The 70,979-nt window shown below is 37.4% G+C and overlaps 1 protein-coding gene across 3 annotated transcripts; it reads right to left on the bottom strand.

Moving 5' to 3' along the window:
- Positions 1-30,308: 30,308 nt before the first annotated feature.
- On the bottom strand, positions 30,309-59,434 carry TANK (TRAF family member associated NFKB activator). Of its 3 annotated transcripts, XM_041403594.1 has the most exons (11): positions 59,332-59,398; positions 58,631-58,769; positions 54,282-54,428; positions 51,195-51,303; positions 50,257-50,369; positions 42,680-42,859; positions 41,314-41,384; positions 39,058-39,176; positions 36,817-37,397; positions 32,357-32,525; positions 30,310-31,184 (listed from the first exon to the last, which is right to left on the bottom strand). In XM_041403594.1, the coding sequence occupies exons 3-10, from the start codon at positions 54,378-54,380 to the stop codon at positions 32,358-32,360; spliced, it is 1,440 nt and encodes a 479-aa protein (XP_041259528.1). In that variant the 5' UTR covers positions 54,381-54,428; positions 58,631-58,769; positions 59,332-59,398; the 3' UTR covers positions 30,310-31,184; position 32,357. The 3 variants fall into 3 exon arrangements, with proteins under 3 accessions (XP_041259527.1, XP_041259526.1, XP_041259528.1); XM_041403593.1 differs by having other exon boundaries at positions 30,309-32,525; XM_041403592.1 differs by lacking the exon at positions 58,631-58,769 and having other exon boundaries at positions 30,309-32,525; positions 59,332-59,434.
- Between the last annotated feature and the right edge of the window lie 11,545 nt (positions 59,435-70,979).

The raw sequence follows: 70,979 nt of genomic DNA, 5'->3' as shown, positions 1-70,979 counted from the left end.
CCCCGGAGCAAAAACTGTGGTGAATTAAAAGAAGAAAACACAAAGCAAAGAAGTACGTTACCAGACAGCCCATGAACAAGTTAGGGATCTCAGTACCCCTTATGAGCTTATTGTGCCTGACACAATAAAAATTCTTAGAAGTTGATTTATACGTAGTTACTGAAATACTACAAGTCTTTTAGAAAGTCTTGGGACAGCTTAAGTACCTATACAAGCAATTTATTAGCACTCTGTTATACAGAGTTTCTGCCATGAATGACCAAGAAGAGTGTCATGGTTTACTTGAAAGCTCCTTTAAAGACCAAGAATTTAATATTAGAAGATGATTAGCATTTTCTACTCACAGACCAACTACATGAAGCACGTGAAAAGGTACTAAGTTGTAAATTATATGGGAATAACCTCAGACAGCTATAGTCACCACTTCCACAACACTGCAGCAGACACAGATATATTAGTTTTTTATACCATGAAGTATGAAATTAATCCTGAGAAAGAGAAAGGGAATTACTATTATATGGTATTTTGCTTTTTAAGAGGGGCAACATTTTTGAAAAGCAAAATAATTTTCTCTTCCATTTTGTTTTCAGGCTAGGCTGAGGGAATCTCAAAAGTCAGAATTTCCAAAAGATTCTTTAAAAACTAAAGCTTTAAAATGTGGTTTAAATTGTGGGTCAGTAATTTCTTCCTCACGTTACTAATGCAAAACCTGTTAGTGTAATTTATTGGTGCACTCACAGCCAAATTACTCAGAAACAAAGAGTAAAACCTATGTGTGTCTGTCTGTATGTATATGTTTATGTGGGTATGCTTGTCTCAAACAGAAGAAATCTTGCACCCTGCTTCGAACAGGCTGTTACAGTCCTTCCTGTTTTACCCTGGCAAAGCTTAGCTCCTATAGTCTTGAGACTGTATTTTGAGATTTGTGCATGTCTTAATGCTCTCAGAAGTCATTATAATAATTATGTGGTCAAATATTTTTCTTTTGGATTAAATTAATGAGGTGAAGTATTAATTCAGTGAATTAAAATGCATTATGTATTTTGCTGGTTTGTGCTATGATTTTGAGAGCAATCCTTTTACTCCTCCACGTTCACTGGAATTCTGACACCTCAAGGAGCAATACCCATTATATTTGGGTTCTCACTCTGCAGTTATGTGTCTATTAGGTACCCTGCATTTCTGAGAAAAAGAAAGAAACACAAATATTTATTTGTGAAAAGTAAGCATTTCTCTGGGTTGATGTGTATAATAAGGAAAAACAACATAGTTAAATCTTTATATTATGCCTATACCCACTGACTTAAATGAGCAATGGCATTTCAAACCATTTGAAGATTTGGCCCTTCTTTGAAATACAAAGTGAAACAGACTTTCATTGTTATTCCTAATTACATTTCAAGTCATAGTATTGACTTTTTAAATATATACATTTATTGAAATTTTATAAATAAATACAGTTACAGAAAAAGAAAAAAATGAGAAAATAGGAGAAATATTTACACTAGAAAGTATAGTGAATTAATTGGATATATAGAGGCAGTATCATGATTGGAACTTATGACAGATGGTATTTTATATTTTTATATAAAAAGATATATTCTTAATCATATATGTCAAAGAAAAGGGACCATATGTTGTTAAACACTTCCAAATTGTCATTTAATCTGAAGGGCACTCTCTCGCATGCTACCAAATTCCTCATTGTTTTGGTCTAACCAGTGCTAATCTATAGAAGGTTTTATTTATTGATTTGCAGTAATGCAGTGCAAGAAAATGTTCGAGGTTTGTTCCCTTTTTTATTACTTGAATGGCTCTCCTAAGTGGTAAAAACTAGCTTTGATTGGACCCTTACATTTTTCCTGGTTTCCCCATGCTAATCTATCCTTGTTTGTAGGGAAGTGATCAACAGAGATCAGGCTTGCTTAAAGATCACATCATTTTTTTCCTGTCTCCTGGTATATAATTTTCTCTTCATATCTGTTTGTGATTGGATTAAAGCAGCAATATTTCTGAGGCTCTGTAATTAAATAATGCAATTTTAGATGGCTATGTGGTAAAATTTAATGGTGTGTAGAACGTGAAGAATGCACTGAGAGACTGGACACAATTTTCTGGCAAAACATTTATGTAGAGCTAGCTGTTTGTGCTAGGACAGGAGGAATTCTCCAGGACTGAGTTATAATATTAAAAAAACCTCAAAATCATCAAGACCAAAAACCCCAAACAAACCCAACAGAAGATGCAGTTTCAGAAAGCCTGGTGTTAGCGTACCCTATGCTCTGTGGGTTGAACAAAACATTGCACTTGTGGATATTTTTGTTTTCTATGTTTAAACATGTAGAGCAGAGCATGGGAAATGACTATACTTCAAGGAATACAAGAGCTGGCATCATGTTTGTGACAGGGTAATAGAGCCAGAATCACACCATTTTATTGGTTGATTTAGAATTATGTTTGGTAGTTATACACTGAAAAAGTAATGAAGGAATAATAGTGTTTTAAACTGCAGACTTTCACCCTGGGAATGGACTGGAACTCTGTCTTGGCAAACCTGTAATGGGGAAATGGTTTCTTCTGTTATCCTTGGCAAGCACTCACTCTGTTAGAAGTGCTGATGATGACCTCTGTGACATCCCCAACAGCTTGTACAATGCTTGATCAACTCCTTGCTGCATGGAGAGTAATAGCAAGTCTTGTCACAAACAATGAATAAAATTTTACAGGATTAGTTAAAGATAGTATATGAGTGAGATTACTTTTTTTAGACTCCTCAACAATTCTGCAATCAGCTGCAGAAGGCTGTTAGAGGCTCGAAAGAGGCTTCATTAATCATGAAACATATGATTATTGAAAACCTGCAAACAAAACTATTTGCATCTCTTTCAGAGCACAGACCTGCCCATTAAAGTATGACAAGTAAAAAAGTTAGTTTGAGTGAGAAGAATGGTAACAATGTATTTGGATATAATCCATCCCAGTTAAGAAGGGAGATGATATTAAGAAAGCAAACATTCCTTACAGCAAGCCATAAACAGCCCCAGCCCCCCTCCTGTTGGTGCCAAAAGATCTTGTTTATATTGGAAATTTCACCAACCACAAGTTTCACATGCAGTCCTAAAGGAAACTGGACTTTTGTCTTTTTAAGTCTATATAAAGTGATGGCTGAGTTGTGAGAACTATCTACAAACCATCTGGAGAAGATAAGGCCAAGAAAAAAATCAGTCTTGATGGAAATGCTTGTGTTGGGGGTGTCTATGGAAAATTTTTATGAGGAAACAGAGAAGTGGGTTTGTGTCCCTGGCAATTGCAAAGGTGCTACTCTGTGAGAGACAGTTTATTTAAATAACTGTGTGGAAGACTGTAAATTGAAAACTGTAAATTAAGAGAAAGGTGGTATGTAAAGTGGACATGCTGTGGGTTTTTTTCTGGATTGCTGTGGGATGGAACAATACTACATGTTTTTTTTTCCCCTCCCTTTTATTCAGTGGGAGATTTTCCCCTTATTTGTGACACAATAAAAATTAATTTTGTACTTCCTTTAGAACTTAAGATATTTCTGATTTGGCTGAAACATTACTTTTATAGAATTGCTGCGTAATTGGTATAATACTTTTCACCAATTTCAAGTGAGAGCCAAACAACAAAGACAATTTCAATTATTTCTGTGGTTATGTCTGTGTTAGGGAGTAGTACAGACTAGAAGGAGTAAATGTGTGGGGCTAAATTGATATGATGCATTTTTGTTAGCATTTTCTACTTTGGACAGCTCTACTTGTGTCCCAAGGATGAATGCCCATTTGCCGCCAAATTGTATGAAGCATGTTTCTGCTCTGCCATTTTTCAATGAGAGAATCTACTTCTAGCACTCCCAAACTTTGGTTTGCTGCTTTGAGGGTTTTGCTTTAAAGGCACACTCTGGATGCAAACTTCAACAATCATGTGGATGCATGATACATATAATTTTTTTTTTTACAAGAATTAACCATCAATGTGTAAAGATAACATGGCAGAAAGCTGGAGAAGAGTGAAATAAAATTGAAGAAGGTGAAGTCCTCCACATTGCTACACATGGCATGCCCAAAGCTCTGGGTATATACAATATGTTCTATGGAGAGCCTGAGGGACCTGTAAACTGCTAGATAAAAACCCATTCAGTGAATATTTTGATCCTCACAAGAATGTCACTTGGGAAAGGCACATTTTTTACAAGAAACCAGCTGCCAGATGAGACCATTGACCATTGTTAAGATCTTTAAAATAAAGCCAAGTAATGTGAATTGGAGCAGTTAACAGATGGATGAATTACTTGTGATATAAGTGATAACCAAGTCAAAGCAAGGTGAGAAAAGGACTTGACATTGCAAAGAACAGCGGATATTTGCAGGGCTAGTAAAGACTGCTTCCCAAATAAAAGTGTTAGCTAGTGGTGAAAGAACTGGAGTGTATCTAATTAAAAATGCATACCAAAGCATAAAGAGAGAATACAAGGGTAAACAAATGGCAGAGACCAGACTTGTTTTCAATAGATGTAAAATCAATCACAACATGGTGAAAAGGTCCTACACAAGAGGTTCGGTGTCCTGTATACAATGAAAGCAGCCATTTTGCCAAAATTAAATTGCTTTCGACTCAACTTATAAAGATCTGCCTGAGGAAAGCTATCTGTGACTGCGTTGCTGGAGGATGTAACAGATGACAATGGTGATTACAATGGCTAATTTAAAGGATGGTAGGGATGATGCTATTCTATAAAATCAGATTTTCTGCTGGGCCAGAACATTTAACTTTGAAATTACCTCATAAACAGGATTGCAGTTTGAAGATTTTGAAAATTCTCTGATGATACAAAAGTAATGAAGAATTCCTAAATAGTTTCATTCCACAGAGTTCTACATAAATCAAACAAATCTATACAGATTACATTACTAATCACAGAGATATAGCAGAGAATAAAGTATGTGCAGTCTTGGTGCCTTTACAAAATGAGATGTATTCATAATTAGTAATTTACTCTGTTACTTGGGATGTGAGGAACCTGTATTCTCTATTTAATAGAAACTGGAGGTAAATACAAAGTAATGTATCTAATTTAGACATTAAATTTGTGACTTCTATATAGTCTCCAGAATTATGAAAGTTATCAGTCAGATCTATTGACTCTTCACTTTAGGATGGTTTTAATTCTTGCAGCCCTTCAAGATACACACCACGGCATTTTTTCCTCTTCGTTACCCTGTCTCTTTTTTCTGTCATCCTTTGTAGAATTCTCTACTGTCCTTATAAACATTAAATCATGATGGAGGCCAGTTATATTTGGAATTTTTCTGAGATAATAGAAATTATTAATAGCTAGCTAAGATAAACTAGATATTTCTCCTCCTTGATTGGCTTAGAAAAAGAGCTATTTTATTGATTAAACCTGTATGTCATACTTCAGCCAGTTCATTTTTGGAGAATGAGGCATCGGTAGAAGGAAAAGGAAAATAAAATGTAACTTAATTGTTTTTTTGACTGTGCACAGTCTGTGGAGTTGTGATCATGCCTTTTTCTCTGTGTTGATCACAAAAAAATACTAGAAGTAATAGAAAAGGTTAGTTTCATTCTTGTAGTACCCAAATTTTTAGAAATGTAATTCTTCTTGACTTTATTACACTGAATAGACAAGCTTCCTACAAACACTGAGAGAAATATAATTTGGAGGCACAGTACTTGCAATTGCCAATAAACTGTTCAGGTAAGGCTAGATCCTTATTTTAGTTATATTGGCTATGTGCCATAAATAAATACAGTAGTAATTTCTCATCTCACTAGCTTACTTGATTCTGTTGATTAAAGGCTATAAACTGACTTTAATTATATGTTGTAACAGTTGGTATTTGGAGACCTAAATATTTGGGTCCATGTGGTGGCAGTTTTAGTCTCCATTGTAGAAGGGATCTGGAGAAGCTTTTAGTACTGCCCAGATTTCTAATTTCAACTTCGTTTTTTTTTCTTTTTTTTTTTTTTTAATTAATATGCCTCCAGGTTTTTTTATTCATTTAGGAGGTCATGGTTCTTGTAGTTTGACTACTAAACACTTTTTTTTCCTGTCTTATTCCAGGTCCAGAGATCATTTCTAGCACCAATTGAAACTAAGCCTTTTCTCTGCAAAGGTAGGACGTGAAAAACACAATGCATTCCAGATTTTTTTTTTGCTAAGATGATCGAAGAGTGAGAAATCTTATCCATGCAGAAAAGGATTACACTTGCACATGCTATTGTTTTATAAAATGATTTGCAAATTTTTTTTTAATTCCTGAGAACTGATGAGGCAACTGTCAGTATCAGGTTCTTATTGATTTGTTGGCATCATTGATTTGTTCTTTGAATACTTTATTAAATTAACTTTTAAAAATGAAATTTAAACTTTATTTTACTTCTTTATTTAATATTTAGTTACTCTGCTAAAAATAGTAAATACGATTCCCTTGTTTATGCTTCCTGTTTAACTCTTAATCTCCACAACACTAAGTTATTATATTTTGTTTCATGGACAAAAATGAGTCTAAATTCAGGTAAGAACAATCTTCAAGGCAAAAGTAAATACAAAAGCTTTTTGTATTTAAATAAAAATATTAATGAATAATAAATAAGGAAAAAGGAGTACTCACTACGTCTTATAAACTGTTGTATTGCTGGTATTTAGGTTGCTGGGCTGTTAAAATGTAATCCAATACACATTTTTTAATTTTGAAGAAAGTGGATTTGAATTATTATAGTAGAGAAATATCTTAAATTGTCTTGAGACCACCAATTTTTCTACCTACCTGATTAAGTCAATGTAACTGGTTTAATACCCCAGATAACTTAATCCAGTAACATGAATGGCCAGTTACTGAAGTCCAAGAAACTACTTCAGGATCTGCTACCTAGTTTTAGTCATAATCAAACTTGATACTAGCCCAAACCTTAAAGTTTGCTTTGGCTCTTGTTTTATTTCCATCTATGTATGTCAGTATATGGCAGTAGTTTTCAATCTCTTTTGAGTTGGGAAGTCATAAAAATTTCAGTGGACAAGGAATTGAATTAGAAACATAGTTTGAGGACAAAGAACACTCCACTGACACTTTTTTACCATAGTCCACAGGTCACAAGTTAACATCAGCACTTTAAAAATTCTTTGGAGTATTTGACTAGTTTGCACATATGTTTAATATACCTGAAATATAATATGATTGTTCATATGGCATATTTACAGTAGGGAATTTGAGGTGGAATAAATGCAATGGTGATGATCTTGATAACCTTTTTGTAATAGCAATTATACTCCCTAGTAACTACCTAATGCCACAGAACCTTATACTACTTTTGTGTATTTTAGGAGCATGGAGTTTTTGAGTAGTGTTTATATACTTAAAACTTACACTGTTGTCCTTTTGTGGTACCTTTCTCAGTATTAGTCCAACAAGCCAATACAAGTGTCTGCTCCTTTCAGCTTAATTTTACACTCATTATTGAGAACCTTTCCTTTCTTCACAAAACTTGGATATGGAAATTAATTAAATTACACATGTCCAGTTTACCTGAAAAATATGTTTAAACAAGACCCTAATCTCCTCTAGCTAACAATTACATATATATTTATTATTTATATTTATAACAATTTTATATTCAGCATCCTTTACTTGCTATTTTCAGGAACTGTGGATAGCCTCTAAAAAATCATCAATCCTTTGTTGCATATTTCTTTATGAGCACAGATGCTTACAGCGTCTATCGAGTGACTGTAAATAACATCATTTTTAATTAGAAATGTGCTGATTTAAAACTGCCTGCTCATCTTAGCTTCATCTTTCAGGTAACTGGAGCTGCTAATTACTTTCAAAAACCCAGGTCAAATGGTCAGTGTCTGGATTCATTAACCACTCAGCAAAATATCTCTCTGCCTCTAAAAAAGAGGAAAACTTTACAAATATTTTTAAAGGTCAAATGTTGTGCTCCACTTTACCCATTGACTTTGTTCTCGGTAATAGATCTGGGATTTTGTAGTAGCAGTAATACACAAATAGTTAATATTGTTTAAATAGGTGGTAGGCAAACCAGCTCTGTTCCTTTGTAATGGAAGACAGCAGAATATACTGTTAATGGTGTACATAAGCAGTAACGTTTTAAGACCTCCATCTGTCTGAAAAACATCCAAATCCAATTTTCCAAATTTTCTTCATGCAATCTTTTATGGTTTTATTTCTCAAGTAAGTAAGATAAAAATACTTACCAGTAATGATCATCACATATAGACTATCACATAATGTGTTCAAATAAGCATAAAAATTTTGTCTAAAGCCCAGATGTTTAAAATAATTTCTTCTGACCACCTGCGTGGGACTCAATTTTTAAGGGAATGTTTTCTACTTTTAATTTTTGAGAAAACAGTTTGAAGCTGTCATAACTTTTATTTTGCCGACAATATGGAAATTGTCCATTCTAGATCCTACACTTTTATGTGACTGATATTGTTATGCACACAAATATTTAAGGAACAATTTTATAAGTGCAAGCCATTCTAACTGCCTTGAAGCATAAGAATAGGGTCTCTCACTGTGTGAAAAGTAATTGAAAATACTTTTGATATTGCAGTAAGTTTTCAAACAACCATTATACTTAAAGCTGGTGAGCTATTTACATTACCAATGTGGTATAGGCCTTCTAATTTTGTGGTACCTCTTTCAGGTCTTCATTTCCTGAACATTTGTTAAACTTTCTTCATTGCTTACCAGTAAAGTTCTAGCTAGTTTAGATACTTCTCTTTTAATTGAAGCTTGGTTTCAGATGTACTGGGCTGATGTGGGTTATATTAATGTCATCAATACACTAATGTAAGGTCTGCTTGTGTGTTGTTATAATGATGTGCTGTTATGATGTAGTTAAGTTTTGTTTCTCATTGGTTCTAGCATTTTTACTACACAAATAGAAAAAAACCTTAATATCAAGTCTTTCTTGTGACAGAAGAAGGAGCTATCTCTTATATTTTGAATGAAGTGGTATTTTTATGAAGGAAGAATGCACTCTACCTAAATTTGGACATTCAGATATTTTGCCTTTTGAGGTCTTTTTCATTTTAGTGTAGTTGATGAAAAAGGGTCCCTTTTTTTCCCCAGAAGCTAAGAGTGCTAAATATACTCTTTCCTAGAGCTTACTGAAGAACAATAGTTTTGGGGGTTTTTTTACATTGACTGATGCTAGTAGGAGGGGAAGGCATGTATTATTACACAGTATTGCACACAAATTTATTTCGTGTTTTCATGAAGTATATATTTACATTTCTTTTGAATAAATCGTTCAGGTGCATCTTCAAACACAAGGAAACTCTGTGAACTATGCTGTCTTTCCCCTCTGAGTTACAAATATATTCTATGTGACTGAAGCCATCCTTGCATAAATTATTCTACATAATTGATACATTCTACATGACAAGAATCATAGAATCATTTAGGTTGGAGAAGACCCCTAATATCGAGTCCAACAGTTAACCTAACACCTTCAACCTTAAACCATGTCCTCAAGTGCTAGATCAACATGATTTTTCATCAGTGATTCCACCAATGCCCTGGGCATCCTATTTCAGTGCTTGGCCACGCTTTCAATGATGACATTTTTCCTAATATTTTTCCAATATCCAGTCTAAACCCTCCTTGGCATAACGTGAGACCAGTGTTTAGTCTTATTGATCTTTGTTTGGTCACTACTGGTGTTTAAAACTCAGGCGTTCCAGAGTGGCACGATCATGTCAGCTGGCAGTCCTCTTATTTTAGACCAGAAGTGCCACCACCTTTGAGAAGAGCACACAGTAAAGGTCTTGATTTTAAATGGTCATCAAAATTTTATGGCATTTGGTGTAGTAGCTGAACACAAAATTCTGCTTTAGTTAATTCTTCATCTAATTCATTATTATGTTATTACTCATTTCAACTAACAGGAAGAAGAACTTTTTGGATACACTTTCCTTTTTGTTTATTAATCTATTGCAAATAATGGCTGTTGGACAGGTGTGCATCTACATAGACAAAACCATCCATCTATAGAGCAGCATGTAAAAAAACCCACATTATATTCAATTTGGATTTAAAAAAAAAAGAGATTGCAAATTCACTAGTATTTATTGCCATTTACATTAAATATCTATGCTAGCTGCATGTGTTTGTTCTGCAAATGTTGGTGCAAAATAAGGCCATGCATATTCCTACAACAAAGCTGTTCATTGTATAATTTAGTTTTTAGCTGACTCTGAACTTACTGCAGGTGAAAATAAGATGATCCAGATCTGTCAGCACTGATATACATGTAGGTGGTTCCATTATTATAATTTGTGAAAAGCTCACAAGCTGTCTTTGTGAGGGTGCTTATATAGAGTAATGTATTAAAAAGAGCCAAGATGTTCTACCTTATGATGGCATTGCAGTTGTGCAGTTTGTGTAAAGTAATCAAGTCTTTCTAAAACACACATGAAAAGTATTTGTAGAGGAAAATTGATTAATATTCTTATATGGTTTTATGTGTAATGTAATACTTCATACTTTAAGAAAGAATTTCCTGCTTTTTATGGGGCAGATATGTTCCAATCAAATGAACTGATAAGTATTTATAAACTAGATGCTCTTTTCATGAGTTGTGAGTACTACAAGAATAACACCACTATTCTTATAGAGAACATAGATGTTAGAACTGCCCCTCTCTTGAATGAAGAGTAATTGCACTAATACTGGTAAAATTTCTGGACTTTCCCCACTGTTTTGAGAAGACCACCCTGCTTTTTTCCATCTTTTCTTAAATTTTGCTTTCTATTTTTGTTTAAATTTCCATTGATGAGCTTGTATATGATGTGTAATAGGTATTATAACCAGTCTGCCACTGATGAAAATAATTTATTGGGGGGAAAAAAATTACTTCAAATATCTAGTTCTGATAAGCTTATTAAAACATTTTTAATGTATAAAAATAAAATAATATAATGTAGCTGGATATAATCCAGTACTTTATAAGATGAATTTCAGTCCTCCCTCCTTCCTCACCTCCATGTTCAGAACAGTAGCAAAATGATATTATGAGGTTTTATTGAGACTGGCTGATATACTTAGAAAAAAATGGAGGAGTTTTTGGACTCGTGGTGATTTCATAAAGTAATTCTGCTTCACTTACTTTCAGTGAAGCAAAAAGAAAGGCAAATTCTGAAATTACACCAGTTTAAGCTTGTGCTCTTGTAAGTCAGTAGGTATGTAATTTTGGGGCTCTCTGTGGGATCCACATATGAATCCATGTTTGAGCTTAAATAATAGAAAATTACCAGCTCTATGATGCAATAATTTTTTATGAGAAAAGAATGAGCTCACTTAAAATATGCTAATCCTATGAATGCTTGACTATATTCTCTACTTCAGTCACATGATTGCAGACAGCTTTGGAAGAATAGAGCATTCCTAATCTGAAGAAATCACTTGATGGGCACTTGAACAAGCAGGGTATTCCTTCTCATATGAAATGAAGGGCAAAAATGTATTTTATCTATCCCTGAAAACAAAATTCCTGCCCTGAAGCATAGTCAACTATGTAAAAAATGAAGTATTGTGCGGCCCACTTTATCCATTGGAAATCTGAGCATTGGAACCATCAAATTTTTGTATAAGTACCAGCTCTGCTTTTCTCTTAAGTTCTGGCCAGTGTGCCATTTTTGAAATATTCAAACAAAGAAACCACAAACCGCTAGTCACACCACAATACCAGCTTGTGTTTACATTTTCAGCTCTCCAGATCATGATCCTATTGAGTGCACATAGAGCGAGTGCGTGTACACGCGCCCATCCACCATCAGGAGAAACGAAACTGTAAACACAAGCTGGTATTTTGGTGGGGGCACACTAATATGGCGGTTGGTAGGGTCGGAAGGTGGAGGGTGAATTATGGATCCAGAATTTCCTTGTATTTTTAAGTCAGGCTGCTTGCAGTATCTGCTTTTCAAAGTGAAATGTTCGGTTGTTTTATAAGACTAAGGCCTAGTTTCATTAATTCTGAAACTTGAAGGATGATGGGTGAAAGCGCTAATGCATGACAGATTTAAACTGGACAACGACTCAAAACTGCATTACGGGGAGTCCTGATTGCTTGAGTGGAGGGTGGGCAAGAATGATCTCACAGTTATTACCATTTATGGAATTCTTTGCTGAACTAACTAGTGAATCATCTTGCTTAATATTAAACTAAACATTAAAGACATTGTTAAAAATAATGTGGTGAGACCAAAGTGACTATCTTTAAATTTTTAGAATAAGATACATGTGTTTGAATATAAACTCTTAAAAAATAGAGCACTTGATGGGTAAACTGAGGAAATGAAACATATTCAATTAGATACCTCTCAGAACTTCTACATTTTATTTGTTGCTTAATTTAAATATGCCTGCAAGTCTCTAAACTTATTTTTTAATCAATGAAGTGGTATTATTTAATTAAGACTAGAGTGCCTGAACAAAGCTTTTATCTGGAGAATACTTGTTTTTGCTGCTTAGAGATCAGCTGTTGCCATTAATCTTTATGGAAGTCTCCATTTGTGGCTATCTGAAGTTGACAGGTCTTCCTTCCTGGCCATTTGCAGCCACTTTCTCTTGTCTGCTCCTCGAAGAAGAGAATTGCTGAAAGAGGTAGATTGCTCTTTTGAGAAAACAGGATGCTGGAATGCACTATCAAGTCGTGGCCTTAAGGAATAGAAGCCAGACAAGAACAAAAGGGAGAATGTTGTCTTCAGAAGGAAAATAATCTCCCTCTAAAATCTAAACAGTTCAATAGCTTCTCCCAGTGTGAAAACAGCATGGCCTAATTTTCAGTCTTGCTCTTGTATTAGCACATTGTACTAACAACAGCCTTTCTGAGCTCACTCCTTTACGTGCTATGTGTTGTTCTTTCCTCCATAGTAGACATTCTAAAGCACTACTAATTAAATCACAATCACAGATACTAAAATAGTTCCCATATAAACTAATTGAAAATTTAAACCTTAAAAATAACAAAATGCAGGCATAATATTTTTATCTCAAAAGCCATAAATCCATATTTTAGCTGCAAATTTGATTGCTTAGCACACAATGCCCATATTTATCTGATCCTTAAAAAAAAAAAAGTATGTTAGAGGGAACAACACAGTACTGAAAAAAACCCATATCATAGGCTTTGTTGTGAACTGTCTACACTTTATGGAAATTACATAACATCTTAGTTCTTAGTACAGCTCTGGTTAAATAGAGTAGAAGACTGTGTTCCTACACTTAAAGAACTTCTGAAATTTGATACGTATGTATTTTGAGCATTTGAAATTACTATCTGAGGAAGATTAAATATAATAATTTCTTATCCTTGTAACTAATGTGATCATTTTGGAACAATAATGTTGGGAAGACTGTAATTCAACCACAAGATCTGGAAAGATACCGACAAAGCTTTGAAAAAAAAAATTAAACATCAGGCTATTTAAGTAAGTCTGACACTGAGATTTATTCATCTACCCCTTTAGATAGTTCACAGAATACCAGAGAGAGATCAGAGAAAGAGCCAAAAAGGGATACATTTTCATTCCTACTGCTGTCACACCTATGCTATTAAATCACTGATATTTTTTAAAGGTAAGCTTTAAGTTATTTGTGTGAAAAATCATGTTTTGATTTGATTTAATAGAAGCTGAGATTCTCAATGAAATCCATCACACAATATTGAGAAATTTTCAGTAAAATCTTGAGGGTTAGCAAACAGCTGAAAGTTTAGTGAACTAAAGCTGAAGTGGAATGACTTGGTAGGTGGTAGGAGGTTTCATCTCACACTCTTACCTAAATAAATGGATGATAATCTATTATTTTAGCAAGGTTTTTGGTGTGGGGTTGTTTTTTTTTTTTTTTGGTTTGGTTTGGTTTGGCTTTTTTTACATTGAGATCCTCTTTCTTTCATGCTGAGAGGCAACAAGATATGCCCATGTAGACATGCTACTTGTTTCTGTGGACCTTTCATCTCACTCGCTGTTCATAGCCAGGAAACTCATCCAGCAGCAAGAAAGAACTAACGTTTCAAAAAAGCTGCATAGCCTCAAAGATAAAAAGTTTCTTCTTTGGTCGGGCAGAGCAATAGAGCTCCATCAGGCAACCCATCAGTACTGCAAGGAGATGTAGTTATGAGAGATCTGCTCAGTGTTTTTCCCAGACCTTATGAGAAAACTAGTTAGCAAGAAGTGATAATCAAATATTGCTGATGTTTCTCCCATAAGTATTTTTCTAGTAGTAGGTTTCTTACTACATTTTCCTCTAAAATTTTCTTTCTACGAAATCTTGTTTATCCCATCCATAATCTTCTGATTTACGAATTAATACATTTTTCTTTTAAAATTCCTAAATTATTATGGTGTCATATGAATGAACATTAGACTAAAACATTAGTACAGCTGAAATAGTAACTATTACTGCATAGCCATTAGTATTAAATAGTTGCAGTCCTGTCTTGTAATGGTTCTGTTTCAATACAGAGGAGAAAAAAATTAAATTAGGAAGATTCCATTTTTGAATGCCACATCTGAGGAAACTGGCTGAGATCAGTCAGTCTTTAATTCTGGTTTAAAATGCACAGAGATAAAAAACCTGATACTCAGCTAATAAGAAGAAAATTCCTAGAACTGATATGCAATTGAATGATTGGTGTAAATAGGAACAGTGTAGCCAAATCCCACTTGTACACACTTCTAACTTCTGTCAACATGCTGCTATGACAGTTTTGCTTTAGTTATTAATATTAGCAATTATTAGCATAATTTTAATTATGCTAATAGTGGATTTTTAATATTTACTATATATATATATAGATTTTTTTAATATTTACTATATATATATATGTGTTGCATATATTTTGATGCAATGTAAAGAAGAAAATTGCTTCAAAGTTTTATCCCTTTACGTAATTTCAAATTTTATATTAAAATTAAACAGCAGTACTGAAAACATTAATGAAGTATTTAAATAATATATAGTAAATAGTTTCATAATGTATAAACTGATTTTAACATCACACCACCCAATAGAGGATTACTTGCTGAATTGTTTAAATTGAAAATTTATTCCAGAGAGAGCTATTCTTTTAAGAGGCTTTTACTGACATTTCAAAGTTATGTGATGCATATTTACACATAGTAAAGAGTAAAAAACTTTTAAAATGCATAGCTTTGCTTTTACAGTTCAATGTTTTTAAAATATTCTTTGAAGGGTCAGATTAAATCTTGCATAGGTAAAACTCAGTTCAGCATCAAGTATAATCAACTGGTAGGCTCACATGTTGTATGCCAAGTGGCTGAAAATACATTACATGAAGTTTCTATTACTATTACTATCACTGTAAATGATGTGCTTGTTGGGTTTCTTTTTCTTGGAGGAGGAGTATGAAATGACTCGCCTTATGTTTGTTTTGAGGAAGTTCCTTCAGAATTAGATCTTATTTACAGTAAATCCAAGCCTGTGGTTCCACTGAAGCTGAAGCCAATCTAAATGTTGATTGCTGCAAACCCTACTTTTGGCCATATGTTACCACCGCTTTCCCTTGAGCTCTCTTTGCTGTGCTCTTCTCCAGCATTTTCACTGGCACCTTCATTCATCTGACTTTAAACTGAACGTCTTGTAGCTCAGGGGCTTTCTTCTAGTATAGCAAAGTATATTTTATAAGATTTTTTTATGTCTCTGACTTCTCTGTGGAGTCAGATCATTACCTCTGCCAGGGAGGATGGAGCCCAGTTTGGGAACAAAACAGAAGCTGGATAATTTCTTTTTATAGTGGATTGGTTTTAGACCAGCCTGGTTATATTGTCAGGCTTCACCCTGAATAGAATTCTGCCATGAAACATCTCATCTCTGTGGGAAGGCAGTGGGGGGATAGTGGCCTCCATACTCGGATGCAAGAGAGAAGCCAGAAACACTTGGCACAAGGCACAGTGGCAGCTCAGATACAGAGCAGTTCAAAGTGTCATGAAACTGCAGCTGTAACTAATGAAATTGTATAGCTGGCTACATCATGCAAAGGATATGTTAGATTTTAATTTAAAACAATGTCATGTTTATAATTAAGCATAAATAGTGTAGTAATGTTTAAATGTGTTGATTTAGGATGGCACATTAGAACAATTTGAAATCAGTTGTAACAATATTCAGTTTTTAAATTCTTGTACAATAATTGCTATTATTATAAATAACGTTTTGTAAATGTTTAAGAATGGAAATCTGAACCTGTTTTCCTTCAAATCCATGGAAGTTCTGTTTCCCAGAGAGGGATTAGACATACTCACAAATTCCCTAAAACTCATGAGTGACAGCATCTTACTATAGATGCCTAACTACATGTTATAGCAGTATACCCCCTCAGATTCTAAACATTTAGATCTGTCTTCCATCAAAGCTCTCCTCTTATTTAAGAATGTCCTGTTATTGCATCAATTGTTCCTAGACTAACAGTGCTTCTAAAGTGATACACAGAGCCTTTTAAAATTTTGATGATTAAAGACTTATTTCCAAAGTATGGCAAGAAATAGAAAAATCACTAGCTTAAACGGTATCGTATTAGATGTGCAGTATTTCATCATTTAAATTAATCTTAAACATTGTATCTAAATAGTATTAATGAGGTTAATATCCATAAGAAGGCAGATTTAGAATCTCATTGCTAAAACTGGTCAAATAATTCATAATGAATTATTCACCTTGTTTTTTTCATGAACTCTTGGTGAACAGATTGTGATTTTCTCAGAAGGATTAATTATTCAAAGTTATTCACCAAAAAACTTAATAGTTCTTGGGCTCAGTTTCTTGGTGAGCAATATATTGTGAACATCTGACCAGCTCCAGTATTTCAGATTATACAAAAGCGGATTTTTCCTGCTGTGACCTTTCCCGATCAGTTAAGGTCCCTCTCAGATGAAATGTTTATGATACTTTTTTTCTCATACCATGTATGGAACTGTCCCTTTAAATCTGACAGGGACAAACAGTACCAGTCCTAGAACTAATACGATATTGTTCTTGCCTTTCAGTTACTAAGTACTGTATGCTGTATTATGCCTTTACCTAATTTTCCATTACTTATTCTTGGAGGGTTGATTCATTGTCAGTTATGTATTGTATGGATGACGTGGGTTTATATATTGAATTGCACAATCAAAATTTTCTTAGAATTATTCTGAAAATGTTCTGTATAAGTGAATAATATTGCAAATAGCTTATACAAACCAAATGAATTAATTTTAATGTTTTAATATTATATTATCTAATTTGCTTAGTATTCAGAGGACTTTTTTCCCTCCCCTGTAGTGGTTTATATCCATAGGCACATTGCTTTCTTCATCTCTCAAATATGGAAGTTATCAATCTCCACTGTGATCTCTTCACTTTCTGCAAAAGCATCTTAAGTGAAATGGCTAGAGTTGCTGGAATAGCTACAGATTAGCCAGGGTTAGTAAGGTTTTGCAAATATTATTTAGAAATGCTGGTTCTGTCCCCCCGAATTACTTTCCTGTATAGTTTCTTTCTTTCTTTCTTTCTTTCCTTGCTTTCCTTTCTTTCAAGAAAGATCCTATTCTGAAGTTTACTCTGTCTCACTGAAGAGCAACTCAGCCTTTGGAGAAGACAATATTCTAGAGAATGCCTTGCGGCTCTTCTTTTACAGAATTCTCCCATCATTTTTTCTTTTGTTTTAACTTTAATAAGCAATTTAGTCTACAGTGTTCAAATCACATTCTTCAAGTGTAACAATATAACATCACCTTTTAACATTAGAAGGCTATATTACTAAAATTCTTAAATAGTGTAAGAAAAGCAAAAGGAAGAAAACAAAGTCTTTTGCATTGGTTTCTCAAATTGAATGGAAATAGACAACATAAGAGCCTGCTGGCTTTGTGACTTGTCTTTTACCATCACGTTTAATAGACTTCTTTTCTTCAGTCTTTGCTCTTCACAGCTTCTTTAGTAATGTCTGGAGAATATATTTGTAAAAGCGCATCCAATTTTCTCCTGCCCCTATGAACAGCTGTAAAAGTTGAAGGATTGCTTTCTGCAGCACAAAAATTTGATGGACAAAGTTGTGAAATTCACTGTGCATTTCTTTCTTTCCTGTTGTCTCAGGACAATGGAAAACAGTCCAATAATGAAATATTAGAATACTTAAAGTGAAAAGCTGTTCAATTAACATTAAAATTGGTTTCTTATAGTCCTGTTTCCTGTATTGCCCTACCCACTCCCCTCTCTTCAGTGTCCCAGGTTATCCTTAGGTTAGTTCTATATCCTAAGACCTCCAAGACATGTTCTGTTCCTTTAATGGAACATCCCCAGAATGTTTCTGGCTTTTCCCTTAACCTCTAGTTTTGAATTCTGGCCTGCTAGCTAGGTAAGGGACATATGATGGTGAGGCAGGTCCAGGAGCTTATGTAGGTTTTTTGATCAACCAACTGCTGCCTGATAAAGGTTGGCTTCTTTATACCTTTCACATAGTAGTAACAAAGCTTGTTCTCATTTACAAAAATGAAAGAAAAATCATTACCTTAGTGTGTATTTTTCAGTCAAATTGGTTGAACTTTGGTAACAAATTTAAAAATTATCAAGCATAGGCCATAAACCCCCTTTTTCCTTTTTTATCTGGAGATGAGAATTTAAAAAAAAAAAAAAAAAAAAAAAACCTGCAACGTTGTCTCCTCAAATGAGATAAATGAACATATAAAAGTGTATGAGCAGAGTACTCAAATTTTTTTAAAATTTCTGTTTGCGCAGTTGCGTGTGTTTGTGTGTATATCCGATGCAAATGTTCCCAGATATCAATTATGTGGAAACATACCCAAAGTTGAGAAAGAGGTTGTGTTCTGCAAGCCCAGATGTCACCAAACTCTCAAAGCAGTGCATGCAGTTGTACAGCACCACATGTTTTCCAGTATGCAGTTTTAATTAAGTGAATGCAGGATGGAGGTACAAACCCTGTTCTCCTTAATAATGAAAATAACCACATTATTTTTGTTCTGAATTTCCTGGATACAGTAGACTAACATGACACTGTAAACATCAGAATTATTTTGATTAGGTTATGCATTAAGGTTTAAAATTATGTGTTCAGTATTATCTATGCCTTGTGTTTTAAATTTAGCTGATTAATGAGATTTATGTTAACATTAAAACAGAAGCAGCAAAGGATTTGTGTGAAGGCAAAATTTTGTATTTATATATACACAAACATATATATTAATGTAAAGTAAAGTTGAAGGCCATTCTTTATTCAAACTAAAACTTGAAAAGCAAATGATTTCATGGGAGAAAGTATCGGGTCCTGTTATATTTTTTATAAACTTTGGCATAGTGGCATGGGTTAATAGTAGGAAGCTTTAAAACAAACTGAAGCACTTTTGAAGGATGACTGTTCTATGTGTTTGTGAGACACTGGAGAAAATAAAGGAGTGAATTGACAAAGATGTTGCAATCTGGAAAAAGACATCACAAATGATAATCCAAACAAACAGGGAAATGGTAATCCATCTGAATGTAAATACTGCTTAATGAATATCCTACACACGGATTTTCCTGTCTGTGTCCGATTGAATTAATATTTTAGTCAAGCTAGTCTTCCTTTTGCTATTGTCGACTTCAGGTGAGGATTTGTATCGTTCTGCTTTTTGGAGCCTTGAGCAAATCGTCCTTCTCAAAGATCTGACTTTTTAAGGATCTGTGAATATAAACGTGTCTATTTTCCAGTTCCTGCTGAAAACCAGAACGGATGGATCTTTTTATAGCCCCGCTTTCCTCTAAGTTGTGTGCTATGTTGATTTGATAATGGAAGAGAAGAATTAGCGTCTAAATCTGAACGTACACTCTTTGCGGAATGCCCGGGCGCAGCTTGGAAAGCCGCGGAGGAGCTGGCTGGGAAGGAGGGATGGAGGGAGGGCTGCCCGGAGGGAGGGAGGGAGGGAGGGAGGGAGGCGCAGCCGGGCCGGGGCTGTGGCGCGCCCCTCGCTCCGGGCTCCGCGCGCGGCTCGAGCGGCGCCGCTTGCGGTCCGTCGGCAGCGCCCGCCGAGCGCCGGGAGCCGGCGGAGCCGAGCGGCGAGTTCCCGCTGCCGCGGGAATTACCGAGCCAGGGAATGGAGAGGGATCAGGACGGGAGCGCTGGCGGCCGCGGGAAAAGACGGCAGAAGTGGCGGTGCTCGGAGGCAGGCTTTCGCCGCACGGCAGGCGCCGCACAAACCGCGCCACGCAAATCCTTTCCTGAGGCTCCTGCCTCTGGAGAGGAGCAAACTTTCTGGCCTGCCTTCGTGGAGAATCCTAATCCTAAAGACGCTGAGATATTTAATCGTGAAAATAAGACTATTAAGAATTCACAGATTATCGAAAACATCAGTTAATCACCCCACGCCTGTCCTAGAAGAGACAGACAGACGCTGGGGAAAGCGCTGGGGACGGGCTGGTGTGAAATACAGCAGCCGTGCAAAGTCTTTCCAGCTCCAGCCTGCTATTACAAGAAAAGGATCATGTGAGGATCCTTTGAAAGGCAATGTTCTGACTTAAGCAAGCAACTGCATTAATTGGAAGTCTTGTATTCATACATGCTGGGCTAAATAAAGCAAGCTGGTTTGCTGCGGCAGCCTGGGGAAAATATATAAAACTAATTCTTCAATTACTTTGTCGCTGATTAGAGTATCCATAACAAATATAAGAGTCCCATGTAGCACAGAACATCTTTTCAAGGAACAGGACAAGCGTCCTAAACAAAAACCAAAACTACCTAACTTTTTGGGAGGGGTTTTTTTGACATTTGGTGGGGGGCGGAAGGCAGCACGAATCGCCACGATTCCCTTCTTTCGAGAGTTGCAGCTACAAGGTATCCCTTTTTTTTTTTTTTTTTTTTTTTTTTTAAATCCCCTGAAGTTAACTTTTATGTTGGAGAAAAACTCGGCAGGACAACAGAGCTTTGATCTTTGTGTGAAGAAAGAAAGTAATAGAGTGAAAGTCTCTCCAGAGGGTAATTATTCTTTGGCCGCTCATGCAAGAAGTTCCCTGTCTCTCTTAAGGTTAATATTAAGGTACCTCGGCTATACTTTCCCATATTAAAAAACAAAACAAAACAAAACAAAACAAAAAAAAAAAAAAAAAAAAAAAAAAAAAAAAAAAAAAAAAAACAACCTAACAAACCCAAACCAACCCTCCCCAGAATGTTATACTATTAATTGCCAATTTGCATATGTGTGCAGCTGCTGTTTTGGCTCCGATCTTCCATCCGATAAGCTTGCTGGAGGTATCACAGAGCACTTGGCAGCTTTCCTATTTGAAAAGAAAGCCTTCCTAACTACAGAACAGCTGATAGTCTATCAGTGATAGACCCTGATGGCGTGAATTACAATTACACTACTTTTCACACTAAATCTGGGTGATAGCTACTTGGAAAGAAGTTTCATCATTTTTTACCACAAACTGGAAAAAGAATTACATGGTCATGCTGTGCTTTTAAAGGCAGTTTGGTTCACTTTTGTCTATTTAACACCTAATTCCGAGGAGTCCATAGGCATCTGGAGATCTGAACGTCGCGTAATGAATTCACTGTTTAGATGGGAGATTTTTTAAATCTACCTCAAATTACATTTATTAACAAGGAGAGCAGGAAGTGTTAGAGTTGTTAGACGCTTCATTTATTAAATAATTTGTGGATATTTTCAGTTGTCATATCCAGAGTCATGGGGGTTTACTTGTTTTTTAATTAGCAATTCCAAAACAATGCTACCACAATTTAACAATTCATCACGTAATCTGGGGCTGTTCAGTTCAGCCACTAATGCTAGATAATTCAGATTGTTATTTTGATCTGTTGATAACTCATTTTGTTGTGATAAGAGAACTGCTGCCTTGAAATTAAATGGCATGTTTTCCTATGGACCCTGTTGCGACCTAGAAACCAACTATATAATCTTTGTCTACCTATTTCTTAACATTATGCCTGGTATAGCAAAGCAATAGTAATTTTAAAATGTCACTTATTTGTTTTCTCACTTCATGATTAGTCTTTATTTTGCATTAATGTGTTTTCATATACCACTGTGGAGGAGGAGGAGGTGGGGAGAAATGCAAATGTCAAAGTAAATTTAATTGTACAAGTAAGTAACCCACATTGATACCGAGGTCATGATGTCTAAACTTTTTCCTTTATATGTCAGAAAGTTAATTTAGCGAGGTGCTACCTTGATAGTAAAATGTAGCTGCATGAATATCTTATAAAGGCATGGTGGAAAGCCTGACTCCTGACGTAGCTAACCTAACAGAAAATAGACTTTGTTTTCCTTTTTTAGTTTCTTGCTTTATTAGATTTCTCACTCTCACAGATTATCCAAAAACTACCCATTGATTGATCGCCCGTAGAGCTGCATTTGGTGTAAAGAAAAACTTCACAGCTTTATTGGCTCCCAGGAGACAAAACAAACATAACAAGATATTCGTATTAATACAAACAATGCAACAAATGAGAAAACCATCACATTTAAATAAGATGGTAAAATCAGTCCAGTGTACATCCCAGCCTCTGATATAGCAGACATGGCAGTTTAACTGTTCACCAGTGCTCTCAGGCACGGGTCCCTCTGGGAGCTGTGTTATTGCTTACAGCATCTCATCATCACAAACAGTTAACCTCAGGAAATGCCACCGCGTAAAACTTTCAGAACTCAGTTGAATGGAATTTCACTGCAGCTTCGCAACTGTAAATGTAAAGGTTGAGATTAGTCTATGTCTTCAAAAATATTTTGAACGAGGGTTTTTTTTTGGTACTTTTTGTGTGTGCTTGGACCTGGAATCTGTTGCCTATTTATTTTAGGGCATCATATATCTGATCTTAATAAGGTATTTATTTTGGGAAGAGAAAACGTGAAGATTCAAACTTTCTGCCATTTTTTCTGAAGACAAAGAAAGGGATGTGTCCCTTTAGCCTAGGCTAAAAAAAAAACTACCCAATGAACAGTTTTTATTTTTAAAGAAAGAAACTTTCCCTCCCAGCACAAATACACCCACGCGTGCCACGAATATTTTTTTTTAAGGAAAGCTAATGCCCTCTTAGCTTCAGTACCAGTTTTGAGGAAAGGTACCAGTTTTGAGGAAAGCAAGCTGGCAAGTTCATTCTCAGTGTTCTTTCCTCCAGAGTCTTCATCAGAAGATGCTACCAGCTTGTTTGTTACAGAGTAACATTTTCTTCACAGTTTCTTATAATAACTATTTTAATAGAAAAGTCACTTAGGCCCAGTGGGAAATATGGACCTTCTGAAATGCAGTGGGAGTCTTATAATCCTTCTCATCTTGCTACCCTCACTCAAAGGCTAGGAAATTTCTATTCTGCCATTCTGGTGATAGCCTTTTCTGGTGATCTTTCTGATGGGCTACTAAGTCAAAGTGAAGCTGGACTTGGTGGTCATGTGATTCTTTTGAGGTCCATAAGAGATCTGACAGGTCTGAGAATCACATCACTTTCCAGGTCTTGCATCCATTTTCCACTGGATAGTGAGGTCGAAAAAGGCTGAGGGGACTGCCTTTTCATTCTGTGTTTGTAGTGTTCAACAGGCATTTCTTGACATTCCTGCTATTCTACAGGAAAGAAAAAACAAGAATAACTTATAAATTGTTGCTGCAGTTGCACCCGTCACATTTCAATGGGTTTGTGAGTTTGCATGCATGACTACAGGCTCTCTGCCAATGACATCTATGTTGGTCTTTTTGCACACTTGCCCATCGATCACCCCACATGCTCACGACAACAGAGCTTTGTGTGGAAGATCAGGGGTTTCTGTGTGGGTCCCGTTTAGATCCCCTCTTTCATGGGTAGGTCAGTGAGACACATAAAGGAGCAACATACACATGCTTAAATAATAAAATTTAAAAAGTAGAACTGAACTAACTTTAAAAGAATTTGTGAAGCCTAAAGCATTTTCTTCTCCTAGAGGAGGCATTCACAGGTTACTACACATCTTCAAAGAGTTGCACTTGCAGTCATGGCGTATAATGCCAAGTTATCACTACACAAAGTAAATTTTAAAATGATGACTCTTAATTTCTTGCTAAGGTGTAGGAAGATATTTCATAACCAACTGATATAAATTTCATATTACTTTCCAGCTGTGTATTCTCAATATTACTTGCTTGAAATGCCTGTGTCTATGCACAGAATTACATGGACTAAAAACTTTGGAAAAATGCAAGGCGTAGTGTGCTGAAAGAGATTTCAGAAATGATACATAGGAATGAGACAAAGTATGTTAGAAGTAATGGTAGAAGTATAGAAGAAGTAAATTAAAGGTAGGAGTAAACCTGCTGTTCCTCTTGCCTGGGCAGAAGGAGGTCTAAACCTAGCAGCTTTATTCTGGAAGATTTTTATCATTCTTTGAATACTTAGGGACACTAAACTCCCTGAATAAAGAAATCAGATGAATCCATTCTAATTAGGGATATTCCTGTTGCTGCTGTCTTGTATCACTTGAGGCAACTGGGAATCTATAAGTAACAAGCTTATTTGATTTGTATTAACTGCAGTTAAATGGACACATGGATAAGAACTCTATTAAAAAATCAGTGTATGCGATTTTGGCTGCTGAGTCTCTGTGGGCTTTCACATCTCGGATGGCATGGAGCCCGAGGTTTCTCTCCCGTGATCCTATTGAGCTTGGACGTGGCTTTTTCTACGCCCCCACCCTTATGTCCAGAGTTATGTACGTGTTTCCACATATTAAAAATGCAGTCTATACTGCTCAGATTTACGACGCTAAGCCTCTCCAGACGTATCCATAACCAGGTCTATGTACACTCTGAACAGTACCATTCCAGCCAGCTAGTTCCTCTGGGCTGGTTCTGTACTGGCAGAGAACTTGCATAAAACTACAGTGATATTTTTTCCTGCTCACTTCATGTTCTGTACCTCCTCCTACAATCGCTGTAATCCCTTTAACCCACAGAAACCTCCAACACTCTACTGCTGATAAATTTGTAGGTCGGATGGCCTTTCACCTGGTTGTCACCGCTGAAAAAGTGCTAATGGACATTTGTATATAGGATTGTGACCTGACCAGAGGCTCAGTTTCTGCTGTGCAGGCATGGACTTGTCACGCAAAGCCTCTACTCCACACCCTGTCTGTCCGTATACTCTTTTGCATGCACACTGACCCCAGGAACAGTTTCTGTGTTTTTTTCAGGTCAACTGTTATAAGCAGATGTTCTTATTAGAACATCTTATAGTCCATGAACTCAAGGACTTGTTTCATTCTGTTATCCTGTGTACACCTGAGTAACCCATGTACAGGAGGCTTGTGATAGTGAGAAGGGAAGTTGATCAATTAAAAACAAACAAACAACAACCCACAACAAATTACATCCCTCCCCAAAAAGAAAAAAAGCCCAAACCAAAAAATGAACCGCAACCATTATTTGCCACTCCTTGCTGGCAGTCAATTATAAAGAAGAAACTTTGAAAGCCTGCATGTCAGCAAGGACAGGAGGGGCAGCAGTGCAGATGCACTGCCTGGGTTCATCCATCATTACCTAGCAAATGAGCCGACTAGCTTGTGGGCAGGTACAGAAGCCCTGGCAGGCAAGCAAGAGAAGAGATTATTTTTGCACATCTTCTGTGAATCTCCAGGGAATTCAGTGACGTTCCTTATCTCAAAAGCTTGTAATTAAGAGGATGGCATCTTTGGGCTGGAGAATTCCGGAGAAAATCATTTTCACAGTACCTAGAGGGCTCGATGTTGTGCTTGATGACAGATGGGAAACCTTTATGAAGGCTCCATAACCTCGTGCCCTCAGAGACTGTACTTTTGACACTGCAGAAATTGGGAGGATATAGATGTTTTTACTCGGGTGATCGTGTGGTGATTTTTTAAAACAACGAGTCATTTATTAAAGTATTTTAATGAACTATACAAACAGTGAAAACCTGGCAAAGCGTGTGTCATTGCTGAAAGCGAAAACATAACTATTAACTATAGAGTGTTTTGCTTATGGAGACTTTTCTATTGCACGCAAATAAGATATAGGAAAAGACTAGCAGATAGAATTTCATGTTTCATCTTTTCAGAGCGTGACCTCAGGAGTGTCATGCCACTTCCATTAATCCTTTTCTCAACTTAAAGATCCCTGTGAATATGAATAAAGTTGTATTTCAAAAACGAAAGAAAGAGAGAAAGAGAAAACAAAACTCATTCACATTCCGAGTCTGCTTTCTGTCTCACACGTATTACATTTCACAAAACAGATAGAAACAATAGAGCTTATTAAGAAAAACTTGTTTTGAATGGCAAATTAAGCATAATGAAAATACACACGTTTTTACAAGTAGTTATTTTTTACACCAATTGAATATTTTAAATCTTTTTAAACTATGTACTTGTCTCTGCAAAATGTTTTTCTTTTAGCTCATTTGCACCATATCACCCTGCTATATATTTTTATTTAAAATATTAATTTGGTCAGTTCAGAAACCTGGATAAGCACAGCACCTTGTCTGCAGCCAGGCAGTAACCAATAGGGATGCCCTACCCTGGATATTTATGAGCAATATCAGTGCTGGTTTCTGGGTTGAACAGGCTGATGCATGGATTGCTCCACATTGTGGCTTCTTAGGCAGGGAAAAACTTATTATATCAGAGAAAATATCTTGGCATTCGTCTTTGATCCAAATACCTTTTTAGTGCAGTGTAAATCATCAAAATAGATATAATAGTTTGTTTTCAGCTTGAAAAATGATATGAAATGAAGAAACAATCCAAGAATCTTTTAATGAAAGTAAACTTGACCTAATGAAAACTTATTTCTGCTTTTTATCCTTACGTACAAATGTATTGGTTTGGCATGACCTGGTTTTTGGTAGCAGGGGGCCACAAACAAACCGTGACAACAGTAAAAAAAAAAATACAGACAATAGCAAAGGCAAGTTTTTATCTCCTTCCCCCATATCTCTAAATTCAGAAGCACAAAAAAAAGGGTGCAGAGTTTATATTGCTTTATACTGTAAATGTCTTCCTAATATGCACAAACTTATGCATCTAGTATATAAAATCTCTTAATACATAAAGGACTCAAATGTAGAGCATTAAGGTGGACTGCATTTTTCTATTTCTTAGGTATTACAGTGATCTGGGAATTTATTTTTACAGCCTGAGATGTCAGTATGCCACAGAAGCATGAAAATCTCACCATCTGTATGCTCATGGACAATCTCATCAAGTACACTCAACGACAGACTTAGAATAACAAAATTTAAACGCTATTACTACCGCCTAGCTGTACATGCACTCAAATCTACTTTAAATAGCATTCAACCTGAGTTATCATGCTGCTTACCTCAGGCCTAAACCAGTTTATTCCCTTTCAGTGTTTTCCTATTCCCATGAATCCTGCTGTAAACCAGACACATGCTATTTGAAATAACATTTGTTTAATTAAACGTGAGGTTACACACAGACTTACATCATTTAATTTGGCCAAGTGCTGATCCATAACCCAGTGAAGGTTCAGGAGTCGAGCAACGGCTTCACCTGGCAGTTTACCTAATGTGCTGGGCAATGTCCTTCTGGATACGTGTTTCTTGTCAGTGCCAGAAAGCAAGGATATGTTTTAGTTGGAACTCTGTTATAACAGACACTACATAGTTTAGATTAACTCCTTTCAGTAGTACAGCATCAATGTGTTATTGCCTTAACATAAAACATACAGATTATGTAAATCTGTAATAAATACTATTTTGAAGTGTATAGTAATCAAAAATCTTTCAGGGCAGGATGGAATGGAAACTGAGAAATATTGGAGAGTAAACATTCCAACGCTCATTCCTCTGCTTCTCCCTGGCAGAGTGGAGCACTTACTGTAGCTGGGCTGTTAATGCTCCAGCCCTGGGGCTTGCCCTGTGAGTCTTGCGGAACATGGACTTCCCGGGAAAGCTAGGGCCAAAGAGATCCCTCAGAAATCATTTTTGCCGTCTCTGTAGACCCTGTTGCACTGTTTGTGAAAAGGAACGGTGCTTCCTGGTCTGAGAGAAGGCCAGACCTTTTAGTGCCTCCTCACAAGGCACACACTGTGTACATGCAGAGTCATTCAGGCTTGCAAGGCCAAGCAATCCGAGAGGCAAAAGGCAGTGGTGAAGAGAGGCCACTTGCTTACTGCATATTTTAGCATTCCAGTCTCTAGTTCCCGTGCAGAGCTGAGAGGGCAATGGAGCCCCTGGAGTCCGTCAGTAATTGGCACAGCTCTGCACTTCCCTCATCTCGGCGGCCTGGTCTGGGGTGCGGCAATAGATTGTCTCTCACTGGGCAACCTGCTGCGCTGCCGGCTACGGCCTGGCCTCTGGCGGGGCGGGCATAGCCGGGAGGTCAGCCCGCAGCACCCGCAGCACCCGCACGAAGGGCTCCTCGCCTCTGCCCCTTGCGGGGAGCGCACTGACGGGCTACTGCCAGCCCGGGCGCCGAGGGCGAGGTCTGCAATCTACCACTGATACCCAGCAGCCTGCTAGGTCCCCCGGTGCCGCCAGCCCCGCTGCGCGGCCCCGCCGGAACTCTCTCTGGGTTACCACCTATGCCGGGTGCGGTGCCGCCTGCTGCGGAGGGGCCGGGTAGCGTTGGGCTTGCCATGCGGCCAGCGAGAAGGAGGGATCGCGGCAGGCAGGCAGGCGGAGGGAAGGAAGGAAGGAGGCCGGGCTGATTAGCATGCAGCAGCGCTCGCAAGCCCGGCTCCATTGTTTTAACACCTCCCCTCTCCTCCGCGCCAATCTGTCACCGTTCAGCAGGCGAACGCTGCTGCCTCGAATGCTGCTCTTCTCAAATGAGACGGATAATTAGCTGCCCCGCACGAATGGCGCACTCTTCTCACCCCTGATTGCTATCACCTTCTTGCTCCTGGCAGTTTTGACACCTCGTAATCAGCCTGCTGCTTTTTCTCTTTTCTTTCCCTATTTCTGATTTTTTTTCTCCCCCTTCCTTCTTCTTTTTTTTTTCTTTTTATTTTTTTTCCTTTTTTTTTCTTTTATTTTTTTTTAATGCAATCCCAGTTGCCATTTGGATTGAGACTCCTCTGTTGAGTTAACCTTGTATGATTGCGGGGGAAAGGGGAACGTACCGTAGGGAGGGGAAGAAATCGCCTCCTCTGAGTCTCATCTGCTGAGAGAACCATGGGGTGGGGGTAGCAGCATCTCGGCTTGATCCTCCAGTGCTTTTGTTCGTAAGGGGTAACAGGCTCTCCTGAGCATCCTCTGAATTAATATTATCTCGGATGGGGAAGGATGTGTTGAGCGTGTTGTGTGTTGAGCGACTCCTCCGCTCAGTTAATGGAGAAAAGACTGCATTTCTCTTGTCTGGTTAGATACAGCCATACGGGGAAGGGATTTTAAATGCAAGTTCACAAGGCCAGGAAGCTCCCTCTTCCTCCCGGTAGGCAGGGGAAGGAAGGTAACTTCCTCAGCTTCTTAGAGCGAATTCACGTTTTCATGGGAGTCGGAAGAGAGATCTCATTGGAGTGCGAGATCGTAGAGGGAACTTCTTTCCTTCTGACTCTAGAGAAATAAGAAATCTCAGTTAATGCTCTGGTGATTTCTGCGAGATTTTTAAAGAAACCAGAGGACTCGTGGAATCTGTCATAGGAGCGTTTTCCTCTCCTCTAACAAGCAGTGACAGTCTAATTACTGGAGCTACGAGCAGCTGTCGAGTTAGCCGCAGAGACAGAGGAGCTACATGTGTTCTACCCGGCCGCCGGCACCGAGCCCTCGCAGCAGGCTGAGGCAGCCGCACCGCCGCAGTGTCCCTCCGAGAGCTCCCGATAGGAAACGGGAGCAGTTTGTTTCCTTGCGAGCGCTGCCTGCGAGCGCGGGGGTTCACGCGTCGCGCACCGTCAGCGCGGGGCGGGGTGACAAGGAACTCGTACGGGAGCCCTGAAACTGCTCCAGCCCCGGGGCTGCCCTGGCGAGCGCTCCGCTGGCCCTGGCGGAGTTGGAATTCGGTAGAACACCTTGGCACGAGTTTGCTGCTCTTCCTGTCCTCTCAAGTTCCTTCCACCATATTTATGATTTTTAATGACATTCTACTTCCCATTTGGATTCAACCTCCTCTGCCGGGTTGAGTTTGTGTGGAAGAGGGAGGGAAGGGGAGGAATACTGAGCCTCCTCTGGTGAGTGTAATAAAGCAGATGTCCCTGCTGGCAGCAGCAGCCGCCTCCAGGAAAGCTGTATAAGGGGGGCCCGTTCAGGGACCGCGCTCGCCTCCCACTTCGAGTCGCTCACAACTGCTTAGCGTGAGATTTATTTATTTATTTATTGTTTATTTAAAAACTAAACTAGTGCTCCTCGCAGTGGTCTGATCGGCGAGCCTATCTGGATGCCCTCAGGCAGCAACAGTTTTACGCACGCAGGATTAAACAGCTTCCTAAAACGCAGCACTAGGCAGGAGCCCTCACAGTGGGAGATGGATGGGTTCTGCTGGTCGACGAGACTTTGGTCAACCGTGTTCCCCCACCTCCCGCAGCCCTCCCCGCTGCGCCCTGGCTGCGGCGGACCCCAGGCTGCCTCCAGCAACAAAGAGCCTTGTCCCCGCGAGGGGACTCGGGCTCGGCGCAGGGCTCCCGGCTCTGCCAGCTCAAGGGCTCCTGGGGAACCGCATCCACGAGTGGGGGCGGGGGGGGAGAAACAGATTACTTTATTTTCTTCAAAGGTGATTCGCAGTTTGTGCCTCTCTTAATAACGCGAGCTTCTGAGCTCGAATTTCACGGTTGAGAGGACGAGTCGGTGCTGCGTGTCGGGCTGGCTGGAGATGTGCGAATCCCCTTCTCTCCTCCCAAGGCTGGAACTTGTGCCTCTCCCGGGCACCACCCCCAGCCGTGCTCTCCGGGGAGGTGCTTCACACTCCGCACGGCGCGGCCGCGGCCGAACATCGCCTCTTCAGCGCTGCGCACCGGCAGGGCTTAGAGCTCCGAAGAGTAACAAACTCTTCCTCCAGGTCATGGAGCACACGTGCACTGTACAGTGCTGCTTATTACAGTACACTCTGTTGACAGCCCGTCACAACCGTGACATGTTTAAAATAGAGAAAATAATTGCAGAAAAATCCATTTTTAAAAATTACGCAGGTGTTAATTCTTCCAGAAATTTGTCACCTGCAAACAAATCTTTAAAAAGAAAAGGTGTTGTGCTTTGCAGCTATGAAAATATTAATGCTAATTATCAATATCAGGGCTAAACTCTATATTCAATTCAAATGCAAAACGCAAGCACCCTTTATGATTAATTTAAAATACTTGGCAACACCCCTATTTTTAAATTTGATATCGGTAAATCCAGAAAATGTGCAAACTTTATCAGACTTCAATGTTTCAACCAAACACAAATTTTAATTTTATTGAGAAAGCCACTATATTCAGGTTAAAAAAAAATTCACTGAGATTTGGGAGATTAGGTTTTCTGCTTTCCTTTCTAGTCTGTACCAGACTTGGGCAATCCATCATAGCAGACCAGAAGGGAAGGAAAATAATCTTTGGTATTATTAATTTTGGGGAAAGTTTAACCTTTTCTGTCCTTCATATTAATATAACCTGTTCCCTGAAAGCATTTTTAGTAATTATTAATGCTATAAAGGTACATGAACATGGTAATTTTTTTTATAACATGTAACAGATATTCATAAAATCATTACTGTTCCATTTTGACAAAAGGGTCATTTATATGTTACTTTTGATTACTTGCTTTAGTAAAAAACTCATCTGGGAAAGTCAACCATTCATTTATGTTACTAGTGAACAAGCCTATCCTAATTCTGGCACACCTAGATTCAGCTATTAATTGATAATTTTGCAAGAATATGAATTAAGAGGTTCACTATTTGGAAGTGATATAATATAAATGAAAAATGAGGGCCTATTTCTTTTCCTGTTTACTTCAGGGAGAGCATAATCACATCACTGGATAATGTCAAAAAAATCCTAGCATTACACCAATTTTTGCCAGTCAGATTAAGGCAATAATCCTGCAAGTCTACATTCATAAATATAGTCACAACTTCAGGCCTATTTAGGCAAAGATTAATTGGGGAAAAAAAGGTATTTGACATCACTCTCAAACTTAATAGTGAAGCACAATAAGCAGTAATGTGAATTACCGTACTGAGTGACTTAGTTTCATTTTGCCTTGTCAAAAGACAACTAAAAATGTGCTTATCTGACAAACAATTTCAGTCACGAGTTCTTGTTACAAGAAGTCTTAATTCTTAAACTCTTATCCTATCTATTGAATAAAAAAAAAGTATAAATGTATGCAAAAACAGTGAACCATTGAATTCTCATACATTAAGACTGTACTTTAAAGTGGGAATTGAGATGCCGAAGAAAATCTTCCTTAGATGTTAGAGATGGTGGGAAAACTTCTCGACAGAATTCACATATTCCACACTGATTTAGTTCAGAGTCTGCATGTGCTTGTGCCAGCAAATCATTGTCTTGAGGCTGCCAAATGGGCTAAAAGAAACAGAAAATTATTATTGCTGAGGTTTACATTACATTGTAGTTTATATTTATACTAAAAAAAATACCTGCCTCTTTAAATTAGGATTCCTTTACACCTGCCTGGCCAGAGACATTAACTAGAGAGTTCTCATTTAAGAAAAGCAAGATAGGACTTTGTTTTTTTTTTTAAGTTCTATAAACACGCTATCCTTGCAAATATTTAAAAATACCTTGGTATCTATTAACGATAAATACTGCTATGAGCAGAAATCTCTAATATCAGTCTGGTACATACTAAAGCTTTTCTTTAAATTTGCATTTCAGTATTTTACTGTAGAAATCATAGTACACAATAGCCATTTAGCAGAAATGAGAAAATAAATTTTTACCTTACAATAAAATGTTTCTTGTACAGAGTTAATATGATTCAGAGTTAATATGATGAATATTTTATTTCCATTCTTATTCACATGTAACTTGTTTGCAGTTTAATTCCAAAATTACTTCCATGTCAAGACTTAAGGTACTTATTTGCTCTGGCTGCCTTTTAGTATAAATGTGTCACAAATAATCTTGTTTAGGATTCCTCCTGCCATGACAGTGTCAAACTCACTGGAACCATGTGAATAGTTATCCAGGCAATTCTATAAACTACATTGCATTTGGTTAAGCAGCTGCACTGCTCTTGGTCCCTGAGCTAGTTACTTTCAATCCAGCAAGTTTATTCAACATAGGAATTCAAGGCACTTAAGCCTGGAGTCTAAGTGTACAGTATTTAGAATCATACCAACAAGGAATCAAAAAGTCTTCTATCAGTTTTCAAAGTTAAAACTTAAGTTTCATAACTTTAGTATTAGCAACACAAGATGAAATAGTTACATTATATGGCCAGGACAACCAGGCTGTGAGTAAAACGAAAACCAAATGCATCCCGTTGTGAGTACTAAGTAGAAAGGATGGCAGCAAGCTGCTATGAGCTCTATGTGGGGATGGAACTTAGAAGAGAGTGTGCCCTACAGGGTTTTTTTGGCTCAGTTTTTTCCTCTTACTTCACCCATACATGGGAAGGAAGGCAAGGAAGAATACAAAGTAATTTCTTTAGAAGTTTTAAATTTCTTGATACTGATACCCAAGATTTTTAATTTTCAGCTCTTCTTTAAATTTCATCATGCCAAATAGTTAGACTCTGTTGTTTATTTCTCCCACAACAACCCACTGTACAGCTAAGCTGACTTTCACAGCGGTTAAACCTTCTGTTTAAACCACCCTGAACTTCTTGGGAGTCAATTTCCTGCCTATTTTGTATTTAAACAGTGTTTAGCTTATCACATAGCAATAGCAGACTTACTGTCTTTCATTATGGTCAGCAATCCATATAATTAAATTGACTAATTAGTAATTAAGTGCAATCACACCACTTTTTTCAGCTCAAAGAGTCTACTTATTGTATGTTGCTGGTGTAAATTGCATATTAAATCTATCTAGACACTGACACACTTAAACAAGTTAACACACTTAAACACACTACATAAATGTGTTTAGAATTATTTGTTTCTGATATGATGCAAAGCATCGTTTGAAAAAAAGATAAAATAGTATTGTAAAAACTATTTGTCATCTTGGAAACATAAGAAGGGGAGGTACCTATCCAGCAACCCACACACGGAGACACTTAACTTCCATTTCTTGAGTGCTAAGTTTGTGCTTAATATCCTTGCCAGAACAGGGATCTATTTAAGGAGACAATCCATTTCAAAAACATTAATATTGAGATTAATAGAATACTGAATTGCTTTTAAAATCATGAACATACTAAGAAGTATTTTTGGTGGAAACAACTCCCTTAAACTGCAAATACCAATAAACATGTGCATGTATATGAAAGTCTCAGCTAAATGTAGTCTGTAAAATCCTAGGTTCACTAATATCCACGTTTATTTTAATCTACTGCTCTTTTCAGTCACGTTTTTTTTTTTTTTTTAAAGTTACATTCTAAGAAAACAGTACTGAGTTTTTAGATTTAGTATCCACATAGAAGGAAAGAGCTAAATTTATTACACCAACTGAGAGCAGTTCCAAGAACTTGCTGTTGCCAAATCTATTGCATTTATGGGGTTTTCCATTTTATAAGTTAACATATGTAGTAAATACTTGAAAGTTTTATCTAAACAAGGAAAAAAAAAAAGAGGTATACAATTCTCTCCTTTTTGGCTTTTCCTTCATTTTTGGAAGGGATGATAGAAGATGTAAGCAGCATAACCACCCCCTACAAAGGTGGTAAAAACACTAAGAACAAGTTTATACATAAATTTTGCTAAGGTTAACACAGTGAAAAGGGCATGTATACAAGCAACCTAAAAAAAATTACTCTTTTAATCTACATATATATTATCTGTGACCAAATCTTTAGCAAATTTACAGTCAGAAAAATCCTCTAGAGCTGAGTCCAATTAATTGGGAAAAATGCTTAAAACCTAGTTTGAAAGCAGCTGAATAAAGGTGATGGATATTTAAATATACTGATGTACACAGATGTACATTTAATGGATTCTGATGTAATACTGGCTTGTTTCAAACAAACTTCTGAATAAGAAATAACATTTAATCAATGCAGTGCTATTGTAGATATGACTTTCAAATACCACACGGTTCACCATTAGCTTTCTTTTTCTCTGCATGCTAGCATTAATACATTTTTCTCCACAAAACAGATCACTCACATTTTAAATGCTGGCTCCAAATTAATTTCCTTATTTTGCAGAAATACCAGTGGTCAAAAGCTTACTGCTGTTCAACCACTGTTCTGTACTTTTTAAGCTGCAGACTCCCCTATCAATTTATAACCACATACCAGCTGTTTCACTTGCAGTAATGTACAATGCAGGGTGCCATCTATTGAAAAATGAATACACAGACTAACTAGTAAAAGAACAGGCTGGAGAGAGAATACAAAAAAGGAGGATAGTAACAAGCAATGGAGTGAATTCTTTGCAGTTCCACAGGAATTCTACTAGCAGTAAAGTAAATGTGGTAATTTGTTTGATTTAGTCACAACTTTAACTGGGGACCCAATTAAAAATACAATAAAAACTGTAATTAATAAGTTGGTAAAGAATTGAGTTCTCCTACATTACAAATAGATATTTAAAATAACTTTTGAAAAAATCAAGCTTATAGCAGCAATCTTTCAATGTTTTAAAATTTTCACTCAAAAGGTGGTTTGCAATAGAAAATTAAACTAGACTGGGTAAATTTTAGGAGAAGAAAACATTAAAGCTATAATGGCCTACAACACTTTCTAAATGCTCGTTTTGCAGGTCATGCAGTGACCAAATGGAGAGGTAAAGCTCTTCTGCTGCATGTACCTTGTCATTAGGAAAGAACATAAATTTCATCCATGTAAATGGTAAAAATAGGTGAATTCCACCCTCACAGAATTCCAAATTATCACTATTTGCTTATTCTTTAAAATCTGTCCTTTCACAAGGTACCAGACAACCCACAGAAATAAAAAACCAAACAAACACAAAATCAGTCCATAAAGCTCCACAATTTTGCCATCTTTCATCTGAGACAGGATGTTACACAAAAGAAGCAAAGTATTCAGAGACATGAGTGTCCGAACATGCCAATGTTTTACTGCATTACAGCTACTGGGCCTTGTTTTCAGAAGCTGTCATGGACTTCATGCTATAATTGAAATTTAAGCCCAAATTACATACATAAACCTAAAATAAAGTATTTTAGCGATCTTTCCTTCATTAAAAAAAAAATGTTTTTTTCCTACAATCTCAAAAATTTAAGCTTCTTAGAGCAGAGGAATAGGGTGTTGTTGATACCTCAGATTGAGAGAAAAAGTAGCTTTTTTCATAGTGGAAGTATTTATCTGTTTAGCTTTTTAATTGGTTCATTTTTCCAATTGTCTGCTGTACATGAAAAACAATTAAAAACAAATGTGTGCCCTATACAGCTGAGATCAAGGGTAGAAAGAAAGCAATCTAGGGGGCAATTTAGGATTAATGACAGCTTTGAAATAGATATAGAAGCAATTAATATCTAGATGAACTGAAATTTGTAAAAACATCCAGTGCTTATGTGTGCTTATATTCCTGATGTTTCACTGGAAAAGCATCTTGAACACATTCTGCAGTATTAGGAAGAAGAAATGACAAGAGATATTGCCTTAAAAAAAGACTGATCAGCTTTCTTAAAGAATATATTAATCCAGTCTCAAAGATCTTTGCAAAAGGTGTATCTGAATCATTACCATTTTTTGAAATGTAGAATATTTATAGAAAGATACCTGATGAGGACCTCTGACGGTTGTTCCAGCAGCTTCTAAAGAAAAAATTACTTCAGGTACACCCTGGGTTGTGTGCTTAGGTACAAATGTGAAACCACTGTCTGTTGTTTTTAAACATGGTTTGTCACAGATATCTTCTATGGGCATCTTTGCATGATCTGAGGGGTTTGTTTTGTCAACAGTAGTTAAACTTTGTAAAGCTGAGGTCATGAGATCAATGCCATGAGCTTCAAATGAGTTAGGTTCCAATTTTCTGAGGTTAACAGCACGGTCTCCGTGCTCCAGGTTAAAATGATGATCTTGAAGCATGTTTTCAGATATAGCAGTACAAGGAATTGCTGGTTTTTCCTGAGTGCTCTGCAAGAAAGCAGAGTCATTGTCTGTAGGTGGAAACTTGACATTAAATTTAGAAAGTGATTCTACAGAGTTGTTGTCCTCATCTTGGCCCACTCCTCTTGGTGTGATAGATGTGATGCATGATGCACCTCTATTTATATCCTTTATAACCCGAGGCTTAAAAAGCTCTTCTGCTTGTTCATCAGTTTTATCTGTGCACTGTATCGGCATGGAAAACTGTATTTCTGTGAAGAAAGAATGAAGAAAATATTAAATAGTCCATTGAAATATAGTTATTAAAAATGTGGTGTTGGTGTACTTTTTTTGTCTTCCTTTCCTGCTTTTTAAACTTTTATTTTCTCTTTAAAATCAGATTGAGTTGTAGTTCTCTTTCACAAACATTAGTTCTGACACAAAATCTATCAGAACAGAAATAAAAGGAAATACTCTCTTCCAGTAATTATATTTCTCTTTGATTTATGGCTATAAACATTTTCATTTTATTGAAAATTATGTTGTCCCATACTCTTAACACATACTTGCATATTCACTGAAGTGTTCTGGCAGAAATAGAAGCTGGAACCCAAATCACTTCACACAGTGCCAAGAACATGCTAGGCACCATGAGCACGATTTTAGAAGGTATTCAGGTACCCAACTCCCACTGGTTTCCAAATTAGTTAAATATTTAAACTGAACAGCTATTCAGAAATGGGACAATGTTTTTCCCTTTGTTTCTAGAATTCACCCTTCCTTTTTGGCACTATATTAATAAAAATGGTAATGGTTACTCCGAACCAGGTGAGAGAATAACTTCAGTAAAAACTGATTGTACAGCAGCCTTCTGACAGTGGAACATGGAAGTAACAAATCAAACTTTAAATCTATATAGGTTTTGTCATGTATACCTTTACACACAGTTCATTTAAGCACTTATTTTATTATCTATATGGCTTACATCATGTATGGCTTTTCACACAGTTGAGTTAGGCACTTTGTTGGGAATCAAAACCATTCTTGTAAAGTAAGTTGCCAAGCACACTTCCTCCAAAATTCCCACCCCCAAATAATCAAGTTACTAGCATACAATCAGACTACCACAATACGGTTCAGACAGGGCAATTTGAAGCAACGAGATACCTGTTAGCATTTCATGTAACAAAACTTCAGTCATGGATGACCTAAATTAAAATCAAGTGCTGAAATCAACATCTTTTGCTTCAGCTGTGTGCATTTGGCAGGTGTTTATTGAAATCACTTAATAAGAGTCTGATCCTACTATTAAGAAAAGTTAATAGAGAATACCCATAGTAGCTTACATTGCACTAAAGGTAAGCATTAGTAGAACTGGACACTCAGGATTTCTCACAGTTTCAAAAATTCAAGCCTTCCCTATGTCTTCAGGAAGTGTTGGATTAAGCTCTTGTCCCATATAAGAAAACAGTATTTAAAAGTCTGCACAAGGAAGTCTAGAAAATAAGTCCTCTGACTCTCCTCAGTCCTGCAGTTTTCCTCTAATAGATATGGGGCTAGAGGCATTCATAGCAGACATCTTTTGAACTGACAGCTAAATTAAAAGCAAGCAAGTGCTGTCATTCACACAGTATGATGGGATATCGCATGTAGTAAGTGCCTGCCTCTCACTCCAAGGGACAAAACAATTACAAGAGCCATTGATGTGATGACTGTCTTTTATAGCATGTGATTTGGAGCATTCGTCATAGAATGCCAAAACTGGCGGTGCGTTTTCTTGGTGAAATACTGAGCACCATGTGAACAGACTTGAAAAAGGCAGATGGTAAACAGTGGAAGTACTTCTATGTATGTGTAATTTGCAGTATTTTCAAATATAAAGCAAAGCTTTCAAACAGTTGAATCACAATAAGAGCTTAAGTATGATATTACCAGTTTCAGGTTCTGGCTTTATCTTAAATATACTCAGTTGGTCTGTTTGTTCTCTGGCTAGCATACATATTCGACGACACTCTTCTTTCATGTCCTGGAAAATAGTCTCCAGATTCTCTCTGGAAGATCAAAATCGTAAATTAAAGAGTCAACCAATTCAGCTTGTTGTGACCTTTAATCTAGTCACACCCACAAACCAGAGAAAAACAATAGTATAAGCTACTTTTCTCGGATATCTTGTTCCTCAACATATGTATACATATTCTTGTTCCCCTCAGTAAAAGCAAGTAGAAAAAGGAAAAGGAAATGTTGTCAAAGAGTTGTTTAGTCATTTCATACACATATATTTTTGAACACACGAACCGACCCTGCAAGGACCACCCCCAAAAATCTAGCCTTTCAGTTCTTTCAGTCTTTCAGGTATTTTGTGGAAGAGTTTATCTTTCCCAAGGATACTGTTTCCACCTCAGTTCTAGGGAAAATAAGATGCTGCCACTGCGAACATTAATTGTTTGCTGTCGTTGCCAGTGCACTTGAGACTGCAGAAGAAGGAACACACAAACATTTGTTACAGATCTTTCCTTCTCTGTTTACCTGGCATTTTGGGGAGGAGTTTGTGAACTCATTCCCTCTGGTTTCATACAATATGATATAACTTTTCTTTTTATTCTGAGACATTGACTGTATTATATCTTTTCCAGAGTATCATATGGGAATCTGATATTTAGTTATCTGCATTGAGAATGGTAAAAATTGTTCATGCTGGTGTGAGTTTATTTCCCCAAAGGCACTCTTATTTATAAGTTACTAATGCATCCATAAAATTCCACTGTGAAATTTTGATAAACTTGCTGAGTAATTTATATTTTTAAGCACAATATAATGGATTTTATAAATGAACTTCAAAGATGAAAAAAGTGAAGTTGGATTTGTGTTCTTTGTTGCATCTTTTTATCAAAATATCTCAAAAGTAATTTTTCTTTAATCCAGAGAATTGCTTTCTTTTTTATTGCTTATTCATACAGCAATCTGTGTTCCTACTTCTGTTGTGTTTCTCTTTCTGAAGACAAAAATGTCTATTTGTATCTCTGTCTATTTGAAAAAAAGATCTACAGAAGTAGTTAAAATTATTACTGTTAACACATTCTAGTGATTTTCCAGATGTTTAGATAAATAAGAAATAAAAAAAAAATTAAAGTTTCTATTCAGAAGTTTAAAATATAGCTACGATTAGATGAAGCAGTCTTAATTTGCTAGGCATTTGTGATACTATAATCTTACTAGTGTAAGATTACCAGCCATCTTACCAGTCACATACCTCTTTCCAAGAAAACAGTAAAGTAAGGAAGCTATTTGAGAGCAGAGGGACAGAAGACAGGTAAAGGTTTTTAATTTTTAAAATATAAATCAAAAAGACAAGTCTTTCTCACATTACAGTCTTATTTCCTCTCTTTTTTATCATAAAAGAGTAGTGAGCCAGACTAAAGATCCACGTGGTTCACCTAGCCTGTGTATGGGAGTGGTCAAAAGCAGATGCCTAGGCAAGAGAATAAGAAGAAAGCAAGAAATTGATACTTTCCCCTAATACTCCCCTAACCTCATCTTAGAGAATCTCCTATTTGACCCCAGCAAAGTGGTTAAAAGTGGCATTACTGGCTACCCTATGAAAAATATAAACCTAAGACTTTGTTCAATAATTTTTTGAAATCACTGGCAGAAGAGGAAATCTACTGCTTTTGATGCCTTGGTCATAGCAGGGGTTTGCTGCCTTCAACTTACAGATAAACTTGGTTTCAAACTATCTCATTTGGGATGGATCAGGCCAAGAATTATTTCTTCATGCTGCCTATCAGAGTGCTTCCTGGCAGCACAGCAGGCTCCTGTGCTGCCATCAGTTAATCCATAATGGCTGTACATTCCTGTCCAGAAGTTAATGCAAGGCAGTGAATCCTTATTCAAACCCCAGCATTAACATCCATTGCCGTTTCCCAGAGTTCAACCTCCTGCTGAACCCAGTGGATATCTTCTTCCCTCCCAGCTTAGCCCTCCATACTTGTAAAGCCCCAGCTATGACTCCACAAAATTGTTGGCTCTATTATCTCCCTGCATTAGCTCTTTGACCTCTGATGCTGCCCCCTCCCGACTCCCTGCCCAGCCAGTTCTTAAGGTGCTGCGGAGAAAAGACGGCAATAACTGGCCTTACTTAACTGCAGAAAAGCCAAAAGCAAATTTGAAAAATGCTGCGGAAGTATTTACCTTTCAGGTGAAATACCAGAGATCCCTAGAGATAATTCAGGCTTATCTGGAACAACTTTCTTACTTTTCACCTTGAAGTAAAATATGAAAATATTGAGCACGTTAGCATATTAATTTTGCGCTTCACCTTGATATGAATAAAAATGTCATGGGGTCCTTCACCTAGTCCTGTTGAAAGCTCTCAAAGCATTGTCAAAATTACAAAAGCAGTTTGTGTGAAATTGCTAGTTCCTTTTAGGTTAACTTATTAACTCAGTGTGGCATTTCTCTGCTCATACTCCCTTGAAAGGGAACTAGTTCTAAGAATATTGCTTGATTGTAATTAGTTTTCAGTCATGTATAAGGTAAGATTCTGTCTTTTGTATAAGCTTGTTACCCAGCTATTTTACCTCTTAAAAATCAATTTATTCACTGAAAATTTCAATGAACACATCGGAAGCTAATATGTCAGGAGTTCTAGCAGTTTTTAAAATAAGTTATTAACTTTGACTACCACCGTGTGGTTCACTCCAGTATTACATAGTTTTACATCTGCCAGGCATTAAGGGAAGTTTTCATAATAACCAGTCACTAAGCTGCAGTTCCACTAGAGCTGCATTACCAGATGGCCTGAGTAGTTCATATGTGCTCCAAGTCAGACACGAACTTGAGCACGCCTGCCAAATCAGCTGATTTCAAAGATGTGTAAGCTTGGAAATCTGTATAAGCTGATCCATTGCCTATAAACAGAGGCAGGTCTTATACATAAGACCTTATACCTATAAGGCTGAAGTGCAGCTGCAGCCCCTGTAAATGCATTTGAGCTGCCTTACACCCAGCAACACAGGATACAAGTCCTTGCCACAGTAAACTAAGCAATGCTTAGGAGGTCTAATAGCAACAAGTTCTGTGTTGCTGTGCTCTTATGCTTACCTGTGTTCACTTTAAATTAGGTAGCTAATATGTATATACATGGTTAGATTCACATCAATGACTGCACTCTAGCTATCCCACAAGGACAGAATAGCACCTTGGATGCTATTCTGTAACAAAAATAGGGTGGCATAAAAATGAAAAAATCAACTCAGTTTTGGTGAAAGCTTCCAACTGAAAATTGTAAACCAGAAATGCTAATCTGGAGTTTTGACAAATATGAAAATTTTCAATACATACCGTAAAATAATTAACATACCAACTAACAAATAAGTATTTAATGGTGTTCCCTATGTGCTTTGTATAATTCAACAATTTCCTAGAAATTATAGAATGATGACATTTAAATAATAGAATAATTAGTATGAATTCCAAACACGTCATGTTTGAAAGAAGTAATAATTTACAAATGTTCGTCTTTTTTATTTTATCTCTACTTGGTTTCTTATCTTACCTCCCTTTTATATGTTGGCGTCTGTATACCCTTTTGTGCTTCATTTAATTCTTGCAATTTGCTTTCCAGATTTCTTATTTTATCATCTTGATTGGAAATAATAGATAAAAGCTTCCTTTCCTTTTGATTGCTTTTGTCCTCAAGTTGCTTCAATTTCATGCTCTCACTGTCTAACTGTTCCTAAAAAATAATTTTAGAAACACCAGTACAATTAATAAATTTAAGGCTTGTGGAATATTACTCTTCAGCAGTCTATAATAAGCTAAATGTAGGTTTTGCATCATAAGTAAGGGTCAGTCTTGTTTATTACATTAATAATTTTCAATTGATAGTGAAGATCTTCTACCACTACACATAGCTGTAATTCATCATAGGTGATTACTCAAAACAACTTTATCTTTTTCAAAGTCATATTAGTGTTTACACAAAATAAAGACACTTTCTTGGTTCATTTACTATATAATTTACATTAACATTTTATGTATAATATTTTGCATATATGATACATAAAATAGTATTTAATTAATTTCAATCTTATACCATTTTGACCATAGTGATAATTCTACAAATTGAGCAAACCCAAGAACACAATCACACAATCACAGAATCCTAGAATATCTCCAATTGGAAGAGACCCATAAGGATCATTGAGTCTAACTCCTAAAAAAAAAAGGAAAAGCGAGAGAGGAGAGGAGAGGAGAGGAGAGGACCTCCCCATCCACCGCAGCCCTTGAGGGAGTTGTCAACTGCAGTGAGGTCATCTCTGAGCCTTCTCTTTTCCAGGCTCAACAAACAAGTGACTTCAGCTGCTCCTCCTAATTCTTGCTTTCAAAACTTTTCACCATTTGGTCACCCTCCTCTAGACACGCTCTAATAGTTTGATTTCCTTTTTGTGGCACCCAAAACTGCACACAGTGCTCGAGGTGGGGCTACAGCATTGCAGAGCAGAGCAGGACAATCCCATCCCTTGCCTGGCTGGTGATGCTGTGCCTGATGCCCCCCAGGACACAGCTGGTCCTTTTGGCTGCCAAGGCACACTATTGACTCCTATCAACTTGCCATCCATCCAAACTGCAGGTCTCTTTCTGTAAGGCTGCTCTCTAGCCTCTCATCCTCCAATCTTTATGTATAACCAGGATTGTATTGCAAATATTTCAGTCCTATAAAGATTTGTGGAATAAAAAACCCTGGCTGCTCTCACTTCGATGATCCATCTAGTAATTCATGGAACTTTTAAAAACATGGGATTTTTGTGGAATAAAGAAGAAAATAACAAACAATTTTAATATGCTCAAAGATAGTAGTTGCAAAAATTTTCAAGAAACAACCAACAATTAAAACTGCTACTATGAAAACCTTATGGTTGTTAGTTTATGAAATCTAGGGAACTGTATCAAGTGTCACAGAAACCGTCCCCAAGCCCCGCTACACCCCATGACTGTCTCTGCAAGAGAAGTAAGCCCAAAGGGTTAACTCTTAAAGAAGAATGTAAGTGAATATAGTCTGTAGACAGGTAGGGTAAGATGAAGAGGAAAGGAGCAACTAAGTGCTTTTCCAAAACCTTTTGTTTTATTTTCAAATGGAACTTACATAGGGTGAGGTTGTGCATTTGGAGATCAGGTGTCTGGGGGCTACCCTGCAAGACAAAGACAGCAATGCAGGGATAGGTCCAGAGCTGGTTTACCCAGACACCAGCTGGCTAAGCAGGGATGTGTGTACATGCAGCTGACACAACTGTTTAGCCTAAAAAAGTTAAACTAGCTGATAAAAAAGAAAAACCTGCAGAAAAATAGCTTTGAAGTCCTTGGTTTATAGTTTCAATTGCAACTTTGAATAGCAAATCTACAACAAGAGCTTCAATGCAACTCCAGACTTGGGTGGCATCTTAAAGATCCAGATTAAGCCTCTTCTGCTCAGTGACTTCAAAACATTTTCTAAAAATGGCATGTTTCAATCCCAGCAAAACTCCTTAATCCTAACTCTACTATGATTTTCTGACAGGTCAAATTCAATTTCCCATTTAAATAAAAGGTAAAGGGATACAGCTTCTCCTGTGTTTTCCTTCATCATTATTTGCTGGAAATCCAAACACCTAGAAAAAAGCTTTCATCAAAGATAGCACTTGTCCTTGAGGAACAATTGTATCTTAAGGACAGTATAATAACTCACTGAGCCTGTGATACAGCAGAATTTATCTCTTAGAGACTATTACAGCTCCAATTCACATGTGGGCTTTCAAAGGCTCTCAGATAACTGGAGACCCTGCAGTAATGGCCAGTAGCTGTCCTCCATTTCTTCTACATCTGCAGGAAGTGAGGACAAGATTTAAGCAAGCAGGGGAAAAAGCCACATGAGAAGAGCCATGCAACATGTTACAGTGAAGATATATCAGTACATGCTGATGGAAATCATCATTCCCGTGCACCATCAGAATACCAGGAAAAACACTGGAAAAACATTTACACCTTTAGGGAACTTTCAACAATACAGCTCTTCATAACCTGATGATCTTAAGAGTTTCCAATACTGTGCCTGGCAGTGTGCAATGATGTAGTAACCCTTCTAAACTGGCTGAAGATTACAAAGCTAATGCTTGATAAACTTCATAAATTTTATAAATATGTCACACAGGTCATACCTGCTAAGTAGTTGGCAACACAATGGATCTTTTAAGCATGCTGATATTAGCTGTCAGCAAAGTGGTCACATATGTATTATAAACAGATCAGTATCTTTTCTTCTGCAGAAGCTTTATAGGATCAGAGGAATAACCAAAACTGGAAGGGACTTCCAGGATTCTCTACCTTCTAATCAAATCAGGGTCATTTACAATGTCTGATCAGGTTACTCAGTTTAGCCTTGAATTTCCCAAGGATGAAGACTGCACTTTTCCCATGCTTGGCTGTCCTACGTTCAGTCTGACCTTTCCTGTTTCATCTTCCCATTGTCTCATACTTCTGCCTTAAGTTTTAGTTTTCATATATTCCAGATTCTGCACTGCATTAGTATCTCTGAACTTCAGAGATTAGTAACTCTGAACTTCACATAAAGTGCTAGCAAATTCTCTTCACAGTTTCGTTAGACAAAACAATCCTTTTCCAGCTTTAGAACAAAGGACACCGTTGCAGCTTCAGGCCCAAAAAGTGTAAACAATGACGAACTGAGGAGAGCAATCTGGGAGGATAGGACTTCATAACCTGAAGCTGTAATTGGACAAATAACCCAAATATGTAAATGGACCAAAACTTAGAAAAGTGTGAAAACTCATGGTGAGGGTCCATCTTGGGTGGAGCCACAGCCAGGCTCTTGTACTGCCCAAGGTGCATCCTTTAAAGGCCTTTTAATAAACACCTACTTTATTCCTTTAACACTGTTCTAGGCAGCCTCTCTAGACATCAGCAACATCATTAAAAGCCTGGCTCCATCAGCCTGATAACCTGAATGTAGGTATTGGAATGCTATTAGCTTTCCCTGAAGCCACCTTTTCTCCAGGCTGGACAGGAGCAGTTTTTACACCTTCTCATGGGATATGTACTCCAGCCCCCAGTTAGCTCAGTGGGGCTTCTGCTGAACTCACAGTAGTTTGTGAATGTTTTTCCTGTACTGGAGGTCCCTAAGCCCAATGTATTATTCCAGATGCAGTCCAGTGAATGCTGAATAGAGGGAGATAGTCACTTCCCTGGCTGTGCTAGCTGTGCTCCTGTTAATACAACACAGGGAGCTGTTGCCCTTCTTTTCTGTCAGGACACGCTGCTGGCTCATGCTCAGCTGTCTAACAAGATCCCAGCTCTTTTCCAGCAGAGCTGCTCCGCAGCCAATCAGCCCCCAGACTGTACTGCAGCAAAGGCAGGTCCCTTTATTTTATCCTGAAGTGTGCTCTAATGGCCTGTTTCAGTGGATTCCTAAAACAAATAAATGGCCAGGTAGTTTCAAGGAAAAACACAATTCAACTGATGAGCTGTAAGTGGTCTCAAGGAATATTACCTGTGACTTAACAGTTTCCCCACAAACTCTTTTCTGTTATTAGGTAGAGAGAGATTAAACAGAAGAAGCAATAGGAGAAAAGGCTATCAATACCAGAATTTCTTATATCTTATATTAGGGCATAATCTCACTGCATACATTGCACCAGTAGCAAAGAACAGATAAACACACAATATTATCAGCCAGCAAAAAAAATCAAGTACAGTTTTCTTTGCATTAAAGATAGGAAACAAAGTGACACCAGCAAAGCTGATATGGACTGGAACATGGAAATCCACAAGACTGCTGCAGTAGCTGCTCTTACGTCCTGCACAAAAAAGCTAAACATTTATTGCAGGATGAAGAGTTTTGTATAACATTTGTATCATTCATTCCTGACACACAGCTTCTTCCTCCTTTTCATGGCACAAGACACTCTTGACAAACAAATTCCAGACAGTGTTTAATACTGAGGTTCTTGAACCAGCAAAATGGGATCATAAGCATGTTTTCTTGTCACAGGAGTTGACTTTAGCTTCATGTCTTACTGAGTTCACAAGGATTCTGATGTCTGACTGTACTAAAAAGTAGAAGCTTGACATTGTCTCATCTCTAAGGTTTTTGGTTTGCTGCACAGCTTTGGCTCTGAGACAGTGGCTGGATCCCAGTTCTTCCTACTTAATAAAGTTTAGTCAGGGTCTCAAAACTAGGCAGCAATACAGGCACCTTTGGTCTTCTCAAGCAGAGGGCTGAAAAATTCTGGTAATGTTTATATAGTTGGGTACTGACCACCAAGTCAATCTGGCCTGCTCACTTTTTTCAGTGAAGACAAATGCAATTTGTCTTTTTTCAGTGAAGACAAATGTGAACAAAAAAATCCCAAAGCATTTTGTGACACACAGGCAACAGACCTTGATAACAGCATATAAAATACACATGTATGGCCACCTACTAGAAAACAAAGAAAAGCTAGCTCCTCCCTCATTTTAAACTTCTAAAATTCAAGCTCTAATCATGCACCGATTCCAATCAATTCAGGATTTCTATTAACTTTACTGCAGGACAGAATACAGTCCCTGAAAAATCCCACTGGACTTAGCAAATGACAGTTTCAAAAGGTTACAATAAACCCAAGCATCTTATGCCATGGGAGAGACTCTGAATTTCAAGGACAGTGTAGAGGACAATGGCTGTAGGAATAATTTATTTGGTTTAGAGCAGATTGTGGATAGAATATGATTAGAAAAATACAGGCTTTCAAATAGAATATTCAAACTTCCAAATTTCAATACCTGAAAAAGCCAATACTTTATTGAATTATGTACAAGAAAACTATACTAGGTCAGTGACAGGATGGTGGATTTTCAGTTTAAGAGATGTCAAAATATGACATCTGGGGGGAAAAAAGCACAAGAAAACAGGAGACATTCATGATATATCTGTTAATAAATTCCCAGATCTTCTTAGTAATAGTTTCCATCTATTTATTAACTCTCAACAGATGTCTCTTCCATGGAGTTGTCCAATTTTCCCTTGAAGCATGAATTCCACTGGCTTACTGTGGGGTTTTTTTTTATTCAATAAAATAACTTGTGTAGACACACTGCTGTATATCTTCCCTTGTAGCCATGAATTGCATGGCCAAGACACAGCCAGAGCTAGTACAAGTGTGTGTACCTCTGCTGTGCTGTCTGGACATTTTTGTATCACTCTTGCCAGATCAGTGCAAGTTTACTAGAAACAATACCAAACATTAGGGTCCTCCTTGCATTGAAAGGATGCTGCAAATATATCCATGTGCCTCTGCAGAAGGCAGCCTTTGTCCAGCCAAACATACTTTCTCAAGCTCCATGCTTTATCCTAGTAACAGGAACAGAGAATAGGCTGGGTCAACCCAACTTTGCACAGGTTTAAATCTCTACACATCCCCATCTATTCTTATTTGAATAGCAATGTGCCTGGGTTTAAATGCACCACCATGCAGACAGACTTATATAGTTCATTCTGCATGGAGGTATTTCACAAATATTTCTGTTCATGGAATAGAAGAAGCCAAATCCAGATGAAATACCTGTTGCTGAGAGGTAACTGCAGTAATGGGCTACACAAAACAAATAGGCAGATAAAGAAAATAACCTACATTCCATTAGGAAAATAGCTCCAGAAAGAATGATCCCAGCTTCTCATGCATTGCCTATAATCACCTGTAGAGATCATATTGTTTCAGTGTTTCCCCATAAGATGAGCAGGTAACACAGCTTCCTTTCATTCCTAACTCATTATATGACTAAGTTGCTTAAAACTATTGTTCTTTACTAAGCATTCAGAAAGAAGACTATGAAATACTAGACTTGGTCAGATCTTCATGTGCAACCATAAGATATAATTTTTATCCGGCTGAAGACAGCAAACTGCAAAAATATGCAAAGATGTTCCACCAAAGAATTAACCATTCAGCTGTGTTTTAATCCAAATAAGTGCAAAGATTAGGAAAGAAATGACATCTTGTAATCACAGATTCTGGTGTAGAAAAATTATATAAAGACTTTATTTTAAATAGAAAAGAAGGGTATATAAATATTTGCTGACAGTATGTTTAAAATGTTTGCAAAGGCTTAGTCTCTTATATCCTTAGGTATAAGAAATCTTAAAAGATTCCTTCAGGATAAGCAAGTACCAGTAATCCAATGAAATTACTTTTGGATCTAATGGAATTGCATTTCTGATAAAAAATGTGTTTCTGTGAATTTATCACAACTAATTTGTTTGTAGCTTAGGAAATAAATCCTGAAACTGATTCTTTTTAATTCTAATGCCTGATTTCTCACAAGGGTCTTTTTACAACCCTTACAAAGTCTCTGCTATAGAGCTATGGAGATTCGCATTCTAAAATAAGAGACTTTATGTTGCAACAACTCCCAAAAACCACAATGAGATGATTTACAATAAGAACAATGCAACACTGTGCATTTCTGTCACTGTCTTTTCTCAATATGTAAAATCCATTCAAGGCATTTCCCAGCTATTCTGGGCTATTACTTTATTCTCATTCCTGTTACACTCAACAGGCTGTAGTGAAAATCTTAATGTTACTTCAATGAGGAGAGGCAGAAGAGACATTATCTTAACACTGGCTATTTACAAAACCCAAATAAATCAGCATCTCTGGAGCAATGGATCATTCACTTCCCACTGCACAACTTTTCGAGTGCAGATTCTCCATTTCTTGCAATTCTCTGCGATTCTCCATTTCTCTGTTTGCAATGTGAAATGCTCTTATAAGAAAGAAAAAGCCCTTTTATGGGTTTTGGCAAGTTAAGAAACAAATAATCAACTAAGTTCCTGTTTTATGATCAAAACTGTTCTAGAGAGCTTGATGGCCAAACTTGGGATTTCCCTGGGAAGTACCAAAGACAATGCTTAGTTCACCTAAACAGGCTGCAGTGGCACAACGCTCATGCACTTCATGTGTGTGGCATCTTATCATCTTTCTGCCAGGGTCAGGATTAATGTGCGAGACAGTACTTCTTCTTCCGTTCAAAGGCACCTGCAAAAATCTCACGAATCTTTTAGGTTCTCACAGCACAAAAGTGAACTTACTGCAGGTGACGTACCTTTAGGAGCTTTTCTCTTTGTTTTGCTATGTTCAGTTTTTCAGAGAGCTGCCTGAAAGGTAAGTTGGATGTTTCAACGTCTTCATGCACCAGAGTGTAAGGATGTGCATTGCCTTAAATTAAAAAAAAAAAAAGCCACTGACTATCGCTGCATTTTTCACAGTCAGCTTCTAAGTAAAAGCAAAATTAAAAGAAGCTAGACTTATATGAACTTCTTTATGTTCTTTGAGAAAGCCTTCATATTAAACAAGCAAGAGATGCTACATTCTGTGCTTAGAGACAATGCAAGACTAAATCGGCAATAAAGAAATGTACATGTACTCTTAGAAATAAAAGTCAGCCACTTTGCTAGTATTTATGAAAACCAGGAGTGTTAGGCTAGTGTGAATAAATATTTAATGAGCATGGCAGATTAACACATGGTTACTTTGACTCTTTTCTCTTATTTGTGTAATACAGTCAAACAGTGAAAAATTATCCATCAATGACTATTTGATCTGAAAGAGAATTACCTGCTTATAAAGTTCTGGTTATGCAGTAAGATTAGCATCACAAGACTCATCTAACATAAAAGACATATAATCATAGCAGTCACATCTAGAACAACCTGAGTGTAAAAATAATTACGTAACAATTAAAAAAAAATGTAGCAAATTATTTGAACCCATATTTTCATAACTTTTATTGGCTTCAGTGTAAGCAGATTCTACCTCTATAGAAAATCTCACCATTTCTTGAAGAGGATAAAGAGAGACCCCAGAAGTGTTGAATTTTATAAATAGATCTTGAAACGGCACATTTGTGTTAACTCTCACATTCACAGGAAAGTATGATACTCATTTGAAATATGTATATTGTAAAAACTGAAGCAACAAAGTCAGAACTATTCATCAGTGCAACACAGCATAAAAAGCAATCGTGCAAACGGGAGTACATACCTCTATTAGCATTCAGAGCAGCCAACTGTGATTTCAGTTTTGCAATAATGCTGTTTTGAAGCTCTATCTTTTCCTGCTGTTCACGTATTTGCTGCATGTAGTTTTCTGTCTGCAAATATAATTTAATTAGCATTAATCTTATTCTGTTTTGACTAGGGGTCTCCTATTTGGCATATAAAAAGCAGCTCTGATTTTTCAAGATAACAGTATTTGTGGTTGTCTGTGTAAAAACCTTTGGCAAGTCCATCTTTTTGGGACTGTAAGACTTTTAAGTTAGGATTCTTCATTTACAGATGTAGAATACATGGAACTCAAATTAAATTTTTTTTTTCAGAATGCTTGTCAGTTTATCTATAGAAAAAAGTAATTTTCCCCCATATTTTCTAACAAATAATATAAAAATAGGCTTTTAAAAAGGTAGATTTTAAATGGAAAACAACAACATTGTTTATTCCATACAACCGAAACTCCGTAAACATTTTGACTGCCTATGAACAGTTTTGTACATTTCTTTGAATGTAGTGGACTAGTTTTTCTAACCTGCATAATGGGGCTGGGGAGGAAGGCGTCCTTTGTCTCCAATACTACAATTCACGCTATAAACAGGCCACACAGACTCCTTTAATAATACTGCTTGTATTTCATCAAACTGTAAATTTTGCTAGACAGTCCATTAATTGAATGAATGGCCAGGTGGCAAGAAGATGCTAATATTCAAAACTATTATTTCATTAGCACATGCCTAATGCTGCAATTACAGCAGTGCTAAAAACAAGCAAGAAAACTTGTGAAATCCCAACAAGAAAACTTTCAGGAATGCACTGAATTTTTCTGAAATTAGGAATATGTCTATTACTGAAGAGGTCACCACCTGCCACCATCTGGGACAAGACTCAGCATTGTTTTGATGTCCATTCATAGTTTAGCCATAGTGCCATCTAATTCTCAAATCTCAGCCACATTTAAATTCTATACCCTCCTACTGTCCACTGTGTTGTCTGTAAAGCAGGCAGGAAAAAATCTACAAGCAAAATTGATTTTGAAAGGCCAGGTAGTTGTACTATGAGAAGATTTTTTAGTTGTGTTAAAAAAAAAAAAAAAAAAAAAAAGTGATCAAAGAGCAGTACACTCCAGCAGCTATAAGAGACCTCATGAAGCAGAAAAATCACTGAGAACCAAATTGAAAATGTACAACAGCAATGTCTTGTCAACACTTCTGTACAGAGCACAGACATGACAGCTAAAACAGACAGAAGAGAAGATGCTTTTGACAGCCAGTGTGCACAAATTATTCCTTGAGTCAGATGGCAGCAACAAGTTACCAACTAGAAGATCTGCATGACAACCAACCATCCATCTGTATCAAACACCATCTGGCCGAGATGACTCTGGCTTCTGTGTGCTTGACATGGCTCCCAGCTCTAGAGACTGGCAAAACAAGTGGCCTATCGGTAACTTAAGTAGTAAACTGTTAACAACAGCATGGTGGACAATCCAACAGTGTGTGGAGGCCACACAATGAACAGAGGAAGGTACTAGACTAAAGCACTGTACAAAGGTCATTCAAATAACAGAGGAGTTTGGTTCAAAAAAAGCAACATAAATATTAAAACTCAAGTAATTTTAGTATCAACTCTTGAAAAAATACTTTTGTTCTCTTTTGAAATCATAAAATTCAACTACTGGAAGTTTGATTAGGACAAAGATTTAAACTGGTAGTAATCCTCTATGAAAGGCTTTAAATTTTAAATTTCTGAACCATTAAAAATGCAGAGAGCAATCTTGCAAGCATTTAGTTCACTTAGCACTGATGATCTCACACTTCTCTGGCTTTCTTGCATAGACCTTGGAAGGACTATCTCATTTTGTACTCGATGCCTTGTTTCTTGGTCAGAAGATTCTTTCATGTAGTTTTAGATTGTTCAGGAGTATTAACTTAACTGGCTTTTCTTCAAATAGTTAATAGCTCACCCTAAGAGACAGAATTTAAAAGATCCCTAAACATTCTAAAATGTCTTGCATTTTGTTAATTAGTTGTAATTTCAGCACAAAAATCACACTACTTATGCTTGTTATGTAAAGAGACCTCTACAGATTTACACCAGCACTGCTGCAAGTCTATGAATAGAGACAGACTGTACAGTGGATGACTGCACACATGACTGACTTGAAATATGTTTGTTCTATGATGCCTTGGCTAGTTCATTCTGCCATGCAAAGAGATCACAAGATTGGGTCCAGACATCAGAATATTCTCTATTAGATCCTTCCCTGCTTCCAATTCTACTACTGCTCCATAACTTGACATGGAATATGGTTCATTGGCCCCTGAGCTAAGTCCCAGCCAAGCAGTTCTATTGAGTGTCAGAAAGTCCTGTAGCAACGAAAACATTCAAGCCTGCCTGTAACAGAGGTGCCATTGCTGGGCAGAACATGCATGATAAAAAGACTGTGACAAAGCCCAAACCTGACAGCTTTGAAATATGCTGTCCTACTTGAGAAGTTCTAGAGGAGTTTTGACTGAACTAATGTTTTCTGCAGCAGACTAACTAAAACTTCAAAGGTGCTTCTTACTGGTCAGAATGCCTCCAAAACTTTCTGTTACTGCAGTAAAGAATAAATGTACTGGTTATTTTTAAAAGAGGAATGCTTATTCTAGCAACTTTCAGGTACAATTGTCACAAAGATTGTTTAATTTAAGCTATTTACATTAATAATATAAACAATTAATTTTTAAGAATGCAAATTAAATTCCAAAAAGTACTTTGTTAAAGTTAGGAAAATTTTATATATATCTTTGCTGTGTTTACATTAGAAGAATTCATTAATCCTCCAAAAAACACTTTTCCAACCTTTAAAGCAATTAAAAATACAAAAAAAAAAGGTCCAAATCTAGAAACCCGCCCACTAAATTCAAAGCCTAATGAGTTACTTTGCAGTGTACTGACATGGTTTCATAATGGCAATTTCCAACTTTAGCAGATGCGCTAAAGTGTGCATAGCTAAAGTGAAACTGGTATATACATGTACTACCATCCTCCATGGGAAGGATGGCTTTAAAGATAGAGTTCAGCTTCCAACACCTACTTTTTGCTGTAGTTCTTTCATGGCATGGTCCCTGTCCATGCATGCTTGTCGATAGGCTTCATAAGCTTTGTTAAGCTGCTCTCCAATGTTTTTGTCCATAATTCCCAATGTTGTTTCATCACTGGAAAGAGGGTCAAGTTAACAGACCTGAAAAGTAATCAGAAGGAAAAAGAGAGAACATTAAGAAACAGTATATAACTATTAACGTTAAGCAGTATATAACTAAAAACATATATAGCATGACTTGTACCACTGTTGTATTCAACTGATACGTGCAGTATGTTTAACCATTAAGAGCATAGCTCTGTTCACCTCAACATTTAATTTTATGTCCAGGGATAGGTTTAAACAAAAGACAAACAAAAGCAGCTTAACTCTTAATCCAATTCTGGATGTATAGAATGTATAAATGAATCTGTAGTTACAGTGTTTAAGACTAAGATTTAAAATTGGTGCAGATTACCCGTTACCAGATTTTATGTGATCTCCAAAAGTTTAACGTTTGCGTAATTGTGAAATAAAGACAGCATTAATGACCAAAGCTAAACTCAGCTTTTGGCATTGTGTGGAAAAATCATGCTATGAAAATCCAGTGAATTAGTGTCTAGAGACAGAGTCCTGCAACTTGATTAGAATTGGGAGGAAGGGGAGGATTAGAAAAGGGAGGAAGAGAGTCCCTGGTGCACACACCCGTGGGATTTTTTCTCTTGAGGTTTTGGAGGGTGCAGCCTTGTTTGATCCTGAACTCCCAGCTGCACATTGCCCTCTTCCTTACACCACTGGCTGAGGTACTAGGAAGGTACCGCCTTCCCCAATTCCCTACCACATATCCCCCTTGAACCTGTCATTTTATCCCAAAGTTCAGAAACTCAGGCTTGTAAAGACCCATTTGTCTGTTTCAGGAGTCAAACTGTCTGGGCTGTGCAACAAACTTGCTGCCTGAAGTTGGCAAAGACATGAAGATCCATTTCAAAGACCTTAATGATACCCACTCCAATGGAATTATTTGTGAAGACTTTAGCACACATCTTTCCCATCAGCATTAAGAAATAAAAAGATAAAAACTCAGTTAGGTTGAGTTTTAATGAAACCTATCCTATTCTGTGACAAATTTGAAAATGTCAACACAAGCTATCCTAAGATAGAGTTAAAATATCTTTTATCTAAAAATCAGTGATACCAACCAATACGAATTATCAAGACTTGGACCTTCTCACACAATATTAGGAACTTTTTACGTTTTGTGTACAATTTCAGTAACAACTCCCAAAACTACAGCTCATGAACTTTGACACATAAGACTAGAACACTATTAAATGTCAGACTCCAGTTTCAAGAACTTTGCAAACAAAGGTCATTTGCTTCTATAGTAATATATGATACTAATTTTAAGAACAAAATTTAGCATAATACAAGTATAGTAGAGAACAAGTTAGTGAAGTCTCAACCCCCACCCCACAGCAAAAAAAAAATTAGCCATTTCATCTCTCCTGATATTTAAAGCAGTATGGATGCCACTATCATCTCTCACTATCTCCTGGGATTAGGCATACACCACAAATATTGCTAAAGGAAGTCACATGAGGATAAGCCCAGCAAGAAGAGTATAAGGGTAATTTGCCTTGGACACTGCTCAAAATTCTAAAGATCGCAGCTTGAAAATCTTGTTCATGTTTCCTTCTTTTGAATATATTCCCTCTCATAGGGCTTGAATACAGAAATGCGGTCTGACTTTTCTAGAAGGTTCAACAGAGTACTGTATGGACATCACACTTTTTTCTCCTGCAAATTTTATTTTACTGATATGTTCCTACAGGAAAAGCAATTGTATCTCACCTCTGGCATGGCTGTACTTCAATAGCAGCAAAGGAATTCTTTAACAACTTGGAATTTTTAAGGGATCCTTTGATGTCATAAACGTTACTGAAATCCAAGTTTACAAGTTTTGCATAAAAGGCCTACATTGTTTCACATGAAAGGCTTTGTTTGTTTTGAGTTCTTTTGTTTTCCTAAACACCAGTTTAGCAGTTTATAACCCCCAACAGTGCATAGTGTGTCAAAGCATTGTTAGTAACACAGGCTACATCATCCACCTCCTTCCTCTCCCAAATGGCATCCCTTCAATAAATGGAATATTCATGCTCATATCTGGAGCACACCTTTAACTGAATGGGTAGGTTTCCTTTTCAGATGAAGGACTGTTCTGTGTAGCTCAGTGAATAAAATCAGATATTATATCTGCCTTCAAGGACAGGTGCTAAACTGCAGAGGCCATTGTTATAGCTAAAAGTGACTGAAAGTGTATTATCACAATCTTTAAAAGCATGTGAAGTCTGCATCAGTATTGATTTTGTACTCTTCCAAAATCCTCCACTGTTAACAACTTACCTAGTAAATGGCATGTCCTGTACATATGAGACAACTTCAACAAATAAGTGCAATGGGATCTAAGAAATTAACTATGTTCAGCTTCTAATGGAGAGAGTAGGGCTCAGCTCCATGTAACTCACAGTTCACAGAAAATGAAGGTTTTAATTTCATTCATGCAAACTCAAACCTTCATTTGAACAGCAGTATTTTAAACTTACACCTAATTTCCAGCCTTTTCATCATTCATTGTGACTGGAAACATTAACAAACTGCTTCTGTCATTTGGATACATAGTATCAAAAGTAATTGATCCAACAGGCAGAACTGTAGCATAGTGCCTGATTTTCTATTTTGTATGGAAAAATAACTTACTGGTAGCTCCCTAAACTTCAGACTCCATGCAAAGAAAGGTCAATGAAAGTCATTACTAGTGATAATTTAAGATGGTACTGTAACTAGAAGAATTGGTCCTTTATTTGCCCCATACCCTAGATATTCTTCTTTGACATTACCCTTCCCTTTCTTCCAGCCCGAGCAACCTTTCTGTAAACTGTATCTGTAAATCAATCCAGTTTAAAACTAAACACTAAATGTATTTTTGCCACACTAGTTTTAATGCAGGTCAGAGCCACACTCCACTTCAAATGGCATGATAACACAAGGAAGCCTGCACAGGGACAGAAATCAGCAATAGGCAGACAGAACTCCTGTGTTCAACAGCAGCACTGGCTTTAAATCGTAACATGAAGTCACAGTTGTGTAACAGTGTCACAAGTCCAGCCTTCCCCCATCTCTGGCCATGCATTTTTGCTGCTTACTGGTACTGCTATCTGTACTTCCATGCTACATAGTTGATTATGCCAAAGTAGCTCCCTACTTCCTTAAAAAAGCAACAACAAACCCCCTAAAAAAACCAACCTTGGAATTAAAACTGGAGCTAGCTCACTGCAAGGCTGCTGGAGCACTACTACCAGCACAAGGAGGCAGTGGGAACATGAGACTAGCCGTGGGCAGGACTGCTGCAGTCTAGATTTAGATTGGATTAAACTACTCTGTAGTCACACCCCGGGTTGCCTGCTGCTGGAATAAATAACTGCTTCTTATGTTATCTGTCTCATATCCAGAACTCCTTGCAGTTAGAAAAACTGGCTCATTTTCCTGCTTCTCCTCCATAGGCATCAATATTTATCAGGGAATTTGCCAACTGTTCCTTGTCATTTACCCTTCTCCCTGCATCCAATAAGGAGGAAAAAACTCCCTCCTAAGGCCCTAAAAAAACGCCCCAAAAACCAGCAAACCAAAAAACCCCAACCCAAATATCCCCGCTATTTTAATCAGTTATGATTAGTTATGTTGTATCCAAATGGCAGCTGGAACATAATTCAGCCCAAAGCTGACAATCCTGATCTTTAGCAACTTACATTGTGGATATTCATTGGATCCTAAAGACTTTCACAATCATTAACAGCAATATGTAGTCAGCAGAAATGCAGCACTACAAAATGCTGCATTTATTCTAACTGGGCAGAATTAGAGGAAGAGATTAGTTACAGAGGTTGTCCTGCACCCATGAGTGCTATGCTGCTACAGCTATGGCAGTGACAACTGGAATTTCATATTTCAGTAAAGACTTATACACTGGATAACCATTGGGTACAGCTAATGTTGTAAGACAAACTTCTAAGTAAACAACAAATGAGACCTGCAGATTATATTAAAATACTTGCTTAAAATCAGAAACATTTTGCTGATGTAGGTGGTGGGAAGATAAGAAGTAGTAATATGCATTTTCTTAGTCAAATGCCAAAAAACCTCCAACACAAAGATTAGCAACATATTTCTGCTGCAATCCCAGCTCACAGCTCACTAGAGTTTTCATACTAGTTTTTATACTGCCTCAAAAACCACCTTAAATTATGAAAGAAAAGTTTTAGCTAATCATGTGTATATGCACATTAATTCATAATACACTTTCCTACCTCTCACAGTTTCATGAGAGAGGAGAACACAGATGCCATCCAACCGAAAGTACTTCTCTATATATTTCTGCTCTCAAAACCGATATTTCTATTGCTATATTTTCTAAGTTGCACTGCCATCATCTTGGGAACTGGAAGCCTGTTGAGGTAATAATTTGTGTGAGACTGAGAGCTCATTGAACTTTTTTGTGTTTTGTTTTTCCCCTCGTGGTTTTCTGAGTAGACACAATTCCTGCTTCGCCTGACGGCGAGATGCGTCGTTAACACAGCAGGAGCCCCTCCTGGCACAGCAGCGTTAGAGCTGGGCAGCTCCCGTGCGCTCAGGGCTCGGGACGGCGATTCCCGGAGCGCTGGGGTTCGCTTCCCCCGCCGCGCTGCCGCTGCCCGCGGGGGCAGCCGCCTCTTCCTGCTCCTGCGCTCGCCGCCCGGGCCATCGCCTCCCGGCAGCGAGCCCGCTGATCCCGTCCCCCGATTCCCCGCTCCCGGAGCGCCTCCGCACGCAAACGACGAGCCCCCGGCCCCGCTCCCGAGGCGGGCCGAGCGGGGCCGAGCGGGAAGCGGCACCCCCGGGAGAGGGGGGCGGAAGCGCGGCCCGGGAGCCCCGGCTCGGGATGCCCTGGTCCGAACTGCGGCCCCGGGCCGAGCCCCGCCGCTCCCGCGGGAGCGCCAGAGCGCGTGTTTCCAAAGCGACTCAGACTTACGAGCGCCTCACGGAGCCCGCGGTCGCTCCCGGCACAGGGCGCTCGCTCCTGCCTGGGCGCCTTAACCCAGGAACCAGAACCGACTTCCTGCCGTGCCTCTCCCCGCCCTGTGACGGGGCGCTGTCCGCGCCGGCCCCGGGTCGGGGCAGGGCAGGGCAGCGGCCGCCGGAGCCGCCGGTTCGCGCAGGGATGGCACCTTCCTCGTCCGCCCCGTGCAAGGATGGGAGCCTGTCCGCTCGCCTCCGGCTGTCGGGCCGTGCCTCTTCTGTCTGGCTCTAGAAGACCCCTCAAGCAGCCTCTGTGCTCCCGACGTCCACAGCCCTTTCCTGTTTCTTTCTTTCCGTGACTTAGAGTGATTTGTAAATAACAACAGTTACATTTGTAACGTACTTTTCATGCTCAGGGTGGTTTCCCTCTGAAGGGTCTGTTGTAGGTTACTACAGAGGCATTTCTCTGCCTGCGTTTATTTCATGCAGGCGATTAATACTATAGGTAATAATATAATGGAAATATACTTTAATATGTTTTAATTTTGCTACTGCTACAAGGCTTTCTCTCTTTAGGTCACATGTATAAGTACAACTTTCTTTCCTGACGGTGTGTAGGAGGATGGGAGCTGATGGGAGAACATGAGGCATTTGCTACATACATACAGGATACCATCACAGAGCCAGCGGCAGAAAAGCACTACATATTTTGAGTTAATCTCGGCTGCTCTGAACCCCAGTGAACATACCCATGCAGCCGAGCTGTGGTGTTTCTTCTGGGGCAGAGTTTTTAGTTTTGCCCACTCCCAGATCAGAACTTGCATTCCAGCTATTACAACCTACCTGTCCTGGGTGCCTGCCCTTGGAAGCCTGGGGACTGAGCTCAAACACAGCCACAGAAAAAGCAGCCAGGTGTTGCTCTCTGTGCTCTTTTGAAGATTATTTCTCTTATAATTTATCTTTCCTGCAAAGACTTTAGCAACTCCTTTGGTCTGTTTTGGCCTGCGCTAAGGCTAAAGAGACTTAAAGGCAGATAACTTAATGAGCCTATAAATATACTTCCTGTTTGGCCATTTTTAAGAACTTCAGATAAGGTCCTAATGATCTATTGAGATTCAGACAGTTTGCTCTTTTAGCACATTTCCAAGAAAGGGGAATACAATTTCCTTTTTCACAGACAGTGCTTGAGATGTCCAAGTTAAGGTTTCATTCAACGGATTATTAAAAAAAATAATAGGGTGTAGGCAAAAAATTGTTTCTCTTTTTATTGTTTCTCTTTTAATTCTACATGTTACATTTTTAGCCAGTTTTGGCAAGCAGTTATGCACTTAAAATTATAGTGGATATCTCAGCTGAAATATAAGCTGCATTTCTTAAATTCAGATCAATAAATGCAATATAATTTAACTGCTGCTGTATTTAAAATGAATAATGTGCAGAAAAGTACAAGTGGGTGTTGTCTGATGATAAACATGCCTCAAGTAAAATTATGGCTACCTGAATTCAAATAGCCATAACATGTATACCACCTCTGAAATACTATCATTGCATGTTAGTTCTTTTAGGGGGTAAAAAATTCTTTATTTAATTCTAGGAATGTACTTAATGTAAATTTGCCGTGAAGGTCTCAAACTCAGCAACTCAAAACTGGCAACTGTCTACAAACATGACTTTTCAAACTAGGTGCATTAATCTCTTAGTGCTTTATCAGTAATATTCTTTCACAGTAAAGCATGGGAGAAGTTGATTTTTCCTCTCCATTCTTTAGTGCCTTCTTTCTTTACATTTCCTCCCCCAGTACAATAATGTATATTTTACAAGCTTTACAGTAACCCATCTTGATAATCTTAGAGACCTCAAACCTTTGAATAAATTAAATAGAAGGAAAGAAAAATACCCATGAAAATAGTACAAAACCTCTATTTCATAGCTAACTTGATCTCTGATCTTTTAGAGCATTTTATGCTCTACAGTCAATTACTAAATTACTTTTTGTCCTTTTCTTCCTCATCTTGTTTTCTTTTTCTTTGTTTTTCTGCTTCCTCCTCTTCTGTTGCTGTACTCCCTTCCCTACAGCTATTCCAGGAACAGCTTTCTGTATTTCTGCCCCACATCAGTATTTCACACTTTTATGTCATTGTCAAGGCAGGATTGCTTTCCTATATGTAGTCCTCACAAGATAGCTGGAAAGAGGCAGCACATATCAGTGTATTTTAAAATTATTTTGGATTTTAGGAATCTCCTGATCTTAAAAACAGTTGCAAACCACTTATCTGGGTTTGGGAGTGGTGGCACAGGGCTTCTTATATTTTAATATTTTATTTCCTTTTGTGTTCAGAGTCAGAGAAAGTCTTACTTTGACTACTTATGCTTAGAAACTTAGAGTGAGGTTTGTTGTTGTTGTTGTTGTTAGGGGCTTTTGTTTGGGTTTTTTTGTTTGTTTTTTCTTGGTGATTGGGAATTAGCAAGTTGATGGCTTTTTCATAGTGAAAATTTGAGTTTGTGCTTTGTGGGTCAAACAGCCTATTTAAATACTTACATCATCTATATGCAGTTTGCTGTTTTACATTACTTCTGAAATGGTATTTTAACAGGAGTTTTCCTTAGTCTGTGCTGATGTGTTAACACTGTGCTCGTTGGTTACACTGCGCTGAGGTCTGGGGAGGAACTCACTGCTTTTGGGAGAGGCTGCTGCTGGAGCAGCTGGCAAAGGGCTGTAGTTCACCAAAGGTTTCATCTGATTCCTTTTTATGATTCTCTTAGCTTATAAATGCAAATTGGCTTCTGCTAGAAAGAGGTTGAAGTGTTTGTCGCAAGTTTTTAATGTAGCCATTCGTTCAGACGCTAGGTGGCTCACGTCAGATGTTAAACCTTTTCCAGAACTCAGAGACTGTGGTCCCAAAGGAGTGTGCTGGGTGCTGAAAGAATCTCTGTTGCTCTGGGGTGTTTCACCGTTCTTTTAATCTGTTGTTGCTTTAACAAAATAAAAGGCGTGTTTTGATCTTGAAATGCCTTTCCTGGTCAGATATTGAGAACTGTGGATTAATTTTGGCCAAATGTTGTCATTCCTTAGTGTGCAGGAAGTTGAGGCTGATTATTTTTTTTCCCAACATCAAGAATAGTAGTTGGTGAGCCTGTGTAAACCTTAGTATGTAATTTTCCTTTAGGTTGTAACAGACAAAGTTAGTTTCTGAGTTCCAGAAACTTAAGAATATTTAATTAGAATGCAGACATATAGATTTAGAGCACTATAAGTAACATAAAAGTAATGTCATATACTTTTTTATGTATCTGAATGCTGATGCTGATAAGTCTAATTTGCTCATTGTCTTTGCAAAGTATAGGAACAAAAGGTTTGGATTTTCTTTTCTCATCTCTTTGGTAACTCTATAGGCAATCTTTATGTTGCTGGGGGAGTATCAACATGATTATGAAATGTGGTATTGTGCTTCTTATGACTAATATTAGCTGGGAACTTCCACTGAGAAATACCCAACTGAAGAACTTCCTTAAATGCAACAGGGTGCAGAAAGTCATTCTCTGAAACAGAGGCCTTATTAGAAACAGCCTGCAAACCAGTTTTGGACCTAGTGCAACATTCTTTATTTCTCTAAGTGATGTCAATGATTTCTGGAGGCTCCCTACCCTGGAGAAAGGTTACTCTGCATGAAAAAGGAGCAGCGCATGAACAGGCAACCCTGCATGCATGGGAACAGTTAACATACAGAGCAACTGTTGGGCCAAATATAATATGGGCCAAATATATAGTTGTGAAGAAAAAGTCCATGATGATAATAACACCAAAAGAAAGTTGCAATAGCTTTGGAAAACAAATGCCATTCCTCTGTATAGAATATAACCTGTGTTACATATAGAGGGAGTAAAAGATGGGGAGTGTAATACTTCTTTGAGAAGAATTGCTAATCAACTGATTCTTAGTTAAGCTCCAAATAAATTTTATTAGACAGACCCTTAAACTCTGTTTTATTCTCATTATGTCTCTCCCCACTTCCCCTCAAACCACTGAAAGTTCTGTAGAGCAATGTAGGAAAAACACTTTATAAAATTAATGTACTAGCATTAGCCCACTTCCCCTCAAACCACTGAAAGTTCTGTAGAGCAATGTAGGAAAAACATTGTAAAATTAATGTACTAGCATGAATGCCTTTTTGCCATAGAGGCAAGTATTCAGGAAATTTAACATATAATCATTAATTCCCTATTAATTTCACATTAATTAATGTGAAAAAGTGAGATATTATGGTATCAACTAGATTATATAGGCCTTTTTTCTTTGTCCCCTGCTAAAATTCATTAAATCTTGATAGCTCATTTGTATGGAACTACATTATATACAGTATCTAATACAAGAAAATGTGATTGATAAACAGAGCCTTTGCACTATTTATTAAATGTTTTTTGATCCCAAGCCTCTATTTAGGTTTTCAGTGTGGAGTAAGAGTAGAAGTCCGGGAAGATATATTTGAATTGAAACATTTAATTTCTGGAATCTTACGACCTCTTTTCCTCTTCTACAAAAAGTGGAGTTGTGTCATGCAGCAAGACCACAGATTCCACAGTATTATTTTTGTTTCTGTAGTGTCATAGAATTCCACAGTTTGGGAAGGAGGAGACAGCTGTTGATGCAAAGTCATTACATTAATGGACCTGTGTTAGTATACCTCTGGAATTTCTTGTCAGAACTGTTCAGGATGTAAAAGTTTTGGTGTTCAGGGGGAGATTGGACAACTAAATACTTGAGAGATTCAATGAGGGAAACTAAAGAGACAGGCACCATCAATCTCAGGAAGTTCTCTGACCTGAAAATAGCTGGCAGCTGGGAGAAGACTCTGAGGAAGTATTACATATGCTTGCCCTGTTCTCATTCTTCCCAGGGCATTGATTTCTAGCCACTGCTGAAGAGAAGATGGGTCTGAACCAATGTGGCATATGTTCTTACGTTAATGACTTCATGCTGATACAAATGTGTAGGAATTTCTCTGCATTAAACAACCTCCTGTAAAAGACTGTATTCTGTAGAAGTATAGGGAGCATTACTATTGCAGAAGCTCCAAAAGATCTTGGAAAATCCATTCAGAATTATTTCTTAATATTTTGAGAATATCCCTTTGAAAGATAGAACCTTTGGGCAAATTTTTTAAAGATATTTTATCTGGCTTCTCTCAAATATGCTGAGTATAATTTGACTGCGTTTCTAGTTGAATTATGATGACCAACAGATCGGCTGCATAATATCATTACAACCACTCACAAGGCTTAACAGAAGGTATGTCTGTGTAAATATATAGGTGGCCTTCTTCTCCTGTGTAACCTTTTAACAAAACCACCATAGTGAAAAAAAAGGTTTTGGAGTTATTAATCTCTGTAACCTTCTTTTTTTTTTTTTTTTTTTTTTTTTGTGATATAGTTGTTCTAACTTCTCATTTTAATTTTTAAATCTTTGTATAAATGAAAAGGTGGTTTTGGACTTCAACAAAGCTTTTCTTGATTCTTACAATCTTCCTATGAGAGTTTGGTGGATCTAAACTCAACTACTTAGAGTGGCAAGACAAAATAAGAATCTCAGATTAATGTTTCGGTAAATCTTAAAATGTACCATTGCAACAAAGTTCTACAACTGAATAAACAAAAAGAAAAAAAAAAAAAAAAACCAAAAAACCCAACAAGAAAACGCAAAAAAAACCCCAACCAAAACAAAAATAAAAATAAATAAAATTGAGCAGTCAGGCTGCTCAAATTTTAACTAAAATTTCTTGATATCTGCATGCACCAAGGAGAAATCAACAGCTGTGCCTGCTGAATTTTGTGGTAAATCTTTCCCAACTTTAAGCAAAGAAAGCTTGAAGCCATGTGCTGTGTAGCTCATGGTGTTTTAACACTGTGCTGGGTTGAATAAAGTCTCATCATCTGTGAAGCTAAGAGGAGTTAATGATAATAAAAATTCAGACCAGCTTCTTGCAAATGGTATTTGTTCTTACCATGCAGTAAACAGGAATATATGTACAAAACATAAAGAAAAAAATATTATTCATTTTGTGTTGTCAGTTCTAATACAGAAATTACATCAATGGTAATAACTCTGACTTTCTGGATGAGCTGTCACACTTCAAGATTTATTCCCGGTGAAGTAGGGAGAGAAGCACATGATCAATGGGTTTGGGCCTTTTTGTATAATTAGTGGCAAAACGCATGTGCACACACACATGCACACACTCACTTCGTCTGGCACAGCTTCAGTCTTCTGATACATCAGCTGCTAAGACATTTTCCTATCTGTAGCTGCTTCCTCTGAGTGAAAACACACCTGCTCTTCTAGCATTGTATCCACTTATTGTTGACTTTCTGGAAGCAAAAGATGTAAGAGAATTTTGGCTTGTAGCAGAGATCTGAATTAGACTGGGATAATTCCAGTCTTATAAAAGCAATTATACATTAATTTGTATTTATTAATTACCAATTTACTTCTTTAGATACATACCAAGGGTCTAGAATGACATGTTCAAAGTGATATTTTGCTCATATTATTTTCTTCCTTTTTATCGTTTTGGCCATTTTGGCAACTTAATATGAAGGATAAAACCAGGAAAGAGAAAATAATGCATTTCGAGTTAATTGGGAGTAAGAAAATGAAGTACCAGAGGTCCTCCTTCCCTGGTGCTTGGCCTTACCTTTCTGTCCATACTCTGAAGTACAACCAAGCTGACAGCTGTCTCCAAACCTCTCTTTTAAAAGATGTGACCAACACTATGGCCTGGAACTTAAAGAAGTGTTCTCAAGTTTTTTCTCCAAATTCTTCAGAGGCAATGGACAGATAAAGTATTGTTCTATCACTCCCACCCCTCACACACTTGTATCTTCCAACCCATCTCTTCCTACTTTGTTGACAGATGGTAGAGTAGCTAAAGAAATCAGAAAAGGAGTTTATGGTTATGGTACCAGTGGCTTCACGGAGGCTGCTACAGCCTCTGGTACATAACTTTGCTACACAGAATGTAGAGCTTGCTGAGAAGCAGTTTTAAGTATAGCTGCTGTCTCTGGGTAATACTCTGTAGCTTTGAATCCTTTCTAGTCACATCTCCTGGAGATGAGGATTAGATTTTGCATGGACTAATTGGGAGAGATCACAGAGACTACATTTCTCTCTTGGCTACAACAATCTTTGGGTTCCAGTCTCCTTTTAACAATGTTTACATGTTTTTTGGCACAGTAGGCAGTAGGTCATTCCCACTTTTCTGCTTTTGACAATCAGTTTTACTGACTGATTTTCTACTTTACTGGTGCTAGAACAGCCCTCTGAAGATACCATCCTTGCCAAAGGCAGCATCAGCTTTACCTAAACCATTTCTAACATATGTTTGCCTGTTTTGAAGATCTATATTGGTGATAAAGATTTCACAGCCTCCCAAGAGACCTTCTGTTCTTTCTTACAGATTTTTTTTTCTAAATCTCTAATTATTCTTCAGTTGAACCACATTTTCCACAAGGTACAATGAACAAACTGGACAACATGATCCAGCTGGCTTTCCACCATAGTTTTCAACAAATATATGCTGACTGCTTTATATCTGTAAAATGGGACAAAACCTTAAGTTTTTAAGGAAACTTGTTTGATTATTTGCTCCAGTATTTTTCTCAGGAAGAAAGACAGATCAGTAGGTAATTTCCTGATTTCTTCTGTTCTCCGCTCTTAAAGATAAACATGACATCTGTCCTTTTTCATTCTTTTAGAAGCTCATCTGTTCTCCACAAGTTCTCAAAGATTTTTGCTAATGACTCCAAAATGTCTTTATTCTGTACTCTAAGTATCCTGAAAGGAATTTGTTCAAGCTCAGCTGATTTGAAAATATTTTGTCTAAGTTATTGTCCTGTCCTGTATTCTCTTTCCATGTATCTGAGACTTTTTAGCCAGCTGATTGAGGCTGACCCTTTTAGTGAAGAAAAATAAAAAAGGTATGAACTTTTTGGACATCATCTCTAATAATATTTTTTCTCCACTGAGTAGCAGATCTTAATTTTCTTTGTCTTTGTTTTGCTATGAATGTATTAGAGGAATACATCCTTTTTCTGCATTGCTATGTATCCCACCTTGACTTTTCCGATTTTGCCATTTTTTACATTCTTTTACACTCACTGGTAACTTTATTGAGCTTGATTTACCCAGAAAAACCTTCTTATCTTATTGTTGTTTAGCATGTTAGGATTTTTTGAAGTGTATTTCTTGCTTTGTTCCTAGCATTAGGGTTAGGGTGGTTTGTTTTATCTCCTCTTTTTCTAAAGGAGATGGAAAATCTCTTAAACTCCTTCATTTATTTTTTTCAAGGATCATGATGATATCTAAATACTAGGTTTAGGAGCTAAAATGTATGTGTAGATGTAGTCCTGACTGACTTGCCAGAAATCACACTGTGCATTTATGTTAGAGATAGGTCTGAAGCATAGAAATGTCTTGCTCATATCAGTGACTTCTGATTCCTATTTAATTTTTGACCTTATTAAAACAGGATTATTTGGTTATTGTCTGATTTCTGTAGGCTTATTTTATGCTAGCAAATTTCCTTATTTACCAGTTCTTCTTTGTGTGCCCTTCATTGTCCTTGATTATTTCTACATTGTATTGTGGGGAAAAAAAAAAAAGAATTAACGAAAGAAAAAAAGTTTCAGTATGTATTTTTCCCATCTGGTTAGTCCAGCACTCTTCTTAATTAGTAGAATGCCATCCTGTCAGATTCTCTCCTGCCAGGAAGTCATTCAGCTCCGAAATCACTTCTTCACCTCCATCATATATTTTAACATTTGAAAAAAGCAAAAGTCTAAGATATTGTATTCTTCCTTACAGCAGGAAAAGCAAAATCAGCTATAGGAATGCTAATTAAGTGTAGTTTAGGATTAATTTGTATTTAAACAAGGTCTCATGGGATTTCAGAACGTGTAGTCAGAATGTAATAAAATATGTAACAGCACTTCTCAATTAATATTCCTTCATTTGGGAACAATGAAAAGCAGCAAAACAGGTACAACCTCTTCCTTACTCCTTCCCCAGAGTTTATTCAATGCCCATTCTGCTTTCCCGAGTCCAAAGGTCAGCTCCTTCTTAGTTTTGGGCAATACCAGACTGGATCAAGAATAATTTTATTCCCTTTCTTGAGTATTAAACCTCTTTTTTCACTATAAAGCCACTTACAGACAATATGTTGTGTATTAACTCATAACCCAAACGTCTGGCTACAGCAATTGTGTTACATAGACATGATTATTCTGTTTCTTTTCCATTGTGTCAAGAGAAAAGCCAGCCATTTAAAAATTAATGTATGGTTTCATTATTTTATTTTTAAAATGATTGTCATTTCAATAAAAAATATTTAAATCAGTCAATACAATCATACTGATTATAGGTAACAAGGTAAATAAATGTTAAAAGAGCATTCTTTCAGAAGAAAAAAAAGGACAGTCTCAAGGAGAAACCTAGATCACATCTGTATTCAAAATTGTTAAAAATATAACTAAACATATTTGAATAGTTTGTAAGCAATTAGGAAACAGGAAAAGACCACAAAGTTACAAAACTTCATAAAATTCCAATTTTAGGTGGAATTTGCTGTAGAGGAATTAAATAGGAGAGAATTAAGCAAATTTATATAATTTTAAAGTAGATTGTAGCATTTCTCTATCTTTTTATAATTTTTGGTGCTATAGAATATATAATGTTTCTTTTAATTTCTGTAGAAATTTTTCCTTTTATATGGAAATAATCAGAAAATAACTATCATCAGTAATTGCACCCACTGGGTATTTCTCCCAAAATATTTCTCCTGTATTTTTGACTCCTCTGTGGTGGGGGCTTCACTATGTTTTCTGGACAGCTGGCAGGTGTGTTTAGGCCAGCTTTGCATAGAATGGAGCAGAAGTAGGAAAGGTAAAGTAAATGACTCAGAAAATCTTCTGTGCATAAAACTCACTACCCTAGGCATCAATTTCTAGTTGCTGTAGGGATCTCTGAATCATTTAGGGATATTTGCTCTGCAGGAACTTCTACTTTTGTGGAAGAAAACAAGGGAAAAAGAGATGATTGTCACAAAACCACTAAAGGTAATCAGTTCTGTAGATGTGACTGTTCCAAGGTGTGGGGAAGCTGGATAAGATCATTCTATATACCAGGTTTTAGGTTTTACCACTAGTATCTTAGCAGAATGAAAGCAATTATGGTTTTTGTTCTATAGGTTAGCTTGTGAAAATTGGTGTTAATTGAATGACACAAATTCTTGAGTAAAGGCCATATCCATAGTATGGAGCCAGGCTAAAATGTTATGCAAATGAAAAGCAAAATGTAATGCCAGTTCAACGTAATTCTTATTTATGCTTCTAGCCCAGCTAAAGAAACAGAAGACACCTAGGCATCACTTTTGTAGTTAAGCAAAGCTTTCTTCTTGTTTCCAGCAGCATACCATGTAAGATGTCAGCATTTCAGACAGTAGACAGAGACTCAGTGAATATTCCTCAGTTCCTGAAGCTCTCCGTAGCATGCTTACACTCTTCTCATACTGGAGTCACTCCAAAAAATAAGTATATCAAAGCCAGTATTTAAGACCATGGAAAAAACACCCCCCCAAACTGATTTTTATTAATCACTGTCTCTTTGGACAGCATTTTGCTTCCCTAAGTGTTTGTCAGATTTGTGCCCCAGGCATGCATACTTGAGAAATAGAGTTTTATTTGGGTACTAAATAACAAAATACATCTAATTAGTAATAAGCTGCTTTTTCTGACAGAACATAAGACTTATTAAACATGACTGTTGGGTTCATTCAGTGTCTAAACAGGACCTTGCTGCAAATCCCAGTCTACTTGAGCAGACATGCAGTAAAATGCCATGGGTAATACCTCATCATATCATTAGGCATAATGATAATAAACAGTGATAATGAATCTCTTGGCCACTTTTATATTAAAAAAAAAGAGAGGATATATCTCACTACAGGAAAAAACAGCAGTTGATGAGAGGTTAATATGGATATATAATATAATGAAAAAAGTTAATTATGGAGAGATGTTAGACAGCAGTTATTTCATCTATAATACTAGTATTTTGTTACATTACAAATACAGCTTTCACTCCTATTCCTACCTTTGGTGACCAATTAATGTGCAAAGGGTATCTTAGGAAGAGTACTCTATATTGGGATTTTTTTGCCAACAAAGCTGGGCGATGCTAGGTAAAGCTTTCTGTCTTTCAGCATGCATTGATATTTCTTTGTTTGTTCTTTTTCCATTAGAATCACTGTCCTTCCTTCTAGATCCTCCTGTCTTCATCCTCTGCTGCCTCTGCATGTCTTATAAGAGTTTCTCAGGTTTTGCTCTGCCTTTACCCAGACTCCACCAATTCTCTCTAACTCAGCCATTCCTTCCTATTCTGCTTCTTGTACCTCAGAAACCCCCTAGCCTTTGAATGATATAGCTACTGCAACTTCTCTGATTTTTCAACCAGCAACCTGAAGAAACTGTGATTGTTGTTGGCTTTAAGCTCTTCCTAAAGAGTGGCTGCAGTTGTAATAAGACAAATTCTATTTGCCAAGATGCTATCTTGCTCTTGACTATTAAAATAACAAAGCACACTGGATTGTGGAAAATAAAAGAGAATATGTT

The sequence above is a fragment of the Onychostruthus taczanowskii genome, unplaced genomic scaffold, assembly GCF_017590055.1.
Source record: "Onychostruthus taczanowskii isolate IOZ18803 unplaced genomic scaffold, ASM1759005v1 scaffold20, whole genome shotgun sequence".
NCBI lineage: Eukaryota > Metazoa > Chordata > Aves > Passeriformes > Passeridae > Onychostruthus > Onychostruthus taczanowskii.
The sequence above is the reverse complement of the archived record's forward strand: the minus strand, read 5'-3'. Positions and strand labels throughout refer to the sequence as shown.

What these genes read in the sequence shown, in the direction of transcription:
- TANK (XM_041403592.1), bottom strand. Translation starts at nt 54,380, where the DNA reads ATGGACAAAAACATTGGAGAGCAGCTTAACAAAGCTTATGAAGCCTAT. An exon ending in AAAGAGAAAAGCTCCTAAAG is followed by an intron (nt 42,860 to 50,256) that starts GTACGTCACCTG and finishes ATTATTTTTTAG; the next exon opens with GAACAGTTAGACAGTGAGAG. An exon ending in TCTGGTATTTCACCTGAAAG is followed by an intron (nt 39,177 to 41,313) that starts GTAAATACTTCC and finishes TTGATCTTCCAG; the next exon opens with AGAGAATCTGGAGACTATTT.